The following is a 64711-nucleotide window of genomic DNA, read 5'->3' as shown; positions in this document are numbered from 1 at the left end:
AAGCCCATCTGTGATCAAACAAACAATGACTACTTTTTTCAGTGGAGTTAACTCACAACCCTTGGCCATGGTATCATCAAATGCAGATAAATTTATAAACTGACTCTTCACGAAAACCTTTATTTACAGGAAAAAAAAACCAAAAAAACTGATACACTACCCAGACAGCCCTTAAAGCTACTGATATAATAATCAAACAGTATTGCATCATTCAGGAAACACATTTATACCTACATGCACTAAGGCGTCAAAACTGAAGATGATTCCAAAGAAAAGTGTGAAGAAGTGAATGATGCAATAAATTTCCTCCTACTGTACATAGCATTTCCCCTAACAAAGTTAGTTTCATTTTCTTTTAAATACACCAATTTGATCAATTATCTTTCGCACTGGTTGCACTACGTGGCTTCCATCAAAGGTGTTCTTCCCAATTCCTACTTACTTTCCTCTGGGGTGCCTCAAAGATAAATATTATCTCCTTTAATTTATATTTTATACGTTTCTGGCATCTGATACCCTAAGTTAGCATTTCATATTTTCTAATATGCTTATGATACAGCTTTTTATCCTCTCTCTCCACCAGTAATCACCCTAATAGAGTTTTACAGTATAATGTTAAGACTTTGTCTTAATGGCATCAGCGGCGTCTTTCCATGAATGCTGCCAAAGTGAAAATTGTGTCTTTGGTATTGCTCAGCGTAAATTCCGTTCTTGTTACAATATAATTATTTTTTTATGTCCGAGTCGATGATGTTCAAATTCAGCTTTCTAGAGCTACCAGATACCTAGGTGTTCTGTTTGATAAACATTTTACCTAGAATTTCAAGTGATAGCTTTTAACTCAACAGTCACATCACGTCTTCACCTAATCCACTGACATCCAGAAACTACGTGAGGTTTGAATCTTGGTTATGTTGTACACATACAAAACTTTCATCTGCCTTTGTCTCATGTACAGTCACAGTATCTGGTTTTCTGCTTATTCTAATTTTTATTATTGCCTTCAGTTACTGATTTTTAAGGTTTTCACCTCACTTTTCATATCAGACTATCTAGTTATACACTGGAACCATAAAAGCGCATCTTCTTCTCACCAATTCTTTACCAACTCTATACCCTTTAAACTTGGTATATTCTTTGTAGTTTTCTGAATCAAAATCTTGTACTTGTTGACCTGCTCTCAGTTGCAGTGAGAACCTTGACAAAGTCTTATCCCCTGTTGCTTGTTTAGTGAACTTCTATGTCATGTTACTTCCACCAGATGATAATATGTTGCCTTACCACAATCAAACCTACCAGGTTACATTCATTCCAAGGACTGGTAGATTGATCTACAGAACACTTTCAGCATAAATATCTATGCAATACTTTTTCCTGTTTCCACTCTGTATTGACACCAGTCCCCATTCTTTTTATATTTTTTAACGTTGTCCACAGCTATATAATTTTCTTCAGGATCTTTTATTCATTGCTTATATTCTTCTAGATAGAACTTTCGTTCATTTGTTGGTCAAAGGGAGTGCATAATTCTATAGTAGCCCACCATTCTTTCTGAGCTGGAATGAAACAACAATTAAACATTTTTCAGCTTGTTGACTCAAGTTGTGCTCGTGAATCATGAAGAGGCAAAACTGTAGTCTACATCAGGGGTGTATTTAGTGAAAGAATGCACTGGACTTCTCTTCCACATGTTCTATTTTCAATTTTGCGCCTTTGACAGAATAAGAAAAATCTCTAATGTAATTATTAAAAAATTGGTCCTCTGTATAATACCAAATAACAGATTAGGCATAATATCACCATATTATTCACACAACTTAACTAATTTAGCTTGCTAAATGGTAATTTAAAAAGGACTTAATAACCCCCATAAATATCATTATGATCAGCATTAGAATTTTGTTTCATTAATATTTAAGAGTTTCAGACCCTAATATTGCACTAGGTTGAACACTTTAACATTTAATACCTGATTGAGAAATAATTGTTGAACTATTGCTGATTCTATAGCTTGAGTCATTTTGTGAAACAGTCCATACCAACCATGATATATTTATTCCCACATTTTCTGTGTAGCAAATAACTAAGTGCACAGCAGTAACTGTCTCAAGTGATACTCTAATACAATACTGTAGCTGTCCATGTTATTTTTTCTTGGATATTTTTAGTCACAGCAAAGCCCATACGTTTTATACTAATTTTCTACAAATCTCTCACATCCAATCTAATAAAAGTATTCTGTTGCTTATTCCAGTGTTTTCATAATACTAAGTGTACAGACATTGGAATATTGTGGGGGTAGCGTAGGGCTTCAGAACCTGGAGACTACAGAAGTGCCAAGTGTACTCATTGTTTCTCTACACTGACTTTTCTTCACTTTTATACAATAAGCCATCTTATAAGTATGAAAGATCTGCTGTACCCAATATATTTTTTTCGTTGATCTGTCTAGAGTTGTCGTTTAGTTCAATTTTTTCTACATTATTTTTATCCACTGAACAACTGGTTTAAATCCCGTATAGTTTGCCTGAGTAACTTTCAGTTGCGTTTCGGACCACATTATTTTTTCTTCACTTATGGATGCCATATCACACTGTTCTCTCTATCTTATGCTTCCATCTTATCAAAGTCTTTACATTCTTCATTAAGACATCGTCTTAAGGGTAAAACATTAGCATTTCCATTGTTCTTGCCAGAGCAATGTACAGTGTTAATGATGTAATCCTGAAATTTTCGGAGGTATCTGATTACCTGACATTCTGGATTGTAAAACTTTACTAACCACTTCACTGTTATATGATTGGCCTGAAGTTTAAAATACTGTCCATATAAGTAATAGTAGAAATGTGTTAAAACTCAAATGATACTGAGTAGTTGTTTTCGTGCTGTACATGTTTTTTTCTTTATCATTTATTGCCTAATTATAGTAGAAATAACATGTTTTATTCCATTTTTGTACTTCTGACAACACTGCTCTCATTGTAAAATTACTGGTATCTTTATTTAAAACGAGTGAATCTTCAAGAACTGTTTATGTTAAAGCATAAATACTAATAAATTCTTCAGTTTGGTGAACGTCTTTCACAATCTGTTATCTCAGAAAATATATTGGTCTTTTTAACTAATTTTTGCAGAGGATGAGCTATGTCAAAGAATGATTTTACAAAGCAATAATAGTTAAAATACATATCAAAAAATCCTCTTACTTTACGTAGGGTATTTGGTGTTAGCCAATTCTGGACAAAATCAACCTTCGATAGAGCTGTAAACATTTCCTCTTTGTTTGCTTTAAGCCCCAGAAGTTTACCTGTTGACTGAGTACTTCACACTTTTTGTGATACAATCTAAAGCTCTCTTTTTCCAATCAATCTAGATATTTCCTAAGCCTTTCATAAGGTCTTTTTTATGTGATTATATAATCCAAGAAGATATGTATGACGTTTCAAAATAGTTCCATTAATCGCTAAAATATACCAGAAACATTACAAAATTGAAATTGTAATACTACAAATTGGTACAATCCATCTCCTGAGGTAAAGACTTTGATCGCCCTACTTATTTCTTCTCCATTCACTTGCCTCTATCCACTCTTGAGATCCGGTGCTGATAATCATTTGATCCATACATATAACATCAAACGTAGAGTCAATCCTTCATAGCTGATATACATCACTCTTTGTCACTTCATTCATCTTCCAGTAGTCGAATCCTTTCTCTTCATAAGTACAATAGGTGATGCCTAAGAACTAGTACTCTGTGAAGAAGCAACGAGTGAAAGAACACTTTAAAAGTGTTTAAATCTGTTTCTTTAAAAATCCTAGTTTATTTTACAAGTGACAGTCGTGTGGCTAAGTGATGTATTGATGCTGTATAAATCTTGTAAGATATTTGTTCAACCTAAATTGTGAAGTCCATTGAAGGTGACTTGAAATTCTCTAAAAACGTCATGTAATATCATGCATTAATCAACCATAATAATTCCACAGTTCTGGTCATACAACCCAGTGAGTGTGGTGGAAGGCTGCCCCATTTTAAGGACCTGACATTGGACATCCTTTATATATTGCCAAAAATTGACAAAGTCCAATGCTCTTTGATGTGAAATTAATTTTATAATCAGAGTTGACTCGAATTTTATGGTTTGCTGTGTTCATGGCCCTAATAATATGTCGTATGTATTCTTTAGATGCATGAAAGTTTTACTAACTGTTATTCCATGAGGACATGCTTGGGTGTTTTATCCATTAAGACCTAGTCTCCAGATGTACATTTATTTTTTAGAAGTTTTATATGAGTCTTTCACTTTTCAGTTGTACGATGACTGCTCTCCTTATTGTTAAAGTAAGTTCAACCTCTGGTGTAGGGATTTCCTGGTCGTACAACTATAAAGTTATTTTAAGTTAACATCAACTCGGATCCATATCTTCACAAGATGTCAGTTCTGATATATATATACATCCACAATGTTAACTCCAACAAATTATGAGGCGTATAGAAGTTTCCTACAATAAGAATAACTTCTATTTTCCCTATGCTGAGGCTATGTTCTGTTGCTCTTTTATCACCACACATTCTTTTTTTTCATCTCTGAGGGTATTTCCGAACTTTCAATACTAAACTGGGTCAAACTATTGTGGTTTTAGAATAAGTGTTGATCAACATACCACAGATATTCACATCAATATACTCATGGACTAGTTTCCTTAAATAATGACATTTTTATCTCATTTGCGGAAGATAGGATAACGTAAAGATTAGTAAGGTTAAGGGGCGAACCTTTCCAAATCTCTTAGAAGCTCAGTCAAGGTTTCTTTTCTCTTTGTATCTTGCTTCGTAACTTTGCTCTGAAGTCTTCTTTCTAGTATATCACTGTTGAATAAAACAACTCTCAATATGTAGTCGTTGTTACATCTTAACGTCGTCAAAGATGATCTTTTTAAATTTGTAGCTTATTGTTCATTATTCTATATATTAATTTTGGGAATGATTTTGAACTAAGCCTGGTATGTATTCCATAGCACAATTGCAAGCTGTATTTTTAATTTAATTTTATTAAAATGTTAGATAAAAGAAGCTAATGGTGATTTTCATATCGAATGATTTAATAAAATAGGCTTAGAACAACAAGAAATTTCCAAGAATGCGACATCGAATTTTTTCCAGTATAGTCAAAGCTAAATCATTAACACAAAATAGTTTTAAAGTGTGTAGAGCTTTTCAGTATAAAGTTGAATCAGTCAGTATATTTTTTCTAAAGTATTTGGGTATAAATTTGCTATATTGCTTATCAAGTTACTTTGTACAAGTAATTTGATTTTTTAACTTGGTTAACCACATTTATAACTTATGCCTATTATAACGTAGAGTGTAAAATATTCAAGTTTATAGCCCGATATGGCTTGCTATAACAAAACACACATACACACGCACGCTAATGTTAAAGCGAGAAATAAACTAATTTTTATCTGTTGTATATTCATCATATGGACTGGACGCTTAATTATTTTCAGTGAGTAATTTAAAAGAACCTGCTAATGATAGAACAATGGTACAACACGGATGCCAGAAAGGTGGGATATTATTTTGTTGAAAATAAAACAAAAATTTGATTATAATTCGAAAACAAAAACTTTAAATACTGAAGACGATTATTACAAGGTCAAAGAGTGAGAGTGAATCATTACTTCATATGTTTGTTTGTTTCCAACTTTGGCGCAAAGCTACACGAGGGCTATCTGCGCTAGCCGTCCCTAATTTAGCAGTGTAAGACTAGAGGGAAGGTAGCTAGTCATCACCACCCACCGCCAACTGTTGGGCTACTCATTTACCAACTAATAGTGGGATTCACAGTCACATTATAACGCCCCCACGGCTTAAAGAACGTGCACGTTTGGTGTGACGGGGATTCGAATCTGCGAATTACGAATCGAGCGCCTTAACCACCTGGTCATGCCGGGCCTACTTTATATGATGAAATTAGTGAGACAGAATATAGAACAACGAGAGACAAAATTTAAAAAATAAGACCAGGAAAGAAGAGAAAAAGTAAAAAAAAAATAGAGAAGGAAGATGTCGAAAGTTATAATCAGGAGGTTTATGTGTAAACACATGACAGTCAAAGTCGAAATTAACCTTTACTTGGCTATTTTTTATACCAACTCAGAAAATGTGATCTTTGTTTTGATCCTAAACTCGATATATTACCAATGTTTTCACTTCTGCATATGGCCAGTGTTTAATATTCAACGCTCCCCGCTAGTACAGCGGTAAGTCTACGGATTTACAACGCTAAAATTAGGGGCTCGATTCCCCTCGATGGGCTCAGCAGATAACCCGATGTCGCTTAGCTATACGGAAACACATACACAAACATAATATTCAACTATAAAACAAACATTAAATAAATGTTTGTGGCTTGTGAATCAACGTATCTGTCTTAAGTGTTTCTGACACCTAGTGCAACTTGATACTTCCTAACCCGTTTAGATAATTAATTTATTGCAACTAGAGAGAAATATTTTTTGTTTTACAGTTTCTGCAACACACAGTGATCTATAGATGAATGATTACATACAATTACCCAGTGCTAGTACTACTTCTTTGTTAATATTTAGAATAAAAAAATTCGTGTCCCAAAGGAACTCGAAAATACTTTGATTTTTCACTTATTACCCCTATAAACACGTTTCTTTTTCTTTTTGAAATTGTTTCAAAATATTTTAGTTCACTAAGATAAGCCTTTTTTTTCGTTTATAGCAATCTATACGCTCCCTAATATCTACATCCAATTTTTCTTAAATAAAGTAAAAATAGTTTAAAAAGCAAACTATAATATGATTGTGTATTATCTTAAACAAGCCAACACTAATGACGTAAGAAGTTCTTTGAGTATGAATAGTGTCATAAAAGGATTATTTAAAGTGTGTTTTTTTCTTATAGTTACATCGGGCTATTTGTTGTGTCCATCGAGGGGAATCCAAATCCTATTTTTAGCATTGTAAATCGGAATACTTACTGCTGTCCCACCCTCGAACTTCGTTAGAGAAAAGACGATTTTTGTTTGAAATATCACCTTGATTTTATATTTCATTAGAAATATTGAATAATAATTAAAATTAAAGTATTCGCTATGGAAAGAAAAAGTAAATGACATTGATATAGTTGAGAGAAAATATTATTATTATTACAATCCAATAAAATGTGACATTAATTAACTTCAAATCCTGACTGACATTAAAATAATGATTAAAGGTTTTGTCATGAGCAGTTGTAGTTTCTCATCAAAAATTAAGAGATGATTTACCATCCTTTAATATTCGACATCTATTTTGTTTTACGTATTCTCATCAATAGCAATGTCTTTAAAATGATGAAACATTTGTCACTGAGTTCTGACAAAATATGAGTAACAGTCATGCAACATCTTTTTAACCTTTACGTGGTAAAGTGTAACAGTTTAAATAAACTAAAAGCCAATCGCCTGGTTTAAAGCTTGTCACGTGAGCTAAGGAAACGAATGAGTATGAAGATATAGAAAGGAAACAACTATATAATATTGCAAGTAAACGATCAAGAATTGAAATTTTCCAGAAACAGCTCTGTTAAACATTGGCTTTTTCTATCAATGATTGTTTTGGAAAAGGAAAAATGAGGATAGTTTTATTGATGTTCTATTTTGTTGTTATTAATTCGGAGTTTGAATCCTCCTCTGAAACAGTAAGAAACAGAAGTGGAAAATTTCAAGCACGAATGGTCAGTATTCTCTTGTCTCGAGCTGGTCGCCCTTTTGACCAAGAGCTTGTTCAACCTGCTGTTGCTATCGCTCAGAAGACTATCAGGAAGTTTTATCCAAATATTGACTTGCAAGTCGTGTTTCTTAACGGAACGAGTGGTTGTACAGCAAATTACGCTGGAGCAATGGCTGCTGAACAGTATTACCGTCACTACGTATCAGGATTTCTAGGACCTGGGTGTAGTCTAGCTTTAGATCCAGTAGCACGAATGGCAGCTAGGTGGAGTATCCCAGTATGCACTGCAGCAGGTAGCAATTCCAAGTTTGGAAACAAAAAGGACTTTGCTACTTTAACTAGACTTTCTCACACCATGGGGGGTGTTGCTAACACGGCTCTATCAGTCTTTCGTTTCTTTGGCTGGCATCATGTGGCAATACTGTATGACGGAGCTCAAGACTTTTCGTCTTTGGTTGCTAGTAGTCTGGAACGAGCGCTTCGGAGTGATTTAAACTTTACATTCTATCTCTATCGTCAGGAGTTTAATAGTCTACAAAAAAACATCCCTTTTGAAGAGATGTTGGAAACAGCAGCCAAATCTTCCAGAGGTAAGATACAAGCCTTGGCCAAAACCTTGTAGAATATAAAATCAATTTAAACATAGCAAGTTTGCCATACGGAAAACAACTTTAATGGAAAAAAAATATATATATAATGTACGAAAACTGAATATGTTTAATTCTTCACGGGGTATGGGGTTTCACAATTATATAATATTGATAATGCTGTCTAAGATGACGGAGAGGCTCAACTAAACACGAACGTGTGGTTCAGTTTTGTAGTATACAAAGTAATGGTAATAGTCCTTCAGATGCAAAAGGCCTAAGTAGCTACGATAATGATACCTATAAGTTCACGTAGTTTTATTATCCGACCTCAAAATATAGGTTTCAAGATTTGATTGACTGTATGAGTAAGCTAGACAAGAAAAATGATTTGTTGCGATACTATACAAATCGACTTTGGAATTGATAAGTATATAAAAGTAATAAATAGTTTCTCTGATGCGGTTTGGAAAAGAGATTATTTACTAAAGACATGTAATTGCAGACTATTTGAATGGTAGTGACAAATATATGTTTAGATCAAAAGGCCTCTAAAAACCTTTACACACACATATCTCAATTTGGAAACGAGTTTAGAGCTTCATTAACCAATCCTTTTTTCAATATTTCGAAAATGGAATTATGAATTTCAACGCAACCTCGTCATTAACAGAAAACTTGTGGTTAAAAAAATCTTGAGCATGGAACGACATTCATTTAAGTACTTAGACGTGTGTATACACGCGTGATATATCGTAATGAGAAGCATTTCTCAGCTGGAAAGATCCAAAAAGTTAATTATAATATAAAGTTGTTGAGAAGCATCACTAAGTTATTCATAGATACAGCTACATGTAATTAGTGGTAATTTCCACTGATTTGTATAAAGCTGTGAGATGTTAGTCGTAATTAGAACTTAATTAAGAATTGTAGAGTCAGACAAGAAGAAAAACTCCACTTAAGAATTATGCAGTAGTTTTTAGGAAATTCTACTAAATTAGTCTTAAAGACATTCACATTCAGGACAGATTAAAATATCTTGTTGATAAGTTACATTAAGTTAATTACATAGTTCTTTTGGAAAATATAGAGTACTTAATGGGTAACTCCAATAAATTCAACACAAAGTCAGCTGTATTCAAAACTGTAGTGTAATCGGTTTGGTTTGTTTGAGTTTCACACAAAGCTACTCAAGGGCTATTTGCGCTAGCCGTCCCTAATTTAGCAGTGTAAGACTGGAGGGAAGGCAGCTAGTCATCATCACCCACCACCAACGCTTGGGCTACTCTTTTACCAACGAATAGTAGGATTGACTGCCACTTTATAACACCCCTACAGCTGAAAGGACGATCATGTTTGGCGTGACGGATATTCGAATCCGGAACCCTCGGATTGTGAGTTGAGTGCCTTAACCACCTGGCCATGTCAGACCGGAGCAATCGATAGGTAACTAATAAATTGGACAGGAAGACAACTACATTAAGAAGTCTGTGGGAAGTTCAACTGAACTGGTTAGAAAAATGTTTGAATTACCTGATTATCAAGCAACCGCTTGAAAACTCTACCCAGTTAATAAAAAAAAACATACTTTAAAGAATAACTGAGTAATTTGTTGAAATCTCCGTTTAGGTAACCACGAAGACATGTATTTCATGAATTACAAGGTAATTTCCTGGGAGTTTCATTGACGTAATCAGGATCAAAACTCCAGCAAGACAAAATTTATTTAAGCCTCCACTATGTTAGCCACAAAACATTTTCATTAAGAAGTATAAGATGATCAAGGAAAGGATCGATTCGGCTTGTAACAAATACTACTCTATTACGAAAACGGTAGATTAGGCTTGTAACAAATACTACTCTATTTCGAAAACAGTAGATTAGGCTTGTAACAAATACTACTTTATTACGAAAACAGTAGATTAGACTTGTAACAAATACTACTCTATTACGAAAACGGTAGATTAGGCTTGTAACAAATACTACTCTATTACGAAAACAGTAGATTAGGCTTGTAACAAATACTACTTTATTACGAAAACAGTAGATTAGGCTAGTAACAAGTACTACTCTATTACGAAAACAGTAGATTAGGCTTGTAACAAATACTACTCTATTACGAAAACAGTAGATTAGGCTTGTAACAAATACTACTCTATTACGAAAACAGTAGATTAGGCTTGTGACAAATACTACTCTATTACGAAAACAGTAAATAGGCTTGTAACAAATACTACTTTATTACGAAAACAGTAGATTAGGCTAGTAAGTACTACTCATATACGAAAACAGTAGATTAGGCTTGTAACAAGTACTACTCCATTACAAAAACAGTAGATTAGGCTTGTAACAAATACTACTTTATTACGAAAACAGTAGATTAGGTTTGTAACAAATACTACTCTATTACGAAAACAGTAGATTAGGCTTGTGACAAATACTACTCTATTACGAAAACAGTAGATTAGACTTGTAACAAATACTACTCTATTACAAAAACAGTAGATTAGGCTTGTAACAAATACTACTTTATTACGAAAACAGTAGATTATACTTGTAACAAATACTACTCTATTACAAAAACAGTAGATTAGGCTTGTAACAAATACTACTTTATTACGAAAACAGTAGATTAGGCTTGTAACAAATACTACTTTATTACGAAAACAGTAGATTAGGCTTGTAACAAATACTACTCTATTACGAAAACAGTAGATTAGGCTTGTGACAAATACTACTCTATTGCGAAAACAGTAGATTAGGCTTGTGACAAATACTACTCTATTGCGAAAACAGTAGATTTTGAGAAAATCCACCAAATTAGCAACAAGGTGAACCCAATTATTGATACTTTCCACCGAATTGGCTCGAAATATAACTTTATTTATAAAAGCGTAATTCTTGAAAACCCGCAATATCTTTCTCACAAAGCCCTATTAAATGGAGATTTAAAACTGTGAAGACCGACATGTGAAGTCACAAAAGTAGATATATGACGAATTATAGAGTAATTTGTAAGAAATTTCATTACGTTAGAAAAAAGAAAAGATTATATGAGAATTACACAGCAGTTTGTGGTTAGTTCTACTATGTTAATCACAAAAACAGTTGCGTTAAAGATTATTGGTGGGAGTCTCCACAAAGTTCGTAATATAGACATTAGTGGAAAGATCTATTAAACGAGTCACAAATTAATCTTCATAAAGAATTATGGAGTAGTTGCTGGAAAATTGAACTATTAACCACAACATAACTCTATGAAGAACAGTGATTGTTGAGAAACTAAACTACTAGTTATAACTGGAGTGGCCAGGTGGTTAAGGCGATTGACGCGTAATCTTAGGGTTGCGGGTTCGAATTCTTGTCGCACCAAACTTGCTCGTTCTTTCAGCCGTGGGGGGCGTTATAATGTTACGGTCAATCCCATTATTCGTTGGTAAAAAAGTAGCCGAAGATTTGGGGGTGAGTGTCGATGACTAGCTGCCTTCTCTCTAGTTTTACACTTCTAAATTAGGGATGGCTAGCGCAGATAGCTCTCTTGTAGCTTTGCGCGAAATTCAAAACAAAAACTAGTTGTAAATAGAGTTCCATGAAGAATGAAGTAACTGTAGAGAAGTGTGTGTGTCTTCTTTTAGAAAAGTTACATCAAGCTTTCGTTATGTCCATCGAGAGGAATGGAACCCTCAATTTTAGCGTTTTAACTCTGAAAACTTACTGTTGTCCGACCGAGTTGCAATTATTGGGAACTAAACAAATATAACTCTATGAGGAATGAAGTTGGTAAGTTGCACTAAGTTATTAATAAACATAGTCCCATTAATTATCTGACAATGCATTTAATGTTGATTATTTGTGTGTTTTGAATTTCGCGCAAAACTACACGAGAGCTAGCTGTTCTAACCGTCCATAATTTAGCAGTATAATACTAGAGAAGGTAGCTCATTACCATCCACCACCAACACTTGGGCTACATTTTACCAACGAATAGTGGGATTGACTGTATCTTATAATGCCACCACGGCCGAAAAGCCGAGCATGTTTGGTATGACGAGGATTCGAATCCACGACCCTCAGATTGCGAGTCGAGCGCTTCAACCACCTGGCCATGACGGGTTGTTATTATTGACCTATCGATTTAGTATTTCTTTAACTTCTCAGTGAGTTGAGTTGCATTTTCTGTAATCGTAGTCCATAAATAATATCTTTTTTTTTTTTTTAAAAAATGATGTACGGTAACAGATGTACGGTAACAAACGAATAACATTCTAAATAATGTTCGATGTTTTGATCTGTTTTATTACACGTTAAAACGTACATGTCTTTCCAGTGTTTTTCATTGCCGCAAATGGAGAGACAGTTCGGGAGATTTTGTTAGTCGCTCACGATTTAGGAATGGGTAATGGAGAATTTGCGTTTTTGACAGTGGAGTTATTCAAAAACGAAAGATCGTTTGGGAATTTTTCTTGGTATCAACTTGGAGACACAAGAAATCAAGTAAGTTGTGACGATTTCATAGCATAACGTTGAAAACATAACCTATTTATCATTCGTGTCATACAGTTTTAAACATTTTATGTGTGGTTTGTTAGTATGAAGGGTTCAGTTAGTAAAGCTCTGTGTCAGATTGGAAAGTTTTACTAGCTTCGAAAGTATTTATTTCTTTATGACTTAATGCTGTGGTAATTTGCATATTATTTACGCTCTCGAGACTTTATCAAGGTTTATATATATATTTTTTTTCAAAAACACTAACATTCATAAAACAATTCTGTTTGAAATAAATAAAACGTTTCATGTCATGTTTGTCTTCTATTAAGCAAAACAATAATACAGAACACAACCTAAATATTCAACAACCTTATAGTTTTTCTTGAAGTTCGATATTTTCAGTGACTCTATATTTTTGAACCAGGATGCTCGAGCGATCTATGACTCCCTGTTTTCAATCTCCATCAGAGCTCCGGAAGGACAAGAATACCAATCATTTGCTCAGGAGGTCATCAACACGTCTTGGACAGATTTCGGAATGAAGTTTTCTCATGACGCTGTGAGTTGATGGATTGATTTTAACAGTTAGGTTGAGACCTTGATATAGAATAAATGAACAGTTTCCCCATCTTTATAACGACTAAAACGTTTAATAACGATACGAGAACTAAAATCTTAGGCTGTATGTTTACTACGCCATATAAGCCTGCTTTTTTTAAATAAATGCTCATATAAATATTAAGATATCTTCCTTGTACACTTTAGACAAGTCTTTAAAAGTTGTTTTTTCCTCTCATATGGAATAACTATGTCCGTTTATGATGTCTTTTCTTTATTGTTATTGAGAACAGTGTTTTTTCAATGTGTACACTGCATTTGATATTCAATCCATTCTCAGATTTTACAGGTATTTTTATGTCTGATAACAGGTAACCAACTTTTAGAAAATAAAATTTTGGAGACGGTTTGGATGGATAACGGAGAAAACTTTATCATAAATGAACATAAACTAGTAGTAATCGGTAAGTTTTGTTTTGAATTTCGCGCAAAGCTACTCGAGGGCTATCTGCGCTAGCCGTCCCTAATTTAGCAGTGTAAGACTAGAGGGAAGGAAGTAGTCATCTCTACCCACCGCCAACTCTTGGGATACTCTTTTATCAACGAATAGTTGAATTGACCGTCACATTATAACGCCTCGACGGCGGAAAAGGGCGAGCATGTTTCGTGCGAGAGGGATTCAAACCCGCGACCCTCGGATTACGAGTCGAACGCCTTAACACGCTAGGTCATCCCGGGCCCAGTAATCGGTAGGAAACTGATAAATTGGACATGAAGGCATCAAGAAATTTCTGGGAAGTTGCACTAAACTGGTCACATTTATAATTGAATTACGTGGTAGGCAGGAACTGGTTGAAAACTCTATTAAAATAATCACAAAAAATTTCATTATGTTTATAAGAAACTGTCTTATGGTTGACGACGAAGTTGAGGCCTTTGCTCAGAGATTGTAATGCAGCGTCATTTAGTGGTTGATCTGATATGCTGGTAACAATAATAGGCTGTTGTAGTTTTCTCCGTTTTTCCAATTTTTTGATACGTATATTTTTCTTCTCTTGATTTAACACGGAGTTGTTTTGGTTGATAATGATATAATCTTGTCGAAACGTTATGCATTAAAAATACATTTCCTTCATTACCCATTCAAGTATTTTCTAAAATTTCAGTTATGTTATTTATAGTGTTTAGTACACCTATCCCTGAGTATTCATTAAAGTCAGATAAACTGAAAGTATCTATTCCTTATTTATTATGCAAATACTACCCTGAATATTCAGAAACTTTGTTTCCTCTAAATCATCACGAGATTCCAGACTAGACATTGAATTCAATGTTATTTTGCCTGCAGAAATTTATACCATGCACACAACAGCACATACGAATTCAGAAGTTGTTTTCCGTAACACATACCAGAGTAATGTTATCAGTAATTGTGACAAACCAGTATCGCAGGATAACTTTACGTCAGTAAAATTTTGATTTGGGAAACGTAACATATTATTACTTAGTTGTGAGAGCTGCAACCAAACTGTTTATGGCCATTCAGAGATAATCATAGAAGGCCGTTTCATTCGGCCAGAGATTCAGACGGTTTTAGTATGTTTAAAAGCACGTGAATCACCTTCACAGCTCGTAATCTTAGAGTCGCGGGTTAAACCCGCTCGCACCAAAAACATGCTCGCCCTTTCAACCGTGGGGGCGTTATAATGTGACAGTCAATCCCACTATTCGGCCCGGCATGGTCAAGCGTGTTAAGGCGTGCGTCTCGTAATCTGAAGGGCGCGGGTTCGAATCCCGCTCGCACCAAAAACATGCTCGCCCTATCAGCCGTGGGGGCGTTATAATGTGACGGTCAATCCCACTATTCGATGGTAAAGGAGTAGCCGAAAAGTTGGCGGTGGGTGGTGATGACTAGCTGCCTTCCCTCTAGTCTTATACTGCTAAATTAGGGACGGCTAGCACAGATAGCCCTCGAGTAGCTTTATGCGAAATTCAAAATAAACAAACACCTTCACAAGTCTGATACTCAAAATCAGATAAAATAGGGCAAACTTTTAATCTTTCATCTGAACACTTACCTGAAGATGTTGGACGTATTAAAACTAATACAAGTTGCACAATTTTGGCAATAAAACTAGTTGAAGGCTGTTTTGTTTTTATCAAAAAAAATTCTAAAATATTAAAAATTTGACAGGTTTTTACATGTGATTATTGTGTAACTTAATGTGACGGATTTTAAAGCACTCAAGCTGTTACCCTGATGTAGGTTTTCAGTTTCAGACTTTATGTATAATAAAGTCAACCATTTTCAAACAAAATACAATAAACGCGTACCATGATCTACCGAAAATCATGGTTACAAACTGTTTCAGCTCTAACCCAAACAACCAGATAGATATAAAAACAAACAACAAATACATATTTTCTAATGAATCAATTTTTATCTCAGTTTTGTAAAAATTCCATAAGAGGTTATAGCAACAACATGAAACAAAAATTACAAGTGTTAAAACACACTACAAAATACATAATACATGCTACTTTGAAGTAATTTAACTATAATTATTGCAATAATACCGCACAGAATAGGTTTTTTTTTGTTAAGACCCCTCTGCTGGGGCTCAAGGGCTTTAAACTCAGTTATAAAGGAATCTTGATAGAAAACATCCACATTTTTCTATAATTTCTAGAGCTTCCATTCAATTACCTTTAACCGCACTGCACCTGCTAGATTTGGTTTGTTTTGAATTTCGCGTAAAGCTACTCGTGAGTCATCACCACCCACCGCCAACTCTTGAGCTACTCTTTTACCAAAGGGTAATAGGATTGACCGTAACATTTTAATGTTTCCACAACTGAAAGGGGGAACATGTTTGGGACGTTTGGGTTAGGCTAAGCTGCTAGGTAGTTTGAATATTTGTTAGTAATAAAACACGACAAGATTACATGAAATAGTTTACAATGCTTCATAGGTACTAATTACAAAATCACCTCAAAAAGCCAAACAAGCCTTTTGGGGGAGGCGGGAGTTGTAAAGTGTAAGAATATTCTGGCAAGATTCCTATAAATTACTCTGGTTATTTCTTATAACTGGAAATGTAAAGATTTCTAAGCTTCGAAAATATAAATGATAAACTTAAGGAAAACACAATGTAACACAAATTTTGTTCCCAGATAGTATGTGTTATTTCTTAATTGCTTATGTTGTAAAAGTACAGAAAATGGCCATTATTTCCTTCAAACTTTACGTTTGTCACCTGGATAACGAAATTTAGAAATTAACCTATTTTCTATGCAAAATACGGGCAAATTTGATCATTTTTCATTTATATAAGGTCTGAATAAAACAACATATGAATCAAGATTTACATATATTTACACTAAAGTTATACAAAAATGAACAAAAATGTTTAGAAGTGAGTAGTTTTTCGAGATTTGCGACTGTAATGTAAATCACTTTCACGTATCAACCCCCAAATATAGTCTCCCATCATGTTTTCGTTATATACGCTCCCAGGACACAAAAGCAAAGTTTGAAGAGAAAATAGGTCTTTTCCATTTACGTTAGGCATAAGTAATTGGGAAACAACACTTTCTGCCCAGGAACAGGAAAAAGTGAAAATTTTGTTACATAGTGTAATCTATCGAAGTGTTTTTTGTTATTCCATTGAAAGAAAGAAGGACGCCCTCTATAATTTGTCGATGTAGTCATATTAATCTAAAAAGAGGTTAACAATTTACTTTATATGTGTTTAAATTATTAATGATAATATTTCGATTCCGGTGGTATTACCACATCTATTGTACTTAATAGTTCTTTTATAATAATATGTAAATGGTAATTACTCATATTTTTGATAACATTTCAATACATATATATAAGGCATACATAAACGAATAACTTTTATTAATTTATCACTGAAGCATATATAATTTTTTCCAGGTTAATTTTGTTGTCGCTGGTTTCCATGACTGTGTCTTAATGTACGCGTGGGCTTTAAACCGAACATTGGCTGACGGGGATGATCCTTCAGATGGGCCTTCCATCATCAGGAAGATGTGGAACAATACATTTCGTGGAGGTAAGATAGTTCATTTTATATTTGACATTATATGCTGTAGAGATGAATCTTTTATCGACAGGAAGTTATGGAACAACCCATTTTTTCGAGATGTTGAAGTTTGTTTTTTTTTTATATTGGACGTTAGAGTAGGTCCTATAAGATAGTTCTCCCAAACATTTTCCCTATACAACACCATTTTGAGAGAGATAAATATTTATGCAACTCTAAACAGCACCCAAAACAACATAGCAACCGACACGTTCACGGGTCGATTCTCAAAGTTTTCAAACCTGAACAAAAATAAGTTTAGTTGTGACTGTCTTGTCGCGACACCCCCCGCTGACGCTGCAAAGCTGTCGAGAAGTGGTGGGGTAGAGAAAAGACAACTGGATAAGACCGTCACATATAATGTACCACAGTTAAAGGATGAACGTGTTCAACGGTGCGATTTAGAACTCGCAACCTGCAGATTGCGATTAAGAGCTGCCAAGCCCTGCCATACGGGTTAGGGAGGTTTAATTGTTCAAACTTGAGTTTAAAAAATGAATATAAGGTTCTCTAGAGAGACCTTCCGTCATTAGCTATTAAGAATTTGCGGAACAGGACAACTCGTGTTGTTAGGATGGTTAATTTGTTTACACGTGACATAGTCCTCTGCTAACCACGGGTATTGAAATCTGTTTTCTAGCGGTATTAGTCTGCAGACACACCATTGAAGGACCGTAGACGAAAGAAGCGGTCTTTTCATTTAGTTATTGCTCACTACACAATAATGAGATACAGCTGCGAGTAGACTATCACACCCTTTTTACATCTAAAATAAATATATTTGGGGCTCTGAATTTATTTCTTATAAAGTAGCTACGTTTTTTTTTTCTTATAGCAAAGTTACATGGGATTATCTGCTCAGCCGACCGATGGTAATCGAACCCTTGATTTTACTGTTGTAAATCCGTAAACATACCGCTGTACTAGCGGGGGGCGGTCGCAATGCAAATAACGTTTATGTAGGTGTGTTACTCCAAGATATACTGATTATCCTACAGGTAAGAATACCAGACAGTAGGATGAACGGCAGAAAATGATATCCTGAATTACGACTTTAACTTCTGATTACGTCTGGGTTGTAGAAAAGAAATTCAACATACTGTAAATACAAAAACAAAAATAATCAGTATTCTCTTATAACATAAGTCAAAGACAAGTACAGGAAGAAGAAAGGAATCATTTCCCTCTTACTATCGAGATATATATTCTGACAGAAGAACAAATATCAACACAACCTGGTGATGCCCTTACGACACTGAAAATTTCGACAAAAGATGTCGTCTCTCCCAGAGCATGTGTTTCATTCATGTCATAATCATTCAATGGATAAAAATATGGTGGACATCGCCTCCAGATGCTGTCAAACCTCTATACAGTTAATAAAGTATTGTACCGTACGCCATTAAATCATGTAGTCCAACACTAACATCTTTTAAGTTCAATGTCTAAGCAGATTGATATGCGACAATGGATAATTAGAGTACTAACGAGTTAGCAGTAAACATTAATAAGTTTTCGTATTGTTCAACTTTTAACACGTATGTGTGAAAAATTTGAAAAATTTTAAATCTATATAAAATATACGCCTGTACAAATTAAAAGGACAATAAACACCAAATGTGTTTTATGTAACACAAGAGAATAAGGTCTCGAATTTTTAGGTCAAACTTTGTCGGAATTTCTTCAGTTATAAGAATATTGTAACCCAAAATATTTTATGGTCTCGAGTTTCTGGTATAACGGATTGATTTAGAAGTTAGAAAATTTATGATTTGGGATGCGGAATCTCTCTTAAAACTTCGTCGAAACGTTCGCACTAATGTTTAAATGGATGACAAATAGTGTCCGGAGAACGTAGAGTTTTTATGATTTGTGTTTAACGGAGGTACTCCCAAGTACTTCAGGATAAATACAGTTCTATATTTTATCATCTAAGTAAAAAAACTTAAATGTAAGAAATTTGAATTAGAACAGTTTATTTGGTTTTGAATTTCGCGCAAAGCTGCTCGAGGACAACCTGCACTAGCCGTCCTTAATTTAGCAGTGTAAGACTAGAGGGAAGACAGCTAGTCATGACCACTCACCTCCAACTCTTGGACTACTCTGTTACCAACAAGTAGTGGGATTTATCGTCACATCATAACGTTCCCCCAGCTGAAAGAGCGAACATGTTTGGTATGACAAGGATTCGAATCTGCGACCCTCGGATTACGAGTCGAGAGCTCTAACCACCTGGCTATGCCGGATCCTCACTAAAACGGTTATTATGTGTACATGTATAATAGTACTGGTTTTGTTTGTCTGTGTAACTTCTTCGCAAGGTGTAAATGGATCTTTACGTCGCCATTATTGTGGAGTTTCATCAGGACCATGCAAGGATACGTACACATTTTCAGTATTTTCTCTTGTGTTTTGCGGTTTTTATGGGCAGTTTCGTGTTTTTTACCAGTACTTTGCTCACTTTGAAGGATCTTTACCAAATTTGGTATGAATGTTCATTTCCTTTACCAAATTTGGTATGAATGTTCATTTCCTTTACCAAATTTGGTATGAATGTTCATTTCCTTTACCAAATTTGGTATGAATGTTCATTTCCTTCGTGCGAACTTTCGTTTTCATTGTTTGTGTTTTGTTATATGTATGAAAGTTTTGTGTTTTTACAATTACGTATAAGGGAAGTAAGTTTTCATTTCGTTAGCTAACCTTTTATTAACCACGAATTTACATAACCTTCATATAGAAGACGAGCACTCCAGCTAGAACTCTAATAAACCAGATCAACTTTTTAAAATTCCATATTAGGTATGGAGATATTCTTACACTCGTTCATTACTTAAACATAGTAATTCGGATTATTTTAAAGAATTGAGCAATTTAATTTTCATTTTCATTTTAACCCCTTTTCAATAATCAAGTTACAAACCTTTAGCAAAGATTACATGTAACCTTAATGCTTGTGAGCAAATTTATATTTATACAAAATTAATTTTTTTTGTTTTAATCGCGTTCGTTTAAAAAACCAAAACTTGCATCATATGAATGGCCCAGCATGGCCAGGTGGGTCATGGCGTTCGACTCGTAATCTGGAGGTCGCGAATTCGAATCCCCGTTATACCATACATGCTTGTCTTTATAGACGTGGGGGCGTTATAATGTGACGGTCAATACCACTGTTTGTTGGTAAAAGACTAGCCCAAGAGTTGGCGGTGGGTGGTGATGACTAGCTGTCTTCCCTCTAGTCTTACACTGCTAAATTAGGGACGACTAGCGCAGATAGCCCTTGAGTAGCTTTACACAAAATTCGAAAAACAAACAAACATTATTCTAATTCTGAAATAAAAATCATTCACCTGGCTAATGATGATTTATTTTAAAAAAAAACTCTTCCTTAATGAAAACGATTTTAAACCAAATCAAAAATATTTTGTTATAATTACTTTAGCTCCAGCATTTAAAGTTCGATTCTCTGTGATAAGCAGTAGCACATTGTTTAAATTTTCATTTAACAAGAAGCAAACTAATAAATCAGACTAAATTAGAAGAAAAACACAACGTGTTCAAATTACCGTTAAATTGTAATCTTTTTAGCTCGATAAACTTTCTTATTAAATATGTTTCTTTCAGGAATTACTGGTGATATTATCATTAACGCTAATGGCGACCGCGAAACCGATTACACTTTAAACGAACTGGATGAAAAATATGGAGAGATGAAGGTGAGAAGATACGGTTATAATTGTTTGCAACGTCAAGTATTTCAAATATACATACGAATTGAAACGTGAGTAAGAGCATTGGGTACATAAAGAGTACATTGGGTACATAAAGAGTACATTGGGTACAATTATTTCAAATATACATTCGAATTGAAACGTGAGTAAGAGCATTGGGTACATAAAGAGTACATTGGGTACAATTATTTCAAATATACATTCAATTGAAACGTGAGTAAGAGCATTGGGTACATAAAGAGTACATTGGGTACAATTATTTCAAATATACATTCGAATTGAAACGTGAGTAAGAGCATTGGGTACATAAAGAGTACATTGGGTACAATTATTTCAAATATACATACGAATTGAAACGTGAGTAAGAGCATTGGGTACATAAAGAGTACATTGGGTACAATTATTTCAAATATACATTCGAATTTATACGTGATTAAGAGCATTGGGTACATAAAGAGAAAGCTCTTTGAATATAAGGAAAGGAATGAAAGAAGAACAAGAGCTTTGAAGTGAGTTGATTAAATCAAGTTTTCTAAACGAATACTTTTTGTTGTTTTTAAGTATAAACGGGTACCGGATTGTAGGGGACGTTGCAGGTACCCGTTTATACTCTCGTCCCTACGACATATGTCCCTCAACGGTCACATCCAAATACTCTATCTTTCTTAACCTTAAGATGACTTAGGAAGGTCGAAACGTTGTTCTCTCCTTATCAGTAAAAGTGTTAATACCCATACCAGTCGTTCCGAGATACATTTTTTTTTTCAAGTGGGTTTCTCGTCATCAAGAACTATTTGAAAGTATTTGGTCAGAAGTATTGTTTTTTCTTGATTACAAGTTGTATTTACTTTGACAGCCTGTCGCTATTTACTTCGGTTTCAATGAAAAGTTCCAGTTGCTAGATGGCGCTAAAATCCACTGGCCAGGTGGTCGCACAAGCCCACCACCAGATGTACCCTGGTGTGGATTTCTCGGAGACGAACCAAAATGCTACAAAAAAGGTAGTTTTTAAAATTTGTAAGACGTTTCGAAAAATAAAATCGCAACTACACAATGTCTTAGATTTTAAATGAAACAATTGTTTGACTTTTTGTAATTAAGTGCAAACGTAATACAACAGCGTGAACCTATTTGCGATTAAATATTCAGTTAATTTTAGTGTGTTTTTTTCTTATAGCAAAGCCACATCGGGCTATCTGCTAAGCCCACCAAGGGGAATCGAATCCCTGATTTTAGCGTTGTAGATCCATAGACATACCGCTGTACTAGCCGGAGGCTTAATTTCAATAGTCAAGACAGTAAATAAAAGAATAGTTTCACAAGTATAGAAGAGAGATTTTTTCTTTGAAGCTGAGCAAAACCACAAATTTTCTACTCATCACGGGTATCGAAAACCTGAATCTTACACTGGAGGAACGAAAAGAAGAAAAAATACAACAACAGATAAAAAATATGCAGGTTGCAGCAAGATTAGCAGTTATCACTTTGTTTGTTTGCAGTTAAGCATAAAACTTAGCAATTGGTTCTTCGTTCTTTGTCCACTTCGGGTATTAAAACCCGGGTTTTAGTATTCTAAGTTTTCGTAATTACCGCTGTGACATTGAAGAGGCTTCTCAACCCTTAGGAAAAGTTTTTATTTACGAATTATAAACCTCTCAATAACTCAACTGTAAATCTGATAACTATGGTAAGCACAACACACATAGCCCATTTTGTGACTTTGCACTTAATTACAAATAAACAAACACACAAAGCTCATTAAAATAGTTGTGCTAATAATTGCCAGGAAAATGATTGTTTGTTTGTAATTGAGCACAAAGTTACACAAAGTGCTATCTGTGCTCTGCCCATCACAGATATCGATACCCGGTTTCTAGCATTGTAAGTCAGCAGACATCCAGATGTGCCACTAAAACTTTAATATCGTATTATAATATATACTACAGTATTTGACGCAAGTTACTTTCACCTTATAACTTCTATGTGTGTTTATATATTTCATCGTGTAGTTCTAGTTCTATCTCTGTGATGTAATAGTAGCCACTGGTTGACAACCTGGAACCTCACCATAGAACAAACAAACTTTACCTGTCTATTAGAAAAATTATTAAATATATTAAGATGAGAAATAATTTCAAATTGGAAATTACTATTTCACTTTTTTTTGCTGTTTGGTTGTTTGTATAATACTGGGAGTCTTTAAGTTTGGTAATTTGAAATCGATACTTTCAGGTCTTTGTAAATCTTATAAATTTCGATATCACTTGTGTGTTTCAGAGAAATATTCATTGGGTGGTATAGTAAGCCTCGTCACAGCCTGCCTAATTTTTGTTGGAATGACACTTGCTTTTCTAGTATTTCGGTAAGTATTCGAAGTGTTTGTTTGTTTGTTATTGAATTTTGCGCAAAACTACACGATGGCTGTCTGCGCTAGCCGTCCCTTATTTAACAGTGTAAGAGTAGAAGAATGATAGCTAGCCATCATTACCCACCGCCAACTCTTGGGCTATACTTTTACCAACGAAATGTGGGATTGATCGTCACTTATAAAACTCCTATAGTTCAAAGGGCGAGCATGTTTGGTGGGGCAGGATTCGAACCTGCGCCCTCAGATTACAAGCCGATCGCCCTAACCACGTGGGTATGTTGGGCTATTTAAATATTTGTGTCTGAACATACTCATATTCGTCCCACTTTGAAAGGCCCGGCATGGCCAGGTGGCTAGTGCGCTCGGCTCGTAATCTAAGGGTCGGAAGTTCGAATCCCCGCCACACCAAACATGCTCGCCCTTTCAGCCGTGGAGGCATTATAATGTGTAGATCAATTTTACTATTCGTTGGTAAAACAATAGCTTTACAGTTGGTAGTGAATGGCGATAACTAGCTGCCTTCCCTCTAGTTTTACACTGCTAAATTAGGGACGGCTAGCACAGATAGCCCTCGAGTAGCTTTGTGCGAAATTCCAAAACAAACAAACAAGCTCAGATAGCCATCGTGTAGCTCTGCGCGAAATTAAAAAACAAACAAACAAACAAAATAATTTAAAAACCGACTACACAAGATTATAAGGGATAAAAAGAGCTTAAAAACTTTGAGTCTATTTTCTACCTTATAAACTTTGTATTCAGCCTAATAATGATAAAGTTGTGTTAAATATAGCCATACCAGGAAGGGTTAGTATATAAGCTAAACTGAACTCAGAGAGCGATTTTGTTACATATATAAATGTTTTAAATTCTTTTTTAGGTATTTTCCCTAAACAGATATTTGATATTTTTATTTAAATATCCAAAACAAATGTTACTTAGAGTAGTTACATAGAAGACATAAATGTAAATTTTTATTCATACAGACGAGATCTCAAATACGAATTACACATAAGACGTGTAAATTGTGGGTTTCTCTATAATAACAGACAGTTGAAACTTTAATACGAATTACGCCTAAAATGTGTAAACTGTTGGCTTGCCATCAAAACGGATAGTTTAAATATGAATTACACCTAATATTGTAAAATGAGGGTTCTTCATGTGTACAACCAACTTAAATTTAAGCCAAATTACACGTAAAACATGTAAACTACAGTTGTTTTCTTTTATCGATGCAGACGTCTAAAACTGGAGTCCGAGCTACTAAGCCAATGGTGGAAGGTCAAGTGGGAAGACATAGTCTTCACGCAGAGAACACTAAACTCAACTGGAAGTCTTTATTCGATCTCAGCCATGACATCTGTCGATGAGGTACGAACTAAGCTAAGAAATTATCTGATGCATATGCTTTAAATTATCCAGGATATAAACATGAAAATCTATTATATTTAGAATCAACGCAAATAAGTTAATAGAATTAATTTTTAGGATGTTAGTAAGAGGTTCCAAGTTTTTTAACATCCTTTAGTTCAGTCAAACTTAATTGCAACATAAATTAACAGGCTTTTTACTGAGATAATATTTTCAAACATAAGCGTTGAATTGTATATCTTTTCCACCTAAATTAGGACAAATTTTGTAGTGACTCTTTTGGGCATTCCGGTACTTTGAAATTAATTAATAATGTTCTACATGCTATATGCTGTTTGTTTTTTGATATTAACGAAATCAATGCCATCAACTTAATTGCGAAAGACAAACTAAACTAACCTTTAGTCTTAAACATAAGAGTTACAGCCGTTACAATCACTGAAAACGTATACCACACTAACATATCACACTTTCCGATAGTTTCTGACATTGAAGGACAAAAGAACAAAAGAAAGCTACTAAAAGTTTGCCAAAGAGAAACGGAAATATTGCGTAAAATCCGGTAATCTTTACCAGAAAAATGTTGCAGACGAACTTTATAATTTTCACTATTAAAGTATCACAGATAGTGAATGGTTATTGTTATCAATAACTTGATAAAAAAACTAAATAAAATAAAGATTCGACAAAAAATACAAGAACTTAAATAAAGACAACAAACCAAGGTCAAGCACTACAATTTGTAGAATGTGAAAACAAATAAAAAAGACATTCCACAGAGACATTTTGCTTGCTTGGCACAAAACTCCGTGGACAGAAGTCTGTGTGGTAACGTTATATAATACTTTAATGCAAATTTGGATCTTTAATAAATCGTTACACTTTATTTATTCACGCCCAGTTTTACGACTGTGCATCGTGATAGTAATTGTGCAGTGTTGCAAAATTATTCGTCGTAAAATTGTCATGCTCAACACATACCATTCCTCCCTGTTGCGTTCCATATTCTATTTAGTGTACGATGGAATCGGTTTCCTAACACTCGTTTGAACACTCCGATTGCACAGAAAACCATAAACAATGCAACCGATGACTTTTACCTATACGTTTTTGTATGGAATAATATGATTTTTTGCTTAAAGTATGCGATGGTTGAACGGGAGACATGAGAGGAAACCTTATTCTAGTAAGCCCATACATTATTGCCCTCGTTTCTATACAGAGCCATAATTTCTTTTTGGTACAAAGAGTCCATATTATTTGTCTTTTAGCAAATACATTTACCTTTGACCTTTTCATCCATCCTCTTTGTTCCTAACTTATTCCTGGCGCAATATTCAGCCGTGGTTACGAATTCCGTCGAAACAGTCTTGTAACATGTCATGAACTATTTTATAATTTATTTTTGCCCATTGACCAGTAGAAAATATCACAGTTAATAAATATGCATGCGATGTGTCGAGTGTTCACATTCTTTCCTAGATATGTCGTGGAAGCAACCTGTGTACACTTGACTTTCATTACGTTTACTGACAAAAGTCCTTCTTTGTAATGTTCTGTACTGTTTCCTGAAAACCTTGGACGACTTTTCTTATTGATTTTTGTGTTCGTGGATTCTCACATATCACAAATGCTGTACCTTACTTACCACAGCTACAGTACGCCTTATTGCATATCTTTTTCTGGATAGTCTAGGTGCACCAAGTTGATCCTTATTCCTTTATTTTCTGATGGAATTAAGGGATATCGCCGTTTTAGAAATTCTAAATCCTCGATTTGAAAATATCATTACGATCAGAAAGGGCTGTTAAATAGCATTATCAAAATTTATCAACTGTCTGTAACATCAAACTTTCTTTGAACGCCAAACTACGTTAAAATGTAAATCCAATACATACCCTTCAAAGCGACCTTAGATCGACTGTGTTTGTCACGCAATTTGTTGATTTTTGTATTCAAAATTACTCAATTTTATAATAAAGCGAATTTAGGAAGAAACTAAAAATACTATGACCAAGAACAACGATTTAGAAATTAAAGATTCGAATAGCCCGTCCAATTAGTTTTATTTATGTGATCATATTATTTATTTTAGCATGAGACATTAAAACCCTGTTAAAGTTACTACTAAACCTGAAGCAAAGAAACTTCACCGTTATAAACCAGGCTAATTCCCTGTTAAATAAGTTCATTCCAAAAAAAGTTGTGTTTATTCCCTATTTTACTTAAAAAGAAACTGTTTATCAAATGACTGACAAGAAATTATCGGGTTTTTCTCTATTGCTTATGATATGTGTAAACTCCTCATGTAGAATCAACATATTCTTATATCGTGTTTTTGCTGTCAAGTGAAGAAAGAACTTTTGAAATACAAAGCTTCGAAATGGAAAACGTAGGTGCATTCGTAAAACACCTAATACAACCAATGCTTATCGATCCAGTTCATCTAATTAAATATAACTAAAAACGAAAAATAATCTTCCAATAAACAACATCAATGTAGATACTAACGCAATTGTTTCAACATGGCCAGGTGGTTAAGGCATTCAACTCGTAATCTGAGGGTCGCGGGTTGGAATCCCCGTCGCGCCAAACATGCTCGCCCTTTCAGCGTTATAATGTGACGGTTAATCCTACTATTTGTTGGTAAAAGAGTAGCCCAAGAGTTGGCGGTGGGTGATGATGACTAGCTGCCTTTCCTCTAGTCTCACACTACTAAATTAGGGACGACTAGCGCAGATAGCCCTCGTGTAGCTTTGCGCGAAATTCAAAACAAAGCAAACTGCAAGCCAGCTGGAGACAAACAATGAATAATCAGCTGTCTTATAATAAATGTTCGAAAAAACGATAGCCCGTAAGTTATCGATGCCGAAGTGACATGTGCAAAAAAAGAAATAGTTAGTTGTAAAGAATGGTCTTGTTTGTAATTTTGAAATTCAGATTATATTTTTATGCCTTTTAGGCCTAGCTTCTAACCTAAGTGACAAGGTATGCAAATTGTATTGTGGATTAAAATTAGTTTCTGAATGTTTTTTATACACTTACTTTCATGGAATTTTCACTGTTTTTATTAAACTGTGTTTTAAAATAATGTTAATTTAAGCGAATAATTATTTCCAAGCTGAGTTATTTATGAAAAGTTTAAGTTTATACTAAATATATTCGTTTCTTTTGCTTATATTACAGAACAAAACTAAATCAACCTTGGCTGCAATAACAGAGAAAGCTGACACTAATCTTGCATTATACAAGGTAAAAAACACTTTCAAAACAGCTAATTATGCTCACTCTGAAAAACAGAGAATACTGAATTACGTACCACTGCACGTTTAGGTAAGGTACATATTTAACAATACTCTATAGTCTTCCTGAAAATACCTTTCTCAAAACCCACTTATTAAAGAAAACGGAGCTTATATAATGTTATCATTCTTAATTACTTATGATAAAAAATTCATATCTTAACATGTTAAAGAAATAATGCAATTGATAGACGTTTATTTCTTGCAATGAAACGGATATTCTAAACAATTAGTTGTTACAGTGTAGTAAAAAATTTGGGCCTGAACTTATATCGATGTGTTCGAGTGTGTGATTTTATTTAACCCTGTCTTTATGTAATGACTATTGCGCAAAACAGTTATGTGTCAAATTCCTTGTCCAAAGTTGAACTTAGTTGTTATTTGTGATCTGTAATTATATAAATTTGCTACGTTTAACCTTAGTTGCACTGTTGCTACACATAGCTTACTATCAGCCCAGAGACGGTCTAAGCCTCAGGTGTAGCTTCTCTAATTATGAGTTACCTACCATAATAAAAATAGCCAGTGAGTAGGATCCTCTGCCATAAGATGTTTATCCGGCTTTGAACCGAATACTGGGATAGAATGTCATTCTAATGGTGTAGATAGCCCTCGTGTAGCTTTGCGCGAAATTAAAAAAGCAAATAAGTGTGTATGTGTGTTTTCTTATAGCAAAGCCACATTTGGCTATCTGCCGAACCTACAGAGGGGAATCGACCCCCTGATTTCAGCGTTGTAAATCCGTAGAATTACCGTTGTACTAGCGGGGTTGGAGGCAAAAACAAACAAACAATAATATAAATTGAGTGAAATATAACAATTCTATATAGTGTGTAGAACTTCAACACGTTTTACGAGTTACTCAAAATGTATACCCCACCAGGGGGAGTCAGTGGCAGATTTAAGGTTGTGTGTGCCCAAAAGCCAATGAATTTTGTGGGATCTACATCCTATGTAATTTTACATAAAATAAAATTATCAATGGACTCCCATAAAGACCATGGGCCCTGGGGCTAAGCCCCCTCTAGCCCTTACCTAAATACGTAACTGAAGGGAGTAGCTAACAATTCGCAAAAACGCAGGCAGTTACACATGTTTTTCACCATTTTATTTAATTACACCAGTTTTTATCTATCCAGATACAAATAAAAGAAACAAAATTGGGAATAGATGTTAACAGTTTTTTTGTTGTTGTTTTTTGCTGTTTTTAGTATTATATTCTTAGATGTCTCTGAATGCAAAACAATGGAAAGTGTCCAACAGCATAATTCTAAACGAAATCATAAGTTATATATCATACCAGGTTCACTCACAAAACGTAATGATTTAGTGGTTGTTTTGTTTATATGCTATACAGCTTATATAAACTTATACATTAATATTTCCATTTCACATTCTTTCACTACTATATTTGTAATGCTCATATGTAAAGAAAATAGATAATAACAATTAAAAATTCATATCTCTTTCCTGCTTCTTATGCTGCTCTCTACCGTTTCTTTAAATGGACCTTTGATCTGAGTATTTAAGGTCCCAGATAAGCCAATACCAATAGTAGTGAATTGGTATGAAAACAATTTGATAACATGAGAGTTAAATAGATTCTAAGATACCTGATTCTACCGCAACACATGCGTTGTGTTAAAATAATATTGACAGTTTTAATTTATTAATCACTTGGATTTATTCGATGATATGACAACAAACAGAAGTGGATTTTCAAATATCTTCTTGAAAATCGTCAGAGAGTGTTCCTTCACCCAATTGATTGGAAAGTAACAAAAGAACACTGGCGTTACTTAACTACATCTGTCTGTGGGAATTCAAAATAGTTAGAAATATATTTTAAAAAAATCAATAAATATTTTGTTCATTTTATGAAAATCTGATTAGTCTTACTTGCTAGTAGGTATAACTACAAATATGAGGTTTCACAGTTCGAACTTTGTGGTTGTGGATGCATTATAAAAGTGACAGTCAAATCCCACTATTCGATTAGAATGGACTAAGAGTTGGTGGTGGGTGTTATTCACTGGCTAACAATAGATATTTTGTTCATTTTTCAAAGCCAGATTGGCTTAGTGATTAATATATCGGGTTATAAATCTGAGGGTTCATGGTTCGTTCTCCGCATTTTGGGGAAATGAGTACATTATAAAATGACAGTTAAATCTCCCTATTCCATTAGGGTATCCTTAGAGCTGTCGGTGGATGCGTTTGATTAGGCACGGTATAAGAAGTTTTATTTATGACACTTCTACTTCGGTGTTTGATAATTTCTCTAAGAAAGCCAAACTTCGTCAAGTGTTCTTGAACTAAGGACCAAAAACGCCGCCAGTAGGGAGAGTACCCAATTGATGGTCTACGACAGTGGTCACAGAGGCTGTTGTAGTTTGTTGGTTCCTCAAAAGCAATAATACTGATTATTGATTGTAACTATTTTTGCAGAATTTTCACAGTTCTTCTGGTAGAAGTTCTCACACAGTTCTCTTCAGCTTGCCAGTTCAAAATGATCCACGGCTCGAGCAGATAATCTTATGTAGCTTTGTGTGAATATCTGATAAAAAGAAAACCAAAAAAAAAATTGAAATTTATTGATATAAAATAAGTTACATTTAAAGTGGTTGATTTTCTGCTAGTTAAATTAATCATTGTAAGACTTCACAATATTATTGTGTATTCAACTGATTTTAATTAAGGGTCAGAAAGTTGTGGTTAAGAGGCTTCAAGCCCAGGATTTCAAGTTGACCCGAGAAGTGCTCATGGAATTAAAACAGGTAAATCATGTCAGAAATTTAGCATAATAGAATTACAAAATAAGTGAAGAATACATTGATGATATGCATTAATTCCTCATTATTTTTGAGAGCATTTTTACGACTGAAAAAGTTCAGTTTGTGTTCGTTCTAGAGGATGTTTATTGGAGGCTACAAATTAACCACTCAAATTTGTACTTAATAACAAACAAAAAATCATTGAGTTTTCACTTTTTGTTTCTTTATGGTTGTTTTAACTCTGACAAAAGAAATGCATTTTGGTTATTTTACGACATAAACCGTGTTAAAGTGACAAAAGTAAAATCCTCTTTACTTTCAGCGAAGAGATACTACGCATGAAAACTTAGTCCGTTTCATCGGGCTTTCACTTTGTTCTCCTTACGTGGCCATACTTACTGAACTGTGCCCTAGAGGAAGTTTACAGGTGTGTGTGTGTGTATATATATACGTGTGTCTGTGGATGAACTTTAAATTAAAAGTAGCTTCGCTTACATTACCTCACTATAGCTGTAATTCTTTTATATGACTAAAATTTAATGAATTATCTAATGGTTCAGGAATTTACGTGCTCAGAAGTATACTGTTATGCATTTATATGTTTGTTTCACTAAATTTTTCTTGTAAAATAAACAACAGCAAAAACCATTATTTTTCTTTTCTTTTTTCCATCTCTCTCCAGGAAATGCTACTTAACAAATCCATAAACATGGACTGGACCCTAAAATTTTCCATTAGCACTGACATTGTAGAGGTATTCGTTTAAACACTTTCTAAAAACAAACATTGTTTTTTGCATTGAAATACAAGAATTCGTAGGAGTTCAATGTATTATATCTAGAATAGCAGATACTAACATAGAAATAAAGGCTAAAATATGACGTTTTTTATTTATGGTGTTGGAGAAATCGATAAAGATAATTTTAAACCAGTAAAAATAAATACATTATCGTGATTAGGAGTACGGTTGCTGTTGTACAAAGCATATGTAACTAGTTCCAATGTACGCAGTGACTGTATTACTGGTGTGAGGAGTGGGTTAACTGTTGAAGGAAACGTGTGAATAGTTTCAAGATACATAATGATCAGGTAAGACAGTAATAATGTTTGAACAAATAATTTATTCTTCTTACTGAAAACCCGTATAGAACACTACATAAAGTTTTAAAAATTATTATTGTTTTTATTATGATGTAATTTCACTTAATATGACGTTCTATAGATCTTACACTATCTTATATAGATTTGTTGTATAACATTTAACACTACATTACAAATACATCATTGATTGTATAACATGTAACATCACGTTACAAAGACAGCATAGTGAAATTTTATTTAAATAACTGTATTCTTCAAATAAATAATATATATTCTGTGGTATTATAGTTTTTACGTTATATCATACAGGGTATGCTTGTTCTGCACGAGAGTCAAATCGTTTATCATGGAAACCTCAGGTCATCCACCTGTGTTATAGATAGTCGGTTTGCAGTTAAACTGTCCAACTTTGGCTTAAGAAAACTCTTGACTCAAACTGAAGTAGAGGACGTATCTAATCTACGCAAGTCTGATTTTTAACTTATTCTGAGAAATTATTTTCATCTTATACATACGTTATCCAAAGAGTGCACCTTATCTGATTGTGTTTGATTACCCATAAAGTGACACGTTTCTCTTAATCTTACATTAGGAAGGCTCATGTCGTAATGTCGAAGTAACGTTTTTATATAAAACATAACGTAATTATTGGTTTTATATAACAAAATAACGGAATAATGTTTTTATATAGAAAATAACGTAATTATTGGGTTTTATATGATAAAAATACTGAGTTATGTTTTTATATAACAGAATAACGGAGTAATGTTTCTACATAACAAAATAACGGAGAAATGTTTTTATATAACGAAATAACGGAGTAATGATTTTACACAACAAAATAGCGGAATAATGTTTTCATATAACATAATTGTTGGGTTTTATATAGCAAACTAACGGAATAATGTTTTTATATAACAAACTAACGGAATAATGTGTTTATAAAACAAAATAACGGAGTAATGTTTTTACATAATAAAATAGCGATGTAATGTGTTTATATAAAAATAATGTAATTAGTGGTTTTTTATATTAGTCTTGTTTTTTTTACTCCAGTGTTTAAACAATGATATAGTTTTAATTTTGGTATCAAATATATTCCTAAATCAATATGTGTAGATAACAACAGGTTTGTTATGAGTTTTGTTTTTGTTTAAGGAACCAGTATTTGTGGTTTCACTTCATAAAATTCAGTTACAAAATCTACAGACATTCCAGCTGACTGCTAAATATCCCTTCGCTAACACAAAATAAAACAAAGAGTCTACCATTAATGTTTTGCAATATTTGCCTCACAAAAGATGTTTTTTTGTTATGGGAACTTAGCAAATGGAACTTGTTCTGATTCGTGAACCTCTGCGTTTAGACTTATTTTTATAACGGTGCCTTGGTAACGATACTTTTTCATCCCTGTAATCTTAGAAATAAAAATTTGGTTAATACGAATAAATGTGTCTCAAGGCTTACTTTCAAAAGAGTAATTCGGAATAACATTTATTACCAAAAGCAATCTATCATTTAAACATATCTCTATATGTTTATAATATGATTCAAATACCTTACATAAGCTGCGCTACAGTAAAACAGTCAATTAAAATAATGGTGATTTAATTGTTTTTACGTTAGCGAGAATTACTCAAGGTGTTATCTAAGTGCTAAGTCTATGGGTTTATTATTTGTTTCTTTTTTATATTAAGATGATCAAAATTTTTTCTAAACTTCTTAGTAGCCTTACATTGCTAGTTGGTCTGAATAATTTCAAATTTGTGCCATATACATGATGCACAGAGTTCTTCAATTCATATACAGTGATATTTAGTTTAAACTAGAATCTCTTTTAGTCTAGAATTTTCTCTAATTTGAACAGGACTAAATCTGTTGGTTAAGATTCTGTATCGTTGCACGTCTCTTCGTCCATTAAGCATCATTATCCTTAAAGACTGGAATCGAATTAAATCTGTAGAAACTGTAATATCATAGTTGATTTAAAAAATTTAAAATTTTAATGTAAAAAGTGTCCAAAATAGGTTGTCATATTCAAATCACAATGTCCTGTTCATATTGAATACATGTTTTTCTTTTCACCATGCCAGAAGTCAAAATGCGGAAAAAGTAATTTGGTTGAGTAATTATGAATTTAATAAGAATATTATAGGAAAAAAGGTGATAATTTTGTTGTTTAAATCTCCTTTAATTCAACATATTTTAATAAACGTATTCACCAAATTCACTTTGAAAATGATTACAATGGTAAAATTTAAACATGAAGAAACCACAGAAAAAGGCAAATATTACAAAAATGTCAGCAACCTTTTCCATTTTTTGTGATATACTGGTAGAAAGAGTGAACCAAATTTCTGTACATTCAATTTTACTTTTAGTAATGGTACTAAATAATCAACTTTTATGATTGCCTCTGACACTACCTACACGAGTCATTTAAGTTAAGAGTAAAAGAAAAACAGTAAATCGTAAGCTTTTTTTGTTGTTCATTAGTAATAATACATTGCTGTTTGAGCGATTTTGTTAGAATTACCATATAGGTAATATAGTATTCTAATGTCTTCTTCAGGTTTAATAATTTGCTGACTTCATGATTTAATTGCAGCTAACTGGGCGGGTAGTTTTGGATTATTTAGTAAAAATCGTTAGAAGTCCAGTCCACAAAGAAAAGGAATTAATTTTTTCTTTAGTAACATTTTATACAAGCTACAAATTCGTTCGCTAGTAGGCCTAACAAGCAACGTTTCAACAAAAATTTCGAGGCTAATGTAAGTTAACTCTCAAATAAGGTCAATTACTGACAAATATTATTTAAATCGATCCCTAACAAACGCTGAGATACTCTCCGACTAGCTTATTAACTGAATCAAAGTTTTACTAAATCTCACTGTCTTATTCAATAACTAATGCTGAATTGGTTAACTAGATAATTTTCTCAATCTGGCATTTTTATATTGTATTAGTTTTAATACAAACTCCAAGAAGCTTAGAGGTTACACAGATGTCTAATAAATAAAACATTAAAATAATAAAAATATGGACCACAACAGTACTTACGACAGCGAGTTATCACTTGGTATATTAGTTTAGTATTTTGACAAATATGATTCTTTCGGAGAAGTTAGTTCACAATTATACTTGATGTTACACATTGAATTGAAATTACTCATGATCAGTGTATTGAAACAAAGAATATATTATAAACGAAACATTTTCATTAACTATATTTCACTGAATAAATAAGATACTCCAAAGTTACTAATATTTATATGGTTCAGTGTAATGCATATTACTACAATGCTAATATGAATTTGGTCAATTAGGCCTAGGAATTATTACGGTAAGAAAAAGATAAAAAATCTGAGACATTTTCATTACGCAATGAAAACCACGATTAAACCAGATAATTCTGAAGCAGCAACGATCTAAAAAAATTCGAATTATTAAAAATAGTAATGTAGAAATAATAGAATAAAAATAGTTGAATCTCACTCAAATTAAATATATTGAGTTTTTTACTTTAGCAAATATTTTATAAATATAGGTCAACTTCTCTGGACGGCCCCCGAACATTTACGAAAACAATATCCCATTTCCCAGGGGTCGCAAAAAGGCGATGTTTATAGTTTTGCGATAATACTACAAGAAATTATAACTCGTACAGAACCGTATGACTGTACCGGAGACAAGCAACTTGGAGATGCATTTGTGGAAGCAGAAGGTAGGGATTAGTCAATAGATTATTGCAGAAACAGTATTATATAATAAATTACTCAATTTTTCGTTGACAGGTTCTTTTAAATCATCTAGTGACAATAATGCAAAATCGAGTAAACGATAAAAAATTATGTTGTGTCTTACTTGTGTCATATCTTTGAAACTGAATATTTTGGGCCTCTATTATTAAACATTTTAATCTTCACGTCGCCATTATGACTCGCAGCTTCCTCTAGTTAATAAACATATTAAAACATTTAAAATATAACTTGCAGCAATACATTATTTAGATTTATAACTAAAACAAATTTAAAACGGTTAAGACATTCGACTCGTAATCTGAAGGTCGCGGGTTCGAATTTCCATCCCACCAAACATGCTCGCCCTTTTATCCGTGGAGGCGTTATAAAGTTACGGTCAATCCCACTATTCGTTGGTAAAAGAGTAGCCCAAGAGTTGGCGGTGGGTGGTGATGACTAGCTGTCTTCCCTCTAATTTTATACTGCTAAATTAGGGACGGCTAGCGCAGATAGCCTTCATGTAGTTTTGCGCGAATTCAAAACAAAGCAAAGAAAATTTAAAAATACCTGTTTTCAAATAGTGAATGTCAATTATATCAGAAAGATATTTGCTTCAAAATGTTTTCCTTGTTTGCTGTTATGATACACGTATTTCCGTACAAATGTCCTTTGTAACATCCTTATTTCACGGGTGTTTAAGTGTCTTTTCTCGTTTTGCATTTCTTTAGATATTCTACAGAGAGTTCGCAGTGGAACATACCCACCTTACAGACCACGAATTTCTCCTAATGACTGCCCCAATGGCCTATGGTCGCTTCTTCATCATACTTGGGCGGAAGACCCGGCTTCTAGGCCTAACTTCTCTTTTATTAAACAGCAGTTGAAACAGTCGAACATGTAAGATCTGTCTATTTATCACGTGTTTAGCACATGATAGCTTACTAGATGTTTATGGTGTGCTAGTGAAACTTGTGGAAAATCTTACAAGTAATTGAGTAATTTTTCAAGTTAGTGTGTAACGAGATGTGTATCTACCGCAGATATCAAACTAAGGGCAACTTCCTGGACTGTCTTCTTTCTCGAATGGAAAACTATGCCAACAATCTGGAGCAGCTAGTGGAAGAGAAGACAGAGGCTGTTCTAGTAGAGAAACGTAAAAGCGAAGAACTCTTGTACGAAGTTCTACCAAGGTATTAATATTTTATAGTGTTTTACTTTAACAAGAGTTTTTTATGAAATTCTTGTAAGGTATGGAGTTTTCACTGAAATTCTACCAACGTTAAAAGTTTATATAAAATTATTGGCAGATTGACACGGCATGGCCAGATGGTTAGGGTGCTCGACTCACAAACTGAGGGACGCAAAACATATTCGTCCTTTCCTCCGTGAGGGCGTTATAATGTAACGATCAATCACACTACATGTTGGTAAAAGAGTAGCCCAATAGTTGGTGGTGGGTGGTAATGACCAACTGCCTTCCCTGTAGTCTTACATTGCTAAATTAGGGACGGCCAGCGCAGTTAGCTATTGCTTTGCTCGAAATTGAAAAGAAACAAACAAAACCTTTATTGCACCTAGTAACTACATCAATGTAAAGTGTATTCCCATAAGAAGATACAAATTGAAACGAAAGAAGTTAATTATTTGAAATCTGATTGGGAATAATTTATGGAACAGGTATGTGGCTGAGCAACTGAAAAGTGGAAACCACGTGCGTCCAGAGACTTTCGAATGTGTGACGATTTACTTTAGTGACATTGTTGGATTCACAGCTTTGTCAGCAGAGAGCTCTCCTATGGAGGTAACTATCGATTAACCTTTGTTTTTAAACTAGATGTTTACAATGGCTTAGTTACCTAATTAATTATTATGAGTATATTGAGAAGTACTATTTGTTCATTTGTATGCATATTAATTTCAAATGCATTTTTACGATGGTGCACTGAAAAAAATCTACAAATAATGAAATTATATCTGAAATAATACATTTTATTTAAAATCATTTGTGTAAGAAATGCAAAAATGCAAGGATGAAATGTTTACTTGGTATAGAATGTACCAGATACGTAAGGTAATACAAAACTTTACGCCCCCCTCCCAGTGGTACAACGGCATGTCTGCGGACTCTTACCGCAAGAAACCGGGCTTAGATACACGTGGTGGGCGAAGCGCGGATAGCCCATCGTGTAGCTTCATAATACGTTGGCCCGGTATGGCCAAGTTGTTAAGGCACTCGACTCGTAATCTGAAGGTCGCGGGTTCGAATCCCCGTCACACCAGATATGTTTGCCCTTTCAGCCGTGGAGACGTTATAATGTGAAGGTCAATCCCTTTACTCATTGGTAAAAGAGTAGCCCAAGAGCTGGCGGTGAGTGGTGATGACTAGCTGCCTTCCCTCTAGTCTTACACTGCTAAATTAGGGACGGCTAGTGCAGATAGCCCTCGTGTAGCCTTGCGCGAAATTCAAAACAAACCAATCATAATATATATAGGCAGATTTTCTGTAAAGAGAGTGGATAATGCGGTACGTGTTCGATATTAGTAATTTCTTTCTGTTTCTTAATATACTAAAAAAGTAACATCGTTAATACAAAATAATACACAAGTTATTAGAAAATATAGAAGAACATTTAAAAGTTAGTGATCATATGAAACACGGTTCTTAAAGTAATTACAGTTTTTGTGATTATGAATAGGGGGTGTATGATGCTTTTATAGAGTCCTGTCCATACAGGATGTATTTGAATTTATAAGGGTTATTTTCAAATTTTTTGTGGTCATCGAGAAGAAACTTAAAACAGGACCTTTAACTTTTACTTAGGTGGTTGATTTGCTGAATGACTTATACACCTGCTTTGACAAGATAATTGGAAATTATGACGTATACAAGGTAAGAATTCTTACATTTTAATGCACTTTCTCAAGGCCAGGCACGGTCAGATGGGTTAAGGCGTGCGACTCGTAATCTGAGGGTCGCGGATTCGCATCCCCGCCGCACCAAACATGCTCGCCTTTTCAGCCGTGGGGGCGTTATAATGTAACGATCAATCCCACTATTCGTTGGTAAAAGAGTAGCCCAAGAGCTGGCGGTGGGTGGTGATGACTACCTGTCTTCTCTCTAGTCTTACACTAGTAAATTAGGGACGGCTAGCGCAGATAGCCCTCGAGTAGCTTTGCGCGAAATTCAAAAACAAACAAACAAACAAACACTTTCTCAAATAATTATTCATCTCATATCGTTTTATACTGTACTCTTTTCACTGCAGACACTTGACATAGAATGTTAAGTAAGGTTAAAAATAAGAAAGAACTTCCTCAAAACTAAAACACAAATTGTATTCAAAGTTTCTTGGCAGCCTTACATTCTATATTTGATAACAATGGCATTCTTATCACAATGTTTTTTTTCAAATTACCTGATTAGTGACATCAGAAATCAGAACATGTAATGGTTTGGAATTAGTTTCATAATTTTAAATGCTCTCCGGTAATTCGTAAGGGCTTATAGAATATTTGCATTTGTTGGTAATGAATGTTACGAACGTGGAACATAAGTTTAACTTCAGACCACTCAGTTGTTGTTTTCTTTTGACATTATTTTATTCTGATGCAGAATACTGTTGCTGCACAGTGGTATGTCTGTGGACTTACACACTAAAAACCAGGTTTCGATACCCGTGGTGGACAGAGCACAGATAGCCCATTGTGTAGCTTTGTGCTTAATTCTAAACAAAGAACAGATTACTGTTTGTTACTGAATAAGTAATAAAAAACTGAGCATTTTATTATTGTTAGATTTTTAACTATAATTATGTATGAGTATCGAATTCAGTATTGAATCCAACTTTTATTACAACATTCTGTCATTTAATTTTTAGTGTTTATAATGTTATGAAATTCTAAGTTCATACTTTAGAACTAAACCTCAAAGTTTTCATATTATTCTAACGTTCTCCAGTTGGCAGGTTAAATTATCTTTTGGAAATAATTAGATGTCCAACCCACATAACAATCACAAATTAGTTTATATCTTCCTTTAACGTTTCTGAACATCTGTACATTGTCGTAAATTTTTGCAGGTCTACGTTAAAAGTGACGCTCAAACCTTTCTAACAATACTAGGATTAACGTAAAACTGACTTACTTATACAACGTAATTCAATAAGTGCGGTTGCAAACACAAATTCAATTTTGTCACGAAAATAAATTGACTAATTGAGTTCTCTAATGGTTCTCGATGGTTCACTGATTCGCTATTTATAATTTACTCTCTCTCTGGATGTTCTGCACAGCCTCTCGTTTATTAAAATTCCTGAGTATTATAGATCTAACTTGGTGTTAATGCGGTGCGCTCTCTAGCTAATATCTAAATTGCAACAACAAAATATAGATTATAACAATACCTATTGGCGCGAAATACGTTTAAATCATGCTAGGCCTATTGTATCACAGATGATAATGCCGTAGAACATTTCCAAAATATTTGTGTGTTTTGTTGAACTTCGCGCAAAGCTACTCGAGGGCTATCTGCGCTAGCCGTCCCCAATTTAGCAGTGTAAGACTAGAGTAAAGGAAGCTAGTAATCACCACTCACCGTTAACTCTTGGGCTACTCTTTTACCAAGTGAGATTGACCGTCACATTTTAACGCCCCCACGGTGGAAAGCGCGAGCATGTTTGTTGCGAAGGGGATTCGAACCCGCAACTATCAGATTAAGCATTCTAACCACCTGGCCATGTCGGACGCATTTCCGAAATACATCATTGTAAAAGTCCTTTTAAAAACAAGTATCAAATAACTTATTTTGCATGAGTAAATTAAATATTTTTCTTCTTTTGAAAAATTGCTTAATTAAGAACAAATTAATTTGGTGTAACGATATAATTGAATATTCGTTGCAAGTTTTTGAAGTCATTGAGGTGCTAGACACGCACCAAGACACAACATTTGTACTTCCTTAACCCTGTGTTTTTATCACATAATAATCTCAGGTTGAAACAATTGGAGATGCTTACATGGTGGTATCAGGACTTCCTGTTAGAAATGGAAATGAGCATGTCCGACAGGTCGCCAGGATGTCATTATCATTACTAAAAGAGATAGAGAAGTTTAGAATTCGACATTGACCAAACCAGCGGCTTCAACTGAGAATAGGGCTTCATTCAGGTGAGAAGATTTGATACGTTATCCAATGTTCGATCACGATAAACATTCCATAACTTATAACAAAACACTTAAATGGTATTAAACAGTTCAGAATATACATCGACTAAAGTCATCCATCGTTAATTGTTTACAATATACATCTATTAAGGTCATTCATCGTTAAATATTTTGGAATATACAGCTAATAAGGTCATTCGTCATTAAATTGTTCAGAACATACAGCTAATGAGGTAACTATCTTTATAAGCTTTCGGGTATCATTGCGTCCTGAGAATCCGGAATGACGCATGACCTTGTCGGAATTTTCAATTACTAGTTTATCAAGTATTTCTTGATTGTTATTTTTGAATTTCACGCAAAGCTACTCGAGGGCTATCTGCGCTAGCCGTCCCTAATTTAGCAGTGTAAGACTAGAGGGAAGGCAGCTAGTCATCACCACCCACCGCCAACTCTTGGGCTACTCTTTTACCAACGAATAGTGGGATTGACCGTCATATTATAACGCCCCCACGGCTGAAAGGGCGAGCATGTTTGGTGCGACCGGGATTCGAACCCGCGACCCTCGGATTACGAGTCGAACGCCTTAACCCACTTGGCCATGCCGGGCCAATACTTCTTGAATTTTGTTGATTATTTATAGTGTGTACTTAACCGCTGATAAAAAAAAAACAACTATTGAATTACAAAGAAAATTGATACATGATACATTGATACATGACTTGCGGAAGTGAAGTGATTATTTTATAATAATAAATTCGACAAAATCAAAACAAAGATTATTATCAAATTTTGTTCATCCTATATTTACCCCCACCTTTGGATTAGCTGCAAGTTTGAAGGCTTTTAATGCTAAAAACCCGACTTATTGTTTAACTGTAAGTAAACAAACATTCGAAATTCTGAGAAACGTGTAATCCGGGCCCGGCATGGCCAAGCGTGTTCAGGCGTTCGACTCGTAATCCGAGGGTCGCGGGTTCGAATCCCCGTCATATCAAACATGCTCGCCTTTTCAGCCGTGGGGGCGTTATAATGTTACAGTCAATCCAACTATTCATTGGTAAAAGAGTAGCCCAATAGTTGGCGGCAGGTAGTGATTACTAGCTGCCTTACCTCTGGTCTTACACTACTAAATTAAGAACGGCTAGCGTAGAATAGCTGTCGAGTAGCCTTGCGCGAAATTCATAAAACAAACAAACAGACAAATCATTCAACAGAAAAATATATTGTTTGTTTGTTTCTGTTGCTGTATTGGTAGGTACAGATTTTATAGCAAGAGTTAACAGTTAATCCTATTTTTACCAACGTTGTACATGTTCCTATTGTATATTATATTTTATATTCCTTTTTAAGGGTCCTGTGTGGCTGGAGTAGTCGGGTTGAAAATGCCCAGATATTGTCTCTTCGGTGATACAGTCAACACTGCATCCAGAATGGAGTCAAGTGGACAAGGCAAGAAACTGTATTTTATGTTTCTTAACTCTATTCTAGTTTAGGCGCACCGAGTAAATAAGAACGACTTAAACTAATGATTCCGAGATTTGAAAATGTGATTGCTTATGGCCGAGGAAAAACGTTTATGTTAATTCCTCTGTTTCTAACAGCATGCCTAACGGAGAAATTATAGACACTGAATTTTGCTATTTTTTCTTACGAATTCGTTCGAACGTGATTGCTTGTTTCCGCTTTAGTGGTACAGTGGTTAAATATGTTATATATTGTTTGTTTGTTTTTAATTTCGCGCAAAGCTACACGAGGGCAATCTGCGCTAGGCGTCCCTAATTTAGCGGTGTGAGACTAATGGAAAGGCAGCTAGTCATCACCACACACCGCCAACTCTTGGGCTACTCTTTTTCCAACGAATAGTTGGATTGGCCATCACATTATAACACCCCCACAGCTTAAAGGCGAACATGTTTGGTGCGACGGGCATTGGAACCCGCGACCCTCAGATTGCTAATCGAACGCTTTAACCTACATGGCCATGCCGGGCCAAATATGTTATATTTAAACGACTTTAGAACATCTCCATTTCGTTACAGTCCGTTTTATCACATTATGTCATGTGCTGTTTGACGGCTGTATTAAATTATAATCCTGCAGCTTCGTTTCCTTTGTAAAAGACTGTCATGTCAATAAGCCACCAAATGTATATAAAGAGGACAGTTTTAACAGTCCGATGTTACTAAAATCTATGAACACTGCCTATGGTAACTTGACCAATACATCTTTGGATGGAAAGAGCATGAATACTCACACAGCCGCTTGAGGTGTGCAACAGTTAAAGGATGTGTCACAGAATAGAGTTGTGTGCACGTGACTTGTACATTTTTCAGTTTTATATCCATCTTGGTTACGCTGCGTTCTGTTGCCTTGATCATGTGAACAGCTGTTATAAAACGATACGCTTTGCTAACTACGTTTGTGGGGAGGATTTGTCACACGTCCTTTTCTATATGGTCCTGGTGCACCACGTTGATCCACATTCTTTTTTTTTCCAATTTTATTATCTTCAAGGGATATCGCAGACTTAGAAAGTCTGCATGCCACATCGGAACACATTGTTATCACATGAATACTTTGCATCAGCATGGGCTGTGATATACCCTTCCCTAAAGTTCTCACATTTCGGCAGCATCACATTATATAATAACGTTATATGATGCCAAAATGTGGCTCTAATACGCTCTATTCGTCTCCAAAACTTGCTTACCTGCTTATTAAAAACCGTCTTTATATAATGCACTCTTTACCGCCAACATTGAACAAAGTGTGACAAAACGAGCCTTTTAAAACGCAACACGCAGAAACAATTTAGCCTGTTAAATATACTCATAAGCTTTACACAAATCTTAATCCAATATCACCATTTAATCAGAACTCATAAAAGGAATGTATTACAACTTACAAACTTGTACATGTGTGTGTGTGTGTATACAGAACACTATGGACCTGCAAGGTCTGGTGGTTTGGACATTCGAGTCGCGGTTTCTTGTTACCTTCTCACCCTTTCAACAATGTAACATTATAATATAATGGTCAGTATCACGATTAGGTGGCAAAGAATAGCACAAAAGTTGGATGTGTATGGTCTTGACTGGCTGCCCAAAATTACAGAGGGTTAGGGCATATGCGCAAAATTCAAAAACAAAGGAAAAAAACAGAACAGTAAGTGTCAGAACGCATAAACTTGACCAAACAGATATATATATATACACACACACACACACACACACAAAACGTATTTGTGATAATTTATTATATTTTAATTGTATTCACCCAAGCTGACTCGTGGACAAACAAACAGTGGTGAACAAAAAGGTAACTCCGTAACAAATATATAATACAACAAATAAAGTTTGATGTAATATAAACAAATATGAATATACGTCTGTGTAAACGTAAAAAAAGAACACGTAACTACGCGTTTACGTATTTAGAAACGCAAAATTACAGCTACAAAAATACGCTGACGTGTACGCATTGACAAATTTATATTTGCGTGTAAAAATTAACAATATACGATTTACGCGGTAATTAAGGCTTGAAATCTTCTATTTTGAATAAATACAACTAAATGGAAAAACAACAACGTTTGACAACTCACGACATAATACATGTTATGGCTGTTGTGTTTTTAATGTACTATTTTCGTTATTAAATAATTAAATACCAAACTAAAAAGAAATCTTGAACTTTTAAATATATTAAATGTGTATCGTATAGACGGTATTCTGATAGTTCAAACAGTTCTGTGAATCTATTCGATAGTTTTTAAATAGCGCATTTTAACCTTTATAAAATTTTTACGCTGGTTCTATCAGAACATTTACCCGTTTCAACAAAAACCAAAACCAGTTAAGGAACTGGATGTTGTTGTTTTTTATTTAAGCAATGAAAGTTCACGTGAGTAACCAAACTAAAGAGTTGCTACAAGTCTTTGGGACTTTTCGTTTAGCCTACAGAGGACAAATTGAATTAAAGGTGAGTCGCTTTAAATACACACCATTACTTACTTTAGAATTATAGATAAAGACTAAAAAAATTAGAAATAGATAGATAAAGTAAATTAAATATATATAAAACACTGAGAGTAAGTAAGCAGAAGATAATTTGACGGTAATATCAGTAAATGAAATTATTGAAAGAAAAGAAGAAAAAAGCAAATATTAATATGTATGTGAGTGTTATATTAATATGTATGTGTTATATTATATTATATTAATATGTATGTGAGTGTTATATTAATATGTACGTGTTATATTAATATGTACGTGTTATATTAATATGTATGTGAGTGTTATATTAATATGTATGTGTTATATTATATTATATTAATATGTATGTGAGTGCTATATTATATTATATTAATGTGTATGTGAGTGTTATATTATATTAATATGTATGTGAGTATTATATTATATAATATTAATATGTATGTTAGTATTATATTATATTATATTAATATGTATATGAGTGTTATATTATATTAATATGTATATGAGTGTTATATTATATTAATATGTATGTGAGTGTTGTATTGATATGTATGTGAGTGTTATATTAATATGTATGTGAATGTTATATTATATTAATATGCATGTGAATGTTATATTAATATGTATGTGTTATATTATATTAATATGTATGTGAATGTTATATTATATTAATATGTATATGAGTGTTATATTAATATGTATGTGTTATATTATATTAATATGTATGTGAGTGTTATATTATATTATATTTCAAGTTTGATATTTCCTCCTCTGTTTCTCACTGTGATAGATAAAAATGATCTTTATAATATAATTATTGTAGTAAAGCCACGTCTGCATATTTGTTGTGTCTACCGAGGGGAGTCGATCCACTCTCATAGTGAGGAACATTTTTTAAAATTAAAAATATCATTTACAACATAGAAACTATGCTTACGCAGTAATCCTGAAAAAATACTTGATATATATGTGTGTGTGTGTGTGTGTGTGTGTGTGTGTGTGTGTGTGTGTATTTAAACGCTCGTGTCCACGTGCTGCGCGTCATTCGTGATTCTAACTTACGTCTTATTAGAATAAAAATATATGACTGTCTTTCCGTGAGGTAAAAGACAAATAAATCACATACCAGTGGAGATGTTAAATACAACTTTCGTAAACACATGGTAAACTATAACTAGAATTAAACATCAAGTTCTACACACACACAACGCAGCTTTACCAACAAAGTCCCCTGCTGGTACAGCGGAAAGTCTACGGATTTACAACGCTAAAATCAGAGGTTCGATTCCCTTCGATGGACTCAACAGATAGCTCAATGTGGCTTTGCTATAAGAAAAAACACACACACACACACATATATTTATCGATAAAAAGATAACAAGTTATGCTGGTGTAGTACAGCTTTACCTGGAACACGTTGTCGAGCTCTGTACATACAGTACAGCTTTACCCGGAACAGTATATATATATAGATTCTGTATATACAGTACAGTTTTACAGAAACAATATATGTAAATTCTGTAAATACAGTACAGTTTTAGCCGGAACAAGATATATAAATTCTGTACGTATAGTACAGCTTTACCCGGAACGAGATATATAAATTTTCCACGTATAGTACAGCTTTACCCGGAACAAGATATCAAGTTATGTGCATACAGATTCACCTGCGACGGAAATGACGCCACTGCGGTCATCTCAGAAACTGTGGATGTGGTTTATATTGCAGTTCTAAGAGAAGAGCTCAACATTAATTCAATGAAATCTAAACATTAGTGAGATCTATCTACGAAGATTCATAAAATGTACGATTTTGATGTTCTTTTGTTATGTAGTAGAAATATTGTCGGATGAGCTCGTGCTTCGTGTGTATATTGTTCAATTCTTGTCACTGTTAAAAATCAACAACCCCAAAATCGAATCAGCAAACATCGTGCCTGAAAAGAACGAATAGCCTAAATGTTATATAGTAGTGCAATGTCGTGAAATTGTATTTACTTTTATGTTTGATTTTTTCGTTTATAATAGTAAACAAGTTCAGACGAGTACTTATCCGAGATGCGTGCCGTGTATTAAACTCGGAAATGTTTGAGGTAAAGAAATGAACTGAGTGGGTTAATAGCAATTATTTAATATGCTGTCAAAACACGAACGTTTTAGAAAAAAAGATTTTGACATTATATATTAAGGATTGATTATAATAGTAAACAGACCTAAGTGAATCAACATCACCGATTATATATGTATTTATCACATTTATATTTCTAAAGTGCAAAGTTCGTTGATTTACTTGGGTGAATTCTTCATTTATTGAATGAATCAACCTAAGTGTTTCATTGATCGTTTGCTGATTGAACCAACCTAACTGTGTCATTGATCGTTTGCTGATTGAACCAACCTAACTGTGTCATTGATCGTTTACTGATTGAACCAACCTAAATGTTTCATTGATGGTTTACTGATTGAATCAACCTAAATGTTTCATTGATCGTTTACTGATTGAACCAACCTAAATGTTTCATTGATGGTTTACTGATTGAATCAACCTAAATGTTTCATTGATGGTTTACTGATTGAACCAACCTCAATGTTTCATTGATGGTTCACTGATTGAATCAATCTAAATGTTTCATTGTTTATTTACTGACTGAACCAACCTCAATGTTTCATTGATGGTTCACTGATTGAATCAACCTAAATGTTTCATTGTTGGTTTACTGATTGAACCAACCTCAATGTTTCATTGTTGGTATTACTGATAGAAACAATCTCAATGTTTCATTGTTGGTTTACTGAATGAATCAACCTAAATGTTTCATTGTTGGTTTACTGATAGAAACAATCTCAATGTCTCATTGTTGGTTTACTGATAGAAACAACCTCAATGTTTCATTGTTGGTGTACTGAATGAATCAAGCTAAATGTTTCATTGTTGGTTTACTGGTAGAAACAACCTCAATGTTTCATTGTTGGTTTACTGATTGAATCAACCTCAGTATTTCATTGTTGGTTTACTGATTGAATCAACCTCAGTGTTTTATTGATGGCTTGCTGATTGAACGAACCTCTGTGTTTTATTGTAAGTTTACCGGAAGAAGAATTATTTTTACTGCGCGAACTTCATTGTTGTTACACGAGTTGGGTCATTTGGTAATTTTCAACCGACTTTCTTTATTCTCGAATTCTTCAACTGCTGAATGCGTTTCATTTTGTTTTGTAGTATATTGAAAACTTTTATCTTTTGTTGAATAGTTAAGTAAGTTATCTATTGCATTTGTATCATAAGTTTCATAGATAAAAATAATTAATATTACACATAAGTTTCACTTTTAAACGAGAAAAGTAGCTTTATCTGTTTTTTGTTATCAGATGATAATGTGATGAGAAAAATATTTATATTTTGCTTTTCTGAAAGATTCCTTGCCTATTTCTTTAGTTGTTTCGTTAATATGTTTCTCTTTACGTGTAAGTGGACATATTCCACAGAACTTCAACTGCAAGTTAAAGATGTAAGAATAAATAAACTTTTGTTCTTTTTATTCTGTTAGGGTAAAGGACTTAAAAGGACCTACTGGCTAGAAGGGGAGGACCTACAGCCTAGAAGAGAAGGACCTATTGGCTAGACGGAGAAGACTCTATGTAGCGTACCAGTCAGAAAACTGGGGTGGAATTATGTGATTTTTTTTTATTGTTCAGCTCTAATATTCATGCTGTATAACGTATAAATATCGTAGGTTTATTCTCGTTCACTAATAGTTTAACTCTACATGCTCACATATCGATTAAATTAGAGTCGTTATTTCCCATATAATATCTCAATTCTTCATATCTTTGTAAAATTGTAGGATGATAGACAATACTTTTATTTCTTTACGTGGCTAAAGAATTGCACCTTACCCATGTGTAGATCTTGTTGTGCTATATTTGTAAAGTTATATTTAAACGACAATAATATGAATTTTATATCGAAAACAAAAGTGGTAATAAAAATTTTGAATGTAAAGAAATATAATTCTTGTTTGTCTGTCAGCTTTGCAGAAATGATTGCATTACTTGTTTTTCTAAAGTAGGGGTAACATGGCTAACGATCGATTGATTCAAATTAGGCACAAAGCTCTGCCCACCACGGATATCGAGTCCGTATACATACCGCTGTGCTACTGTGAGGTGTGGCTAACAAACAAAAGTGAAAACACTGGCCGTATTGTTTTTACCCTTTGACGTCGCTTCTAAAAGACTTTCTTTGGTTTGTGTTATATGCGTGTATAAAAATAATAAACAAATATACCTTCAGTGTTGGTGAGTAATCTCAAAATGTACCATCATATGATCATCATCTTCATACAAGTAATTCAGTGAATATCCTATTTATATAGAATTTCTTTTATATACACAGTCGTATGATTGAACATTTAAATATTCTCCAATTACTACATCACTGGGCCATGATTGTAATGAAGACGGAGACTGTTATTATTCTGAATAAAACAATTTCGTTTAGACGTGCAACATTTAATGGTCCTTTTCAGGACCGTCACACCCTGAGAAAGAAAAGTTATGATTGGACACATCATTTGAAACTGATATTCATGAGGTGTAATTTATGTGAAAAGACTAAGCTAGACATATATAGGTCAGTGTTTTATAAACTAAAACATATTTTACAAGTACTATATTAGTATATATTGAAGTTTTTATTAACATGTTTCAGTGTATGTTATTCAGTATTTGATAGTGTATAGGACCGTCCTGATTTCTTTAGCGTTTGGTGTATAGGATGATCTCTATTGTCAAACAAGTCTAGGATGTCACTTTTGTAAAGACATTCTTAGAAATTATTTTTAATTTGTGTAAACTGTGCTCTGGGGTTAGTAATACAACCACAAGTGTTTTTTGTGGTCTTTAAACGCTACAGGCAATTCAGTGCAGCATAAATTAACTTAACAAACGTATAATAAACAACCTTACAAAGTTTTCATGACCCATGAACTCCTTTTCTATTATAAAAGATATGAAACCTTAAGAGGTAATAAACTGCTATGAAATATGTCTGCAAAATTAGTGTACGTTACAAAAACTACATTTTTGATATAATACTTGGAATATTTTAGTATGACACATTGAATAAATACACTTCAAATAAAAAAATATTAGTTGTAACTGAAGTGTGAGGTAAATAACTTCTAGTTATGAAGAATGATACAATTACAAGTATGTTATTTTAATTTAGTAGGTGGTACCGTTTCAATGTACTTACTCAAAAAGCAAACAGAATGAAAAGGAACAATGTGGTTTTGGTTATATACATACTACTAACTAAAAGTTCTTACTGGACGTTTATCTTATATATTATATATATATATCAAGTTTATATTTTAAATTATATTGAGAATTAAATAAGCATCCTTCTCAGGAGGATAAAAGTATGCAAAGTAAATTATTGGTCATAATAACTTCCTACATGCTAATAAATATAAAATATGATTGAACTGATATATGTTATAATAGTTGTCTCGTTAATATAAGGATTTTACTTGTGAAAGCCACCCCTTCCCCAGTGACTCAGCGGTATGTCTTCAAATTTACAATGCTAGAAACCAGGTTTCAATACTCGTGGTGGGCAGAGCACAGATAGCCCGTCATGTAGCTTTGTGTTTAATTTCAAATAATCAATCAATCCATGAAGATATAAAAATTAATATTAATTCAAGGAACAAATGATCATTTAATAATGTGCAAGAATCAGTATTCTACCTTGCACATATCCACGGATGTGTCCCTGCACATTACCAGGTAATGGATGAACTGGAGAAGAATTCATGACCTATCAATCAAAAGGACATTTCTGACTCTGTGTGGAGTGAAGGAAAACTCATAGAAAGGCAAAGGGAAGCTGACAGTATTGAATATCATCATATGGATATACTTTGGTGATATTTAAAGCATTTGTCTTCTCAAGTTGAGCCATGTTGCCATGTCAATTTTGACAATTCCAAAGTGTCATTTTGGAAAGTTTTTTTCTAGCAGAAAACTAAAATTATTATTTCCATTGAACAGATAGCACTGGGTAAAGTAAATATGCGACTCGAGATAAACACTATTTACTGGGTTTCCATCTGTAATTAAATCTGTGCAACATGAATATCATTGTCACCTCACTTCAAGTGCTGTTTTTTTTTTAAATAACAACCCTACTGTTCAACAGTTCATAGTTACATATAAGAGACTACTCATGAGTCATGAAATAAAGACAACATAAAACTGCAATGTCCAAGATGAAACATCAATTTTCTAAGTCAAAAGCACTTCCTTATGATTCAGCAGATGTGTTAGACGAGTATCTGATATACAGGTGTGAGCACTTCCTAATGGTTCAACAGATGTGTTAGACGAGTATCTGATATACAGGTGTGAGCACTTCTCTTATGGTTCAGCAGATGTGTGAGACGAGTATCTGATATACAGGTGTGAGCACTTCCTAATGGTTCAGCAGATGTGTGAGACAAGTATCTGATATACAGGTGTGAGCACTTCCTAATGGTTCAGCAGATGTGTTAGACGAGTGTCTGATATATGCAGGTGTGATCTTGAAATACTTTAGGCTATCTATATTGTTTTGTTTTGGAATTTCGCACAAAGCTACTCGAGAGCTATCTGTGCTAGCCGTCTGTCCTTAATTTAGCAGTTTAAGATTAGAGGGAAGGCAACTAGTCATCACCACCCACCGCCAACTCTTGGGCTACTCTTTTACCAACGAATAGTGGGATTGACCGTCACATTATAACGCTCCCACAGCTGGGAGGGCGAGCATGTTTGGCGCGACTCGGGCGCGAACCCGCGACCCTCAGATTACGAAGCGCACGTCTTAACGCGCTAGGCCATGCCGGGCCAAGCTATCTATATACACGATGACTATGATTACAAAAATTCAACAAATTGCAGACCTCTTTCTCTATCTAAGGAAATAGTTATAGAATGTCGTCAAAATGGTACAAAAATAATGCATTGGAAACAGTCATAGGATGCATTCAAAGTGGCACAAAAAGAATGCAATGTATGATATAAATAGTAGGCAGGCTTGACAGAATGAAATTCTAGAAACCTGTAAATTTTATAATCACAAAAAATAGGGGTGCTTTGGTAACGGCGTGCAATGCTAAAAAAAAAGGTTTATTAAGAGACTTTTGAAACAAACAGTAAACTTCTTGAAGAAAGAACAGCGAGTGTTAGAATACATATTACAGCTTTGAATGTAGTTTTCTATTTTTATATGGATGTGTATATGGGTGTATGCTAAGTTAACGGTTTAAATAGTGTTTAATTAGGTGTGATATAAAAATATGAAGGCATCACATAGCTAAACAACAATATGAAAAAGCTGTGGGTGAAAAAGTGCTCGGCCTTTCAGCAGTGGGAGTATTATAATGTGATAGTTAGTCCCCCTATTCGTTGGTAAAAGAGTAGCCCAAGAATTGGCGGTGGGTAGTGATAACTAGCTGCCTTTCCTAGAGGGAACTGCAAGGTGACTTACGCTGTTATATTCGAGACAGCTACGCAGATAGCCAACGTGTAGCTTTGCGCTAAATATAAAAAGAAACAAACAAACAATCGTTGGTAAAAGAATAGTCCAAAAGTCGACTGTGGATGTTGATGACTACCTGCCTTTCTCCTAGTTTACATTGCTAAATTAGGGGCAACTAGTGCAGAAAGACTGTATCCACCACAATAATCTGACTTCCGAGTTTGGCGTCATAAATCTTGAAATTTACCAATGATCCACTGAGGGAGGGTAAAACAATAACAAATTTAGTTAGAAGCACCTTAGGCCTAGATAACGTTGATTATGTGCAAAGAAGAAGTAACAGGAAAAATGAAATAAAATATTAACAAATAATTATAAAATAAATATAAATAAATAAAAGTATTTCGTAAGTACTAATGTGGACAAAATATACTCTTCAAAAAAGGAAACGCAAAAGGCAAAATATGAGACAAATTGTTAACAAGTTTATTCCGGGTAGTTCTATATGAAATGTGTAAAACTTTGCACATTCACTACTGATCATCCAAAGTCTGCAAAGGCTCACTAGTTGAAGTTTAACGTCACTCAACGTCAATAACAAGTATGCCCCCCGTGAGCATCAATAACTGCTTGGCATCTCCTGCCCATGGAAGCGATGAGATGACGAATCACATCCTGTGGAATGGCTGTCCACTCAGCCTGCAAAGCTGCTGCAAGCTGAGGTAGAGTCTGAGGTTGAGGTTGTCGCCGTCGCAGACGTCGGTCCAACTCGTCCCAAAGATGTTCGATGGGGTTTAAATCTGGTGACCTGGAGGGCCAGGGAAGAACGTTGATGTTGTGGTGTCTCAAGAAGACAGTGGTGAGTCGGGCTGTGTGAGGACGGGCGTTGTCATGTTGCAAAATGTCGTTGACGTTCACTATGATGGGTTGCACATGGGGCCTAAGAATCTCGTCGACGTATCGTTGAGCCGTAAGATTTCCTCTAATGTGTAAAAGGTCTGTTCTGGCATTGTAGGCGATGGCAGCCCACATCATGATGCTGCCACCACCAAATCTGTCAACATCCTGCACACGAGGTCTGCCAGATCGTGGACGGTCACGAGTTGATCCATGTTGTTGGTGACGATTCCATAGCCTTGTGATGGTGCTTGGGTGGACATTCACAGCTCTGGCAACATCTGATCGAGATTCGCCTGCTTCCAAGCGACCAATGGCGTTGTTGCGTTGTGCTTCAGTCAGTCTTGGCGTAACTGTATTGCGTGTCGGTGGCTTAACACTGAGCTATAGAAACCGAGAACCCGTCACTTTTATAGATATTTTGCAGAATATGCAGATCTCTCAGACAAATTTATTGGACACGCATGCGTTTCGGCGAAAAATCCGATGTTTTCCTCCGTTTTCAAAGTGCACAACTTTTATTGTCATTTTGGTCTGACAATCAGTGCCTTAACACGTGTAACATCACATACTCTGAGCTTGTAACGTTATTACATATATTTCTCTTTAAAATAAAAAAAAATATCCCTTTTGCGTTTGTTGTTTTGAAGAGTACATTATATGTGCAGATGCTACAACCTAGATATACCAATCTTTGTTTGTTTTTTTTTTACTTTTGCACAATACTACTTGAAGACTATCTGCGCTAGCCGTCCCTAATTTAGCAATTTAAGACCAGAGGGAAGGCAGCTCGTCATTACCACCTACCGTCAACTCTTGAGCTACTCTTTTACCAACGAATAGTGAGATTGATTGTAACATTATAACGCCCTCACGGCTGAAAGAGCGAGCATGTTTGGTATGAGGGGATTCGAATCCGCGACCCTCAGGTTACGAGTGGATTGCCTTAACCACCTGGCCATGCCGGGCCTATACCAATGTAAAGATACAAATGATTTATGATTGATGTATTTTCAGTTAAAAACAATACTTAAGCATTCGAGTTTCTACTTTTTTTTTCAGAGTCGCGTGAAGTAATTATTGCCTAGACATAAATTACTTGGGGTTCTCTTGCAACATGTTTGGTTTTATTCAGCGTAAAACTTGCGCTTTTGCTATTGACGTGAACCTAGCAAGATGCTTTTACACTGAAAATGTTTTACGTAACTCGAGACAATACAATAATATTCTGTAAATAATGTGACTTTTACAGAGGTTTACTGTGAGACCATTAATTTGCTGAACAGTCAATCATCTTTATTGTACCAATCGTAAAGGGCCGAAAAGTAGTATTGACATTTTAAACTTCTGAGCCACCAGATGGCGATACAAAAATACTAAACGCTCGTTAAAAGTCCCTCAAGCTCAGGGAAGTTTTGATTCCATTCAACCAGAGTGTATGAACAGTAAAAATAAGAGTAATAATAATGTGAAATATGTAAAAAAACTTAGACGATCTTTAAAAGTAAACTATTTATCTTTTACACATTGGAATTTTAAAGCTTTTTTTATGAGCAAAATAAAATCTTTCCCTATGTTGAAGCCTGGATATGCCAGTCCAGATAAAAATATAAACCATTATTTTACAAAACTTTGTGTGTGTGTGTGTGTGTTTCTCCGTTTATAAATTATAAACTGTTAAGTTGTTTGTCACTAAACGTGTAATCTTTAGAGCCCCATGGGGACTGAAATAGATAGGTCAACACTTGAAACCCTTATTTCTTCCTCGTGCGTCAAAAAGGCAAACCACGAAACTAACTTTTTTAATCAAGACGTCACATGAACCCTTTGGGTCATCGACGAATAGTTTGTAAATGCCCTCCCATTTCGTCTAGGCCGGCGATCTGATCTGGCTCACTCCTGTCGTTCTCGTACAGCTAATAGATTCTGAGATAAAATATTAACTTACAAATTACGTGCAGTTTACTCTCAGTTGAATATGTTATAAAATTACTACAAGGAGACTTAAAACATGATAGGGCACGTTACAAAGTTACTTTCAAATGACTCAAAACGTACTAGGATGCGTTATAAAGTTACAATAAAAGAACTCAACACCCTTTAGGATTCCTGATGACGAGAAACCCACTTCAAATAAAAATGTATCTCACAACGGCTGGTATGGGTATTAACACTTTCTTAACCTGAAGATGACCTAGGAAGGTCGAAACGTTGTTTTCTGCTTATCAGTAAAAGTGTTAATACGAGGTCTGTTCAAAAAATACTCGGACTGTTTGAAATGCGCGGCTCCAGTTGGTTCCAGGGGAATCCGCTTGGTGTCACTAGGTTCGCACAGATCAGCTGATTACGACGCCATTTCCCGATTGCAGATATCTTCATTTGTGTATTAGCTACGCGGTTTTAAGTGAAGTGCGATTTTTTGTTTGGCGGATTTCAGAATGAATGACCTGAAGGAGCAACGACTTGCTGTGAAATTTTGTGTTAAACTTGGAAAATCTGCGACTGAAACTTTTGCTATGCTTAACACGGCTTACGGTGATGTTGCTATGAAGCGTACGGCATGTTTCAAGTGGCATGAACGTTTCAAAGATGGTCGACAGTTCATTGAAGATGATGAGCGTCCTGGACGTCCTTCCACGTCAACTGACGATCCACACGTCAACAAAATCAACACCTTGGTGCGGGCAAATCGACGTCTGACTGTCAGGGGAGCTTGCTGAAGAGTGTGGGATATCAGCTGGATCTTGTTACGAGATTTTGACCGAAAAATTGAAGATGCACCGCGTTGCTGCGAAATTTGTGCCACGCCTGATGACGGATGAAGAAAAAGCCCATCGCGTCCAGGTTTGTCAGGAACTGCTTGATCGTTCAGAAGAAGATAAAAACTTCTTGTTAAGGATCATAACAGGTGATGAATCATGGGTTTATGGTTATGACATTGAAACGAAGATCCAATCGTCCCAGTGGATGGGTGAAACATCCCCCAGAAAAGCTCGCCAAGTTCGATCCAAGGTCAAGGTGATACTGACAGTTTTCTTCGATGCAAAGGGTGTTGTTCACCACGAGTACCTCCCCGAAGGCTCCACAGTAAACCAGACTTACTACACTGAAGTTCTGAAACGTCTGAGAGATGCCATCCGTCGCAAAAGGCCAGAAATGTGGAGGAGTGGCGACTGGTTTTTCCATCACGACAACGCTCCAGCCCATTCAGCCCTCAGAACTCGTGAGTTTTTGGCCAAACACTCGATCACTGTTCTTCTTCACTCCCCCAACTCACCTGACCTTGCTTCTTGCGATTTTTTCTTGTTCCCCAAACTCAAAAGACCCTTGAAAGGAAGAAGACTTGAGACGATTCCCGAGATTAAGGCAACTGCGACGAAGAAGCTGGAGGACATTACAAAAAAAGCGTACCAGGACTGTTTCAACAAGTGGAAACACCGTTGGGATAAGTGTGTGCGTTGGGGAAGAGAGTACTTTGAAGGGGTCCCAGACCTGTAACTTCTAAATAAAGTACATTTTGTATTATGACGTCAGTCCGCGTATTTTTTGAACAGACCTCGTACTCATACCAGCCTTTTTTGAGATACAATCTTTAGGATACTTTATAAAGTTACTTTGAGCGGACTCAAAGCCTGACAGGACACGCTATAAAGTTTCTATACGATTACCCAACACCTACGTTAACAACTTACTGTAAGATGACTTATCACTTTATAGGACATGTTATAAAGTTACAATAAAATAACTCAACACCCTTTAGGATATTTTATAATGTTACTTTGAGCTGACTCAATGTCTTCAAGAAGACATGATAAAATTACTGTAAAACTTGTGAGAACCCGCTAGGACACTTTACAAAATTACTTTATATGTTCCCAACATCTGCTAGAACAATTTATTAAGCTACTTTGAAATAGACCAACATGCACTAGGACACATTATAAAGTTATTTTGAGGTGATTCAACATGTGCGAGGATACATTATGAAATTACCTTGAAATGGTTCAATACACTCAAGAAAACATTATGAAGTTATTTTGAGGTGATTCAACATGTGCGAGGATACATTATGAAATTACCTTGAAATGGTTCAATACACTCTAGAAAACATTATAAAGTTATTTTGAGGTGATTCAACATGTGCGAGGATACATTATGAAATTACCTTGAAATGGTTCAATACACTCTAGAAAACATTATGAAGTTATTTTGAGGTGATTCAACATGTGCGAGGATACATTATGAAATTACCTTGAAATGGTTCGATACACTCTAGAAAACATTATGAAGTTATTTTGAGGTGATTCAACATGTGCGAGGATACATTATGAAATTACCTTGAAATGGTTCAATACACTCTAGAAAACATTATGAAGTTATTTTGAGGTGATTCAACATGTGCGAGGATACATTATGAAATTACCTTGAAATGGTTCGATACACTCTAGAAAACATTATGAAGTTATTTTGAGGTGATTCAACATGTGCGAGGATACATTATGAAATTACCTTGAAATGGTTCGATACACTCTAGAAAACATTATGAAGTTATTTTGAGGTGATTCAACATGTGCGAGGATACATTATGAAATTACCTTGAAATGGTTCAATACACTCTAGAAAACATTATGAAGTTATTTTGAGGTGATTCAACATGTGCGAGGATACATTATGAAATTACCTTTAAATGGTTCGGTACACTCTAGAAAACATTATGAAGTTATTTTGAGGTGATTCAACATGTGCGAGGATACATTATGAAATTACCTTGAAATGGTTCAATACACTCTAGAAAACATTATGAAGTTATTTTGAGGTGATTCAACATGTGCGAGGATATATTATGAAATTACCTTGAAATTGTTCAATACACTCTAGAAAACATTATAAAGTTATTTTGAGGTGATTCAACACGTACTATTTTCTTTACGCATAAAGATCGTTAACAACAAAATAATAATTATAAAATTAGGTTGTTTTAATAACAGTATTAGAGTTAATACATGGCTTGATTTCTTTAATCAAAGGTGACCAGCAAGTATTAATGGGAAATGTTTGATTTTGGTTAATGCTTGTAGGAGGGCCACAACCACGAGCTGCTATTGCACTGACTTCTTAAACTTTTTTTTTTGCTATCACAGTCACAAAATGCAAATAGTTTTCAATTTGCACACAAAAACTTCCAAACAGAAAACTTATTGGGCGTGATCGTCTTTCGTTAACGTAATCAAAATGAGACTTTACCTTATCAGTTGGTTTATATATAAAGAAGCCCAGATCATCTGAATTATGAAATTCTTTTACAGAAACAGAAATATATACAAAGCTGATCTTTGTTACAATTTGCTATAGCCCGGTATATTTGGCTAGTTAGGGCGCTCGACTCGTAATCTGAGGGTCGCAGGTTCAAATCACCGTCACACCAAACGTACTCGTCCTTTCAGGCGTAAGGACGTTATAACATACGGTCAATTCCACTATTCGTTGGTGAAATATTAGCCCAAGAGATGACGGTGGGTGAATATGACTAGCTACCTTCACTCTAGCATTACACTGCAAAGGGAGGAACAGCTAGGACAGATATCCCTCGTGCAGCTTTGCTCAAAATTCAAAAACCAAATTAATTTACCATATTTTTGTTTATTAACAATGTTGAAAGATGGCGCTCAAGTATAAGATAAATTTTTTTAACGTAGTTCGGACACAGGTCATAGCAGATCTTTATATTTTTTTAAAGGAAGAGTTCAGGGAGAAATGATCTAATTAAATGTTATTAGTGCATATGAAGTTTAAACACAGATTGTTGTAAGGTTTTATAAAGTACTGTTTAAGAGATTCATCTGTGATTCATATCTTCTTTACTTTTAGGAAGACAGTATTTTAGTGTTTCTTTTAGGACTGCAAGAGTGGTATTAATTTTCAATGTTTTTCTAAAATAGTTTTCATTCTTTACAGTCACTTTTATAAAACCGTGGTGATATACACAACTACCGTTTTTTTAGATAGGTAATAGCATTATAGTTGTCGTTGGTCTATACAGTCTAGCTTGTACCAATGTCCCTTTTACTAAACTTTACAGATTCGACAGTATTTCTTACCAACGTTTAGATTATAAACGTAGTATTATTTTACTTATGAAAGTTATTGCATGATGTTATTGCTGTATCTATTTCAGTTACCATGAATTTACTGTAATTGTTTTCTTTGGAGTGTTGCATATATTATCCTTTCTCAGGGCTGAGAAGCAGCAACATTTACTATTGTTGTCCATATATACACACATGGACAACGTCAAGGATAATAACTATTGTTAATGGTTTTTTACAGCTATGAAGTATTTTATCCTGCTATCGTTTGTTTTTCAGCTGTCGAATTAACAGTCACTTTAATTGTTTTGTTGAAATGCTAATCTAAGTTATTGGTTTTTGATATTTCTCTGGCTTAGGTTTGAACCCTTTGTCGATATTAATGCAAGTGAGTAATAAACCAACTGAGTTAAAGGGTTGATGAAATGTCAATTGCTGGTAAAGTACTTTTTAACGACTCAAGATATCACATCAGTATCAAGGCCCCGGCATGGCCAGATATCACATCGGCATGGCCAGGTGGTTACGATGCTCGACTCTTAATCTGAAGGTCGCAAATTCGAATCCTCGTCGCACCAAACATGCTCGCCTCTTCAGCCATGGGGACGTTATAACACGATGATCAATCCCACTATTCGTTGGTAATAGAGTAGCTCAAGAGTTGGCGGTGGGTGGTGATGATTAACTGCCTTTCCTTTAGTATTACAGTGCAAAATTAGGGACGGCTTTGCACGAAATTCAAAAACAAACAAACCTTAATATCTATCATTATCATTTCTTTTGATAATGGCGACATTATTTGATATAATTTATTTGTTTGTTATTATGCACAAAGCTACACAATAGGCTAATTATGCTCTTTCCACCACGGGTATCGAAACCCAGTTTCTAGGAGTATAAGTCTGCAGGCATATCACTGTGTCACTGAGGGGCTTTTAATTTATCTTCAATTTATTAAACGTATTATCCCACATTTTATGAGACTGCCCCCCGCTAGTACAGAGGTAAGTTTACGGATTTATAACGTTAAAATCAGAGGCTCGAATCCTGTCGGTTGGCAGGATAGTCCAATGTGGCTTTGTTATAAGAAAACACACACACACATTTTATGGGAAATCGCACTGTAATCAAATCACAATTACAGTTTCAAATTTTATTACGTTCTGTAAACTAACGAAACGGAAAACTATACGAAAATTAGTAAGATTAGTTTTTAATTCCTAAAGCAAGGTAAAACAATTCTGAGTTTAGAATTCCTGGGTCTCAGCAAGTGGAACCTTGGGATTCGTATCAATTTCAGCTTGTGTTATACAATTAAATTAAAAGTATTTGAAACTTAAATATAAGTATTAATGATTTTTTGAACAAAAGCTTGAAACTTTTGGAAAGAACACTGGTTTGTAACATTAAGCTTTATAAACAGCTAATTGTGATAATGATAAATTTTTGATAACTAAATATTTTCAGAGATACATGCGGAAGATATCTGCATATTATGAAGAATTAGCCAATAGATGGCGTGAGAGTTTAAAATCACTGAATTACGACATTTCCAAATGCCTTAAATACTTGTAACATCATCTTTGATCCGATGGGAAGACTTCAAATTAGAAATTGAATGCTTTATTGTAGGCGTGAATTCTGAGTTAGATCAAAGTTCTTTAAACATAAAGATACAAAAACAATAGTAAAAACTATTTGCCGAAATAGAAACATGTTTTGAAAAATAAGTCTCCAGCGGCCCAGCTAGCCCACCTTTTTGCTTTTGTGCTTAGCAAAAACAACCTAATTGTAAAAATAGTAATTTCACTGAAAGAAAACGAGCAAAATTAATAGCTTTTTTAAAAAAAATTTGTAAATATCCGTAATGATGACATCAAATCTGCAAGATAAGATATTTAACAAAGAACTTGTTAGACTACCAGTTATAGATTAGATATTTGTTCCTAATCTATAGCGTAATTAATACAAGTATATTCTGAAATTTTACCACCCACACTTCCTCTTAGTTCCCCAGAAGATGGCGGTTCTCAAGGGTTAGTATATTTAAAAAAAAACTGTTTATTTCTGGCTTCATCTGCGTTTAAGGACAGATGGTGGGTTTCTCTGAGATATGACTTTATTTTACCCTCACACACACATCAAGGATCTTGAACTCATATCATGACGGAAGTGGCGTGTACTGGTTACGTTCTCAGTGAAATACACTAGTATCAGCATTAGATCTACTTGTTAGGAAAATCTCTTCTAAAATGTCTGAAAATAACTATTGTAAACTTAAACAACTTCTGAAAAAGGTAAAAGTCAACGATGTTGGGTCGGTTGTCAAAAACAACGAACTGACTATGATTGACGTGGAACAGACTTTCGAAAATATCATACTTCTATTCATTTTGTTTTGAGATAAATGATAACCGAATACAGTTCTCGATTTTAGGAATTGTTATTGTTTCGCGGATATATATAAATATCTTTTCTTTTACAAAACATTAAATTTTTTATTGCTCCTAACGGTTTAAATAAACTTTTCTTTTCAGTGAAAAATGTTCTTAAGTGCTCAACAGTAACCTTTTTTACTTATAACGCAAAAACATAGGTTAGATAGACCTTTGTGTGACGTTGAACTTTATAAATGTACTCAAAAATTAGTAAAAAAACCCTGATAAATATACTCAAAAATCAGTAGAATTTCCCTGTTAAATGTAATCAAAGGTTAGTAGACGTCCTAATAAATGTACTCAAATATTAATAGAAGTTTCCTGATAAATGACTCAAAGATTATTGCAAGTTCTTTGATAAATGTACTCACAAATTAGTAGACGTCCCCTGATAAATATACTCAAAAGTGAATAGAAGACCCCTGACAAATGTACATAAAGATTAGTAGAAGTCTCCTGATAAATGTACATAAAGATTAGTAGAAGTCTCCTGATAAATGTACTCAAAAATTAGTAAAAATTCCCTGATAAATGTATTTAAAAATTAGCAGCAGTTCACTCGAAGATTAATACTAGTACCCTTATAAACGTAATCAAAAGTAGAAGTCCCTTGATAAATGTACTCAAAATTATTAGAAGTCTTGATAAAGGTTCTTGGACCAAAACGTTGACAGCATAATGTTTTCTTTACTATGATTTTAGTCTCCCTCCTTGTATTTTCAAAATTTGTTAACCATAGCTGTGTTATGGATTAATTAACTTGTTTTTAATCAACTTTTCAGAAGGCTCATACATACAAATAAATACAATATATTTGTCACAAAGAGCATCACCTTGTGTGTATATTAAATGAGTGTTTTCATATAGCAAGCTACATCGGACTATCTGCTATGTCTACCGAGGGGAATCGAACTTCTGGTTTTAGCGTCGTAAATCCGAAGACTTATCGCTGTCCCAGTGGGGTACATATCAAAAGAGGAAAGGAGGTTGACATGATTGGTTGCGACTGTAATAAGAGAACTCTGTTATTAGACTGTGCCAATGATAACGGGACTTGTTGACTGTTGTCTACTTAAATTATGGACTTAGAGTCTTGAATGTGTTGCCATTACTTTCTAAAATTGTTTAATTCAATGACAGCAAATGATGCACTAACAGTAAACCGCTTCAAAGATTAAACTCATTTTATATGATATAGAATCTGATTACAATAGAGAATGTTATTTCTCTGTCGTCCTAGAAAAACGTATTTGAACTTGTTACAGCTTTAAATATTTTTTTCATAACTCAACGAATCCTGATGTGTCAACAGTATGTTTACAGATCCACAACGATAAACTCCGGGGTTCGCTGTAGACAAAGTGTAGATTGTCCATGGTATAGCTTTACACTAATAAAACAGCAATGACAACCATATCTCCACGACCCACAATAAAGTTCAATTATGGAATAACTGTAAAACTGTGAATTAATGCAAAGTTGGCTATAAGCTCTCGGCAATGCTGTTTACAAGTAGATTTGTCTTACCCGTACAAATGACTAGAATGTAATGTATTCTATGAACATTTCAACTGTGTTTGTGACTTTAGCAACAAATTATTAATTATTGATATGCAGGTTATTCCAACGTAAAATTAGTAATTATTTATAAGCTGGTTTTTCTTACTGAAGTAAATCTAATAATTATTCATAAGAAGACTATCCTAACTCAAGTAAACCTACTAATTAGTTATAAGCAGTTTACTCTTACTGATGTTGATAAACTTAAAAATTCTAATTGTTCTAAGACTTATTAGTAAAATACACGTTCCGTTTAGTTACCATCGTGTACTCTCTTATAATACCACGACACGTGTCTTTACCAATGTATAATTAGCAAAATGAAAACAAAAACATCGAGTTCCAGTTTTCTATTTTTGTCTTCATCTTCTAACCTTGTGTTGAAATGCATTTATTAAATATTTTGTCTAAGTATCAATGCATGCTTATAAAATTCTCGATATGAGATAATGACATAGGATATCACACCTAGTACCGCACCTCCACCTTCCTCAACTCACTCATCCACCCATCTTCAAGACGATAAGGTGCTGTCAGCAATGAGTCTCAATCTTGAAGCCCACGTGCTTTTGGAGTATTCCCCGTCTCAACGAAACACCGCTGTGTATATTTAGACACAAAATTGCAAACCTGGCGCTATTAACTTCTTTAGAAATTGGCAAGAATGGTTGAAGAACCAGTTCGATGCAGAATGCGGTAGACACTAATCCGACACCCTCAGGAACCAAGAACTGACAAGAAAAACAGTGGAGTTTAAACCCTCTCCTGCAGAGTAACTTAGACTGAAACCCACGGATTCGTGTCAGTAGCACGCTAGATAAAGGACGGCAAAAGTCGTTTTGTCGCTTTGTTTTTATAAAGTGATACTGCTTTAAAAAAAAAAGTTTTATCACACAGAGATAACCACTTTGTGATAATTTGTTTTCCTGAGAATGTTCCTTTATTGTAGACTTAGTTCTTCTCTGAATACACTGTTGAGTTGCTACGTAGTTTTCCTACGTAGAAAGGCACATGTTATTCAAACAGTTCTGATTCATTTTAAGTTATTGTGTATATTGAAAAGCTATTTTTAGTACGAATTCCTCAATATGTTTTATGTATTTAAGGAAAAAATATATGTTTACTGGTTAATTTGCGTGCTTGACTAACCAATATTTTAACCAAATG

The 64711-nt window shown here is 34.4% G+C and overlaps 1 pseudogene; it reads left to right on the top strand.

The window, feature by feature from the left end:
- Positions 1–12099: 12099 nt before the first annotated feature.
- On the top strand, positions 12100–48664 carry LOC143224017 (atrial natriuretic peptide receptor 1-like; annotated as a pseudogene).
- Positions 48665–64711: the final 16047 nt, after the last annotated feature.

This window comes from Tachypleus tridentatus, chromosome 8 (genome assembly GCF_004210375.1).
Source record: "Tachypleus tridentatus isolate NWPU-2018 chromosome 8, ASM421037v1, whole genome shotgun sequence".
Taxonomy (NCBI): Eukaryota; Metazoa; Arthropoda; class Merostomata; order Xiphosura; family Limulidae; genus Tachypleus; species Tachypleus tridentatus.
Note: the sequence above shows the minus strand (reverse complement) of the source record. Positions and strands in the feature narration are given on the sequence as shown.